We start from the raw sequence: 72089 nt of genomic DNA on the forward strand, positions 1-72089 counted from the left end.
GGCATTCCAGGGTCAAACAAATGGCTTTGGAATAGATGAGAAAGAATGAAACAGATGTAAATATAGGCAGATAACGCCAAAACATATGAAAAACAGTTCATTTGAGTCTGGTCACTTATAATATTTTGAACATCAAATACCTCATAGTGGAAACCTATACAGAATTAAGTACCAAAAAAATCTGATGTGTCAAAGTGTTGATAACTCGTTCACACCAATGCACATAATGTTCTGTTTATTATAAAGATTGCAATATTGTTATGTCATCTGCTGCTTTGAGTGCTCAAGCTCTTTAAAGCAGTTTGGCTTTTTATCATTCATCAGCTAGAAAACAATCATTTTTAAGGTGATTCCAACGATATTGATCCTCTGTGCCATTATTGTTATTGTCAAATCTTTTAAATATATATATATCGTTATAGTTTTCATCCTTGGTATGAACGGGCCTTAACTCAAATATCTGTCAGGTTAACTAGAAATTGCATTTATTACCTTTATTCTAAAGGTAACTTGTACAATATGATACATAAGCTGCTTAATATACTGGCATTAGTGCAGTAACTGCTCATTAAAACAACATGAATCATCCTTAAACATGCAAAAGCTCCACTCTTCAACACAAACCTAACCCCAAAAAATTCAGAATCATAACAGAAATTATTCTAAATCCCTACATAATAGTACATCAAGCACTAACCAATTTTTTTTTTCTCATCTGAAAAACAAAACACATAAAATAACATTTACTCTTCTATTCCAGTACCATGAACATAATGCTGGGAACTCATAATCCACTGTCTTTTTTTTTTAAGGCAACAAGAATCATTAATGTAAGTCCCAAAACAAATAGATTAAGTTCGATTTTACAAATGTAAGTGGATTGAGTGCAATAAAATAAGTTGCGACAAAATGTTCAAGAACTGTATTGCATTAGCTTATTTTAATTGAGTAAATTGAACTAGCAGCGGAAAAAAAAATAACTTTTTGAGTGAAAAGCAATCATGAAAAGTCACCTGCATGACTCATGAGTTCTCAGAAACACTTGGCAACCAATGCTAAATTATGGCAATTTCTTTAAACTGTTGATTAAAAAAAGATGCATGATGACATGTCCCCCAATCTACTGCACACTTATGCCAGTGTTTCTGCTGAGTTTTTATTTTCAGAAAACTTGTTTGCAAAAACAGTTCAAAGATGTTCTTGTGCTGCTGCAAAAAAAGTGAACTCTACTCTGAGTATCACAGCAGCTTCTCTCTTCCTTTGGTTGCCATAAGTCTGGTGGGAACTCCGGTGAGAAGTGCAGATGTTGAGCCATACCTCAGTGTTACTTTCAAAGTCGTACCACAGCGCGAAAACCATCTCCTCCCCCTTGAGCTTCAATCTTTCTCTTTCTGCCAGAATAGAACTGTATGTGCTCCTTACGCCCCAATTCCATGGATATTACCTTTCATGGGATTCTAAAATCTGGCCGTATCCATTCGAGGCCCTTGAGGAGGGCAGCCAGCGCATGTAGATTGCACCTCAACCCTGCTGAACAGGGAAACAGAGTACTCTTAATAGAGCACATCAGCCCAATGATCCTGAGCCCTCATCCAACCATTATAATATCACTCTCTAATAGCCCTCACGAACTTTGAGGTTCAGTTCGAATTGGAAAGTTTTCCCTGAGCAGCTGTAAACCGGCAGCACTCCAGTGGAAAAATTTGGCCGTGGTGTTCTGACAAAGAGTAAAATATAAGTGGGAATACGAGCTCTATGAATGGGAACTTTGGGATGTGAACAGAATGTAAGAAGGTGGAATATGTGTAACACAAACTGTGATGCAGATGATCTTCGCTCTACTTCATTAGCGGCTGGAACGTTTGCAAAGGTGTAGCCAGGCTTGGGAAAGCAGACCTTTTTCAAACAAAAGGGCTCAATCTGAGCAGTGCGGCCTGGGCCGGCCGGTTTTACAAGTTCTCGGAATCACGTACCCTTGAAATTGTGCAGCAGGTTTGCCAGGTTCCTGGCCGTGCTGGCAGCTGAAGGAGTACTGTAGGTCCAGGCATGCAGGGGCGCCAGAACGTTCTCCATCTGCCGCGAGCTGCTCCCTGCTGCCCCGCGGCTGCTCTGGCCTAATTGAGTGATGCAGCTCCTGTCCCTCATAATGTCCTTTATTTGAATTTCAACACACAAACACAAAGAAACACTAGTTCATGCACATGCATACACACATGACATGATCCTAGCCTGATAAACAGCGGGGTTTCAGGGCATGTTTGGGTCATGTCATTTTTTCAGGCGGATTTCCATCGTAAGCTTCATTAACAGAATCACTGGAGAGTCAAAGGGAGTCCGATGGCTAAGACGATGTTTGATAGCATTCTGTGGTGGAAATGACATTTTAAATTGTTGTCTCCTTTGTCTTGCTAAGGATAATTTCATAGCTATTATGTTTTTTGTATAATTAAAATCATTTTCAGATTTTTTGCATAACTTGATTAAATTACAAATATTTACAGATAATAGAAAAATATGCACAATACAAATTTTATGTTTACAAATAATTTTAACCTTGATTTTTTTTTCAGACATGATGAAGGCATGGCAAAAATGTTATTAAAAGAGATTTAATATGACCTTCATATATCAAAAAGGACATAAACAAATCAGTTTGTTTTAATAAAAAATTAACCTCTGGGGCGTAAAAGTGCCTGTAATTAAATATACAGTTATATACTTACACAAAGCCCCAAAGGAACCTTTCAAAAGGTAAAGGTTAATGCAAAAAAAAAAAAAAAATGCATCCTAATTCAATACAATTGTTATGATTTCAAATTGAATGCCTGTGTTACACTGTTAAACTGATATTTTTGCACATTGTATATCAACCTAATCCTACATTGTTAAAAGCATGTTTCAGGGCACATGCACTGTTTTCTGAGGTCAGGCTCTGAAGGCGTGATGGAACGAAATGAGAGCAAAGCTGACGTGTCAATCAGCAAGACCAGGCGCTGGGACGACAAATGAAGTGTTGTGCTAGTGAGGGTATGGGGTTAATGCAATTACAGTGAGACTCAGCAGGGTCGAACCTCACACCTAAACCCATCCCTCTCCCTCTCTCCATTCACTACATTACAGGTCACTCCAGGGCCAATCATAGGGCTTCCTCAGCCCACTCTGATCCCGATCCACCCCGCTGTGGGAACACCGTTCCCGGTGCCCTTGCTAACTGTGTTTAGTCTCCAGAGCTTCACGGAGGTAAACTCAGTCTGGATCGAAGCCTCTCATGTGATATGATAGAGGAAGGTTCTGACATTAATTAGCGAGGCACCGTGGGCCGTGAAATCCAATAAGACCATGTAATGGTACACAACGTACGCGAGCGATAGGGAGACATTAAAGTGGACGCCTGTCTGCCATCATGATGTCTGAAGGGCGACCCTGCACTTCCTGCCCAGGGCCAAGAGGCACAAACAGAGAGTAAGGTTACTGTCATAATGCGAAACAGACCGCGAGTGTGCGAGGAGGGGAGAACGAGTGAAGGAAGGAAAAGAGAAAAGATGGCAAGTAGGTGTGAATGATATAGAAGAGTGTCCACTATAAAAAAACGGGCAAATCTTTTAAAAAACGCTAGTTATAACTCATGTTACAAGTTCTTAGTAAAAAAATTCATTTTTAAGAAACTTTTCAATTTCATGTCATGGTCCATCAGGTAAAAATCAATAATATATTTTCCATTCCCCTTGAATGGATGTGTGCAAACATTTTAATCATTATTTCCAATAAATAAATAAATATAATTAAATATATTTTGAAAGTGTATATACAATAAAATATATTCAATAAAAACATATTTTGACAATAAACTAACTATGTTTTTTTTAATAAACATTTATATATTTTCGGCTATTTTAATCATTACTCTGATTTGATAAATATAACTTTTTCAAATATAAAAAAGCAGTTTTGTTAAAAACAATTCTAAGAAATAATTATAAAAAGTCCAATTCATAAAGTATAGTAAGATTTTCTTTCTTCAATTTGATATCTGAACAGTTGTATCACACTGACATTTCCACCTAAAATATTTTTTATACAAAAGTGAAAAACATACTCATCATAGAAGAGGTGCAGGCTACATGAGCTACTTTATGTATAAATAGCATTTTTAATGTATTTTATTTTTTTTTATATATAAATGAGCATCATGCTTTTGACCCAAATAGTCTTGTATATGCTTGGATGTTTAAAAGAAAATGGGAATCGTGACCACAACAACAGACCATGGCACCGGTTTTACAGTCGTTTACCATTAAATACTTACTAATAGTCATAGCAAAAACTATTACATTTTAATCACTCTCACTACATATATTTCCCAATATGGTAAAAGTGGTTTGTTAAAAGCGAAAAGATTAAATAAGTATCCCTGCCAGGAACACAAAACAAATTCTAATTACCTCGCCCCACAATTCTTAAAACGTGCTGCGCTCAGCGGGAGGAAATGGGCTACTTCTGGAGCATAACATAAGCTCTGAGTTAACTCAGACAGAAAATACCAACCTTAAACAAACACACACGTGTATCGATGCCCATTTTCAGAGAAGCAGATACAGCGGGTTTATGTCACACAAAGGGAGGAAAAAAACAGGAACTCTCATGCAAACAAACAGTGAGATCCTAACAGATCTCAAACTGAAACCATATGATAAGATCCACAGTTCACGGAAAGTCTGGCGTTCCAGCGCCCCAACCGGTCCCATCCAGTGTCCTGAGCAGTTTCTCAGGGTTATGTATTCAGAAAAGTCTGAGCGTGAAATTGCAGAGGCAGAGATTTGCATCTGCTCACCTAATACTACTGGAATGCTCATGAACTCTAGGCACCTCTAAGCTCTGACAAATGCATCTTCCCAAAGGACAAAGATGTTTTGAATTTCTTCACAACACTGTATGAAAAATGCATATTTATGATTTATAATGCAATCAATGGATTTGGCTGCCTCTGAGATTTTGGATTTGGCACAAAACACATGCAGCACACACAAACACTTCCCTTCAGCAAGTCACAAACAAGATACTCTAAACGTAATATGAATCAATACAGTTGTGAAGGTAACAAAACTGTAAGGCCAAATCATTAGATTGTAGCTAAGCATTGGAAAACCCAGTGGTTTCCTTATTCCAAGTCTGTCAATCTCAACTTGGGCCAAGAACAAAGATGGAAAATTATAGACTCTAACTGACAGCCATTCCAGTTTCTGTTGGTCAGTCAACAGGGGAGAAGCCGTCCCCTCTGAGGGCTTGACTAATGGACAACTCTCGGTCTCTGGGAGATGGACTTGGAAGAATGCCGTCTAGGGATTTTCTTCCCCATGGTGTGAAAGCTGTACAAAGCAGCCTGTAAGAAAGCTTATGCAGACATGAAAAAGGTGCCATCTCCATGCACTGGGCAGCAAATGTTACTAGTTATAATTGTTTCCTATGAGACAAAGAGTGGTCTTCATCTAGGGAGTGAATGGGGGCTCAGAAAGCCAAATCCTCCACTGAGCCACATTCAAATTTCAGAATGTTTCTTGACTAATTGGAGACATTTAAAGACTAAAAAGTATAATAGGCTTTGTTCAGAATAGCATACCATTTGTATTATATAAATAATGTGTCATAGACCATAATAGACTCCATAGACACTGTTTAATGAATTTGAGCTATTACCTCAGGGGCGGAGATTTAGAATGCCAATCTTTTTTAAAAATAGGGGCAAAAATATACTGATGGTGAAGTTCCTTTTCGTTCTTTGCATACAAGTAAAAAAAGTAGGAAATACCTTTGAAGCGTTATACTGTTAACAAACAACCAGATGTCGTCCACACTGCTGAGAGTGATGTTTAGATGAATATGTAAATATGTGCTGTGTGCTTTCCTCAGTAACAAAATAAACACAACAAAAATGACATCGGTGAGAAAACAGCAGTTAAGAAAGCCTCTGATCGTAGCGACGTGGATATGTTTGCACAAGCTTTACAATTCACCAGTATCATGTCAACATATGAGGTAATTAAAATTACACTGTTATGATATGTTTAAATATAAAGTAAGTTGTATAGACTATATCTGACTATGTGAGATGAGTTTGAATTAATCCCTTTTCTTTGCATGACAAATTGACATTACAGTACAGAATCGCTCTTTTTGCATTAACCTGAAGATTGTATAAGCATTCATTTAATGTGTCATTGAACAAAAGAGAGGCTCTCAGGAGCACATGTAACCATCACATTCTTAGGATTTTCCCGCCGAGTCCCTCACACAAATATCAGTCTACAAGCTGAAGGTCCAACGCTATCTCACGACCAATTCGTACGAATGATAAAAAGTTGGCTAATTCGTACTAATTCGTACGAGTGAATTTGTACGATTTGTCTAAACCCACGTGATGGGTAGGTTTAGGGGCGGGGTCAGGGGTAGGTCATTCGTATGAATTCATACGAATTGGCCAATTCGTAAAATATGTACGATTTTGCAAAAAACGTACTAATTCGTACGAGTCAGGTCGTATGAATTCGTACGAATAAGCCACCTCGTAGAATTTGTACGTTTTCCCGTGAGATCGGGCTCGAAGGTCTTGTTTTTTTAAAGATTTGTTCACACATTGGCAACACAAAAAGCGATAAATACATACAAATTCTTACATACACCTTTTCATGAGTTCACACTTAAACAGTTAAATAGAGTAAAGGTAATGCATATTTGGCGTGCTGTCCGAGGGGAGGGCTCCTTGCTCGGAATTTGGCACGAACTCAGAGAACTCCCCCCATCCCAGGTTGGGATAGGAATAGTTAGAAGTGAAGAGATGGGGTGGAGGAGGGATGCTGGAAAACTGTCATAGAACAGAGGTAAGTGTGCTGTATATATACCTCTTATCTCGTTAAAGGAGAACTCCGGTCAATTTTAACATTGAGCTCATTTTTTTGTACATTTGGAGTGCTGTCAATACAGAGAACAACGACAAAAATCGGTGTTGCCTACACCGAGTTATTCTATTTTTAAAATTTGCACCCTGTTGACTTCAATGGGGCAAGTACTAAACCTGCTTTTAGCCTCTTAACATCCTTGATGTGTCATTACAAGTGCACAGAAAATGTGAGTGATTCCTTCAGAGTGAACACGAGTGAATCTGACTGCAGTAGATGTGAAAGAAATGTATAAAAATGATGTTATTTAAGCCAGCGCAAATACCTCTGTTTACATCCTGCTTTCGGGTGAAGTCCAAAGTAGTCGATTGCCGAGTTCACGCGTGTGATCATAGGTACTAAACCTATGCGCGTGAACTCGGCAATCGACTACTTTGGACTTCACCCGAAAGCAGGATGTAAACAGAGGTATTTGCGGTGTCGTGTAAACACCCTTAGTTTTGTTACAAACTGTTCACACATTGACAATACAATAAGCAATTAATGCATGAAAATTTTTACATAAACCCTCTTTAAACAGCTAAAACTACAGGTGCCATGTGACAAAGCCATCTTAATCCTTTACCTGCATATGCATAATTACACTGAGACACTTTAGCCATTAATCTGGAAACAGCAAAGAAAAAAATACAATTATTATTCAGACTCATTGTATCTGACCAATTAGAGAGTTCTGGACATCTAAGCCCTGCCCACTTAAGAAACCTCATATAGCTTATAACTCATAATTCCACTTCTCTGAAGGAAGCCCTCATGGGTGGATATTGTTTACAGGACCACTCACTATGAAACTCGCTCTTTGACAAGGTTGCAAAACAGAACAGTTCACAAATTCGAAAAAGTACAACTGACAGATGAGGTCTGTCCTAACGCATGGCATATCAGCTTTATTGTAATATTTCCTCAAGGCTGAGAAAGCTGAAAGAGAACATAAAATATGCTCCATCTGTTCTGACAAGGAGAAAGAGAGCAAGGTAAACGGAGATGGAAGAGAGAGAGAGAGAGAGAGAGAGAGAGAGAGAGAGAGAGAGAGAGAGAGAGAGAGAGAGAGAGAGAGAGAGAGAGAGAGAGAGAGAGAGAGAGAGAGAGAGAGAGATCCACGCAACAGTGCGCACAGAGGCTCTGGGAAATGAAAACATTTTTCTCTTGGGTCTTCTCACCCAATAAAACAGAGCCAGTGACTCGTCTGCCCATCTGTTCCTTTATCCACAAGAGTAAGAGAGGAGAGAGACAGAAAGAACGACGCAAATGAGACTTTAGGTGCACATAGATGAGTAAGTTCATTCCACTCAACTTTTTTCACTCAACACAAAAATGCAAATTACTAACCCCTCATGTATGGAAACACAAAAGCAGAAGTTTAGCAGAAGGCTCACACTGCTATTTACATTTAAATATAAAACAAATGTGGATAGGGTCGCTACAAAAAAGCCCCTTGTGTGTTATACTTACATTGAATCCATACAAAAGCAGTAAGAGTGATTGTGAGGAAAAGGCTAAAATTGTGCTTTTTTTGCACATTTTGCCTTTAGCCATAGTTTACAGCAAGTTGCATTCCAATTTGTATTGTGCACTATTCTATGCTGATTTGTAGTAATAGAGCAAGTAACATGTTCATACTGAAATTTCCAACAAGAAGTGCACTTCAAATGCCACTTCAAATTTAAGTGAAAAAAAAAAAAGTGTGGAATGTTGGACACTTCATGACCTTAATGGTTGCAGCTTTAATTACATAGCAGAGGGGGATTGATCTTTAGGCTATACTACTTTGCCCAAATAGTACAAAAATGCCTGGTGAAAGTTATTTAGGTATAAAATAGTACTCATTATCAAACTTTTCAAAACTATATTTACCTCAATGCCACATGATAGTTTTGTGTGAGGGAAAGACTAAAATTACCCTTACGCTTACCAAGTGTAAAAAACATTATGTTATACACTCATTAGTAGTGATGTGTAAATCAGTAGTATATGCTAATTAGATGTACAAGAATTTTAGAGACAATTTTGTTGCATTTCTTATGGGAACAAAACCTAATGATGCCAACATTTTCAACTATCCCCTTACACCCAGCACACATCACAAGCATCCACTCACAGAGCAAAATGAAGAGTGACAAAGCCTGAGTTTCATAATGATATGAAGACTTTAGCCAGTGGGTTAGCCATTTCTTATCTAGCATCTGATTGTGTAGAATGGATTTATTGAACTCATTTATGCTGAGTAACAGTTTAATTGAGGCCAGTAAAGAGTCTCTCATTATCTAGATTGCTCTGTCAGACCAGGAAATGAATGGGTATGCGTCTCTTCCAAACACTGCACCGATATACATAGCCTGATACACCCATATGCGCACACTCATTCTTGTACATCTATCTTTGTGTGGACATTCACTGACACAATGCAATCTCTAGCTCCTTACACTAACCCATGCCCATCTCAACTAAATACCTAACCCCAACCCTTACCCCTAACCTACCCTTAACCAAATGATTACCTTATCCCTAAAACCAAGTCTTGACCCTCAAACAGGCCTTTAAAGGGGTCTCAGAAAGTGAGGACCGGCCAAAATGTCCTCACTTTACTCTCTTTGTCCTCACTCCGATGGTCTAAAACTCAAACTGGTCCTCACAAAGATAATTGTACAAATGTAGCTGTTGGAGCACACACACACACACACACACACACACATATAAAACAGAAGCACAGCAATCATTAAAGCATGTGTTGCTGACCAATAAAATGATGAATCCGAAAATATGGAGTGACAAAACATTACGTAATTCGATGTTTCTGCTTATAGAGACAGATGGGAGTGTTGCAGATATCTCATCAGAGCTCCTCACGACTTATCTCTACTAATCAACTTATTGGTTATTTTTAAAAGGTTCTTTCTAAAATATGAGCTTCTTATGAGCCAATAGAGTATTTTATAGTATAATAGTCCAAAACAAACACAGTTAGCCTACACTGTAAAGAGGTTGCTGTAAATTTTACAGTAACTTACTGGCAGCTGGATGCCAGTAAGTTACTGTAAAATGTTTTACAGTATTATTACTGTATTTTCACTTAACAGTATACTGTACCATTTACTGTAATTGCATTTACAGTATTATTACTGTATTTTCACTTACAGTATACTGTATCATTTACTGTATTATTACCGTATTTTCATTTACAGTATTAGTATTGTTTTTTTGTTTTTTTTTCTCATCATTTAAATTTTCTTTTTTTAATTTATGTTTACCCCACCCCCCAAAAAATCACAATAACTCAAACATTTGTCCTTATAATATTCTTTTTAATCGTTGAACATTTTGTTTTAGAAGTACAAATTACAAATCTTGACCTTTAGGAGCCACTAGCTGAAGAAAAAAAAGGGCAACATCTCCAAAGTCCATAGAATTAATCTCCTGGTGACCATTTGTATCTGTAGCATGGCAAAAACGTACACACACTGAAAAGCAAAACAGGCCTTAAAACAATAAAATACAGTCAAAGTCAGTGTTGTGTTGTTACATTTCAGTAATTTTGCCAGTCAAAGTTGACAAGCTCTCTGATGAGAAACACTGAGGGTTTCAGGCTGATGCTTTTCTTTGGACCTTTCCAGATTTCCATCTGATCTGTGCCTTTGGTGTTTGGTGCCATCAGGGTTGACTCTCAGAATGAACCTGCAAACACAAGCAGGGAAAAATATATAATTTTTTCAGACCGGTGTTGGCAGAATTTTCCCTAACCCTCAAACTTGATGCTGCATGTACTTTGGCGTTAATAAAAGCACTACATCTGATTCTGAATCCACCTACAGTAGTGGTGGGGGAAAAATCGATTCTGTTCAGTGTCGCGCTATTTTGCGCATGCAATTATATTGATACAGTAGCTCAAAGTATTACAATAAAGGTTATAAGGCTGTGACGGTGGCAGTTTTTTTTACCACTGCGGTGGTAATGGACCAACTACCTGCAGTGGTTCGGGGGTTATTATGAAAATTGAAATAAAAAAAATTTAGTTTATTCGAGCAAAAAAGTCTTAATTTGAGCAATTCCGTCAAAGAAGCAACACAAAGCCTGTAAAGCATTCAAATACATATCAGTAAATATTAGAAACTTACATAATAGAAAAGTTAAATCTATAAAAAAAAACTTTCGTTTAATACTTCCACACAAAGACACGTGATTCCACATGAAGCCATACCAAAAACTGTGTTGAAATGAATCTGACGTGCAAGAAAAAATGTAGGCTATCTGTCCTACAACGTTTTTCTACTTTACCACAGTAAAGAATGTGAATGTAATAGGCCTAAATAAAAGCGAACCAAGGAAGAAGCGTTTATAATCGAGACGTAAGTGACGATTTTGGGAAAAAAACAAGGTATTACATGCAGGGATGAGTCACAATTTTTGGATATTCGATTAGTTTATTTAATTATAGAATTATAGTATATCGAATAGGTTGTGTAATTATTCTCTAAAATAAAATCTCCATGTTTTTGGTGCTAATGCGGTGGTGACGCGTTCATATAATTACGTTCTGTAATAAGGTCCTGTGTCCTGAATGTTCAAGGACAAAGTTTTTGCACTAGCCTCCAGTAAATGTGTAGAAGATGTTCACAGATTTAATGTGACATTTGAAGTGAGTTAAGCAGTCTTATTTTTTGTAATGTCTTTGAATAATATGGGGGACATGAATCGCAATATATCGCAGAATCGAATCGCAATACTTGCTGTATCGCAATGTTAGGAAGCGCAATAATATTGAATTGTGGCCCAAATATCGCAATACTATCGAATTATCAAATTTTTGCCAATTTCCACCCCAAACCTACAGGGATGGTATTACCCCATAATACATTACATTAAAATCATTAAAGCTTCATTCTTTTTCAATACATTCCTGTAGCTTAGATTTCCAGGGAATGGATAATTTAAATTAAACTTAATACAATGTAAGTTGCTTTGGATAAAAGTGACTTCCAAATGCATGCATGTAAATGTAATGTAATGTAAAAAAATATATATGTATATATATTTTGGTTTACCTGATTCTGCATTCGACAAAATAGACAGCTAATGCTGAAGAGTCGTCTGTTAGCAGTTGTAACTGGATGATGATTCTGCCCTTCATTGTCAGCATCCATGTTTTTGCTTTGAGAACAGACTCTCCTGAAACAGACAAAGTCACAGCAGCCTTTTAGTGTTATAGTTTACAGAAAAAACTAAAATACAATAAGTTAACAGAACTTATTACTAACAACAATAACATGTGGGGTGAAGATGAGGTAAGATATGATGTTGTATGGTGTTTATAGTTTTTAATCAATTAAACAACATTCAAAATATTAGTTAGCAAAACTTTGCTATATTGATAATGGTATATTGCTAACCCTTTCCTCCTCCTTCTCCTCTTCCTCCTCCAACATCAACCCGTTCTGTGTATTAGTGGAGAGCGTCAGCAGTGATGTACAGTCCAGAGGGAATGGCCGTGGAATTTCAAAATAAAGAACAGAAAAGAACATGTTTGCCTGCTTAACTAATGCATACTTCCGCTAATTTAGTTGATGTCATCTTACTCACCTGTAGATGTTATCACTATTACGAAGGCAATCACAAAAAAGACTCCAAAATACACCTCCGACATTTCAGACGACATAATTCAGACCACAAACATGAAAATAAAACAAAAAATGAAATTAGCAATAACAATGGTGTTGGATAAAGGGTTAGTTTACTCAAAATTGTAAATTCTGTCACCATTTACTCACCCTCAACTTGTTCATAACTTCCATTAAATTATTTAATGTGCTGTATACAAAAGAAGATATTTTAAAGAACATGAGCAACCAAACAGTTACTGGTCCCCATTGACATCCAAAGTATTTTTTTCTATTATAGAAGTCCATGCGGACCAGCCACTATTTACCAACATTATTCAAAATATCTTATTTTATGTTCAGACGAAAGAACTTCATGCAGGTTTAGAACACGTTGTGGGCGAGTAATGACATAGACTACATCATTTTCTGTTTAAGGTGTACGTTATCCCTTTAACTTAGTTTTTACTCAGTATTTACGTTGTACATCTGCCAAAAAGTTGTGAAAGAGGAGACAGAACATACCAAAGTTATTATGCTTCTCTGTTTAATAAGTTTACTTCGGCTAATTTAGGTGAAGTTGACCATAACGTTACATACCAGTTGATGTTGTCACAATGAAAAGGCTCCAACACACTCCATCGTTGCAGATGGCATTATCCAGATCACAAACCTGAAAATAAATCATATAGGCCTACGTGAAAATATTGTTTAAAACCCGCACTTTAACAAGGGTTTCGTCTATCTCACTTTACCTCAGTATTTCACGTTGAGGTCGCTGTTAGCTCGGTTAACGTTACCGACGACTCCGCCCGCCTGATGAGCTAACTTGCGTTAAAGAGGCAGAGGAACAAACACACAACCATGATTTTTTTATAGTTTTAACTAAAGAATATTTCGGCTAATATAGGTGAACTTAACTTACTCACCAGTTAATATTATCACCGTGACAGCGACCCGGCCGACAGTCAGGAAAATAGACAGTAATAAAGGCACCAAAAAAACATTCTGACGACAGTCAGGAAAAAAAGGCACTAAAACCATTCAGACGAAAACAAAACGATACATCATGTTAGTTTGCTGTTAACATAAGTAAAAACATTTGAAAATGTTTGTTTTACATAAAATAGAAATTATATACTAACCTTTTTGGTGAGTTACATGATCTTTTGTCCGTGCATTAACTGCCACTTCACCCCTCAAAAAAACACTTGAAAATAAATCCCTCTTGCCATTGGTCAGTTTTTCGCGGGCAAGTTCACTACTGTAAATTGATTTACAGTAGTGAAGAATTACAGTAGTGACCCTATATTTTCCCATAATCCTTTGCTGTTTACTGTAACATACTGTATACATATTTTACAGTATCTTACTGTACATATTACAGTAAAATACTGTTCAAATTACAGAAATCCGTTACAGTGTATGTAGCAAGTCTCGACACCTGTGGATGATGTGTGATAGAACAGGCTCATGGACACAAGGATTCATCGCTTGTTTCTAATTCGTCACATTCTCAAGGCTAAGGATAACATTACCTCTTAGCATAGCAAGCATAGCATGGCATTGTGTACCATTCTGAAGGAAGATTGATGAGATTTTAGCTCTCTTTCCAAAACATTTATTAATCAATGTTTCTAATGTTAACAGGTGTATATGAACTAAAGTTAAGAAGGATTAGTAAATACTGTACCAAATGTATTGCTCATTGTTAGTTAATGTTAACTAAATGTTAACTAATGGGACCTTATTGTAAGTATTACTGAAAACTACTAGAAACATAAATGGTTAAATGGCTCTGGTATAGAGATGTTAAAGTATTTCTTAAATTATACACAAATCTAACTATCTTAGCTGAGGAAATCATTTAAAAAATTTGTGTTTAATCTATTTTCTTAACAATTAAGATACTGAGCAGAAGAGAAGGAAATCGAATCAGCTTTCTTTCAACCACTTAAACACACACACACTTACACAATGAGGGCTATCTATAATACCCAGGCAGAAGGCGGAGATATGGCTGTTATTCCCTGTGTTGGCTGCTCTAAAAATACACATTCCTGGGATGACATTACTGCCAATGAGAGTGAGCTCACGATACACACCGTTTGATAAAATATCCAGAGCAGGAGAGCAAACAAAAAGACTGAGTTCATATTGAAACAAGGATAATTATATTCTGCATTGTATAAAGAGACCTGCATGTAGGGTTGAGTATTTAACTGCACTAATTAAAACGGGAATTGAGAGTGGAAGACAATGCTTAGCTTTCCATCCGTGACCTTCTCTTCCGATCTCACATACAAATTAGCCCAAAAATTTCACTCTAACACTTCAGCTTCATGGCTGGATTCATACATTCTTGAAGTAACATTTATTTTCACTAGAGAATTACCAAAAACAGTATACATTCGTTCAGGACTTCATTAGCGGGTGGAAATCAAGCCCCTGGAGTTTCAGCCAGCTGTTTTTAAGTGTACTAAACTAAACAAACAACATTTTTGAGCCTTGCAGGCTGTAGTATTCATGTAATGCCAAAAGTAAATGTAAAAATATTATGTCTATGTAGAAGGAACGGTAATGAGTTTGGCTTTTGATGCTGTTTGGAAGAACAGGATGGAAAATCGTCATTAAACACAGGAAGCAAATCACAGATGTAATCCTGTCTGGATCTAGTATAGTATAGCTTACTAATTATATTAGTAAGCTATGCCAAAACACCATTTCTTTTTCACTCTAATTTCTTTTCAATCTAGTGACTTTGTGATCCATTGTGTCCCTTATGACTGATTAACAGGATACATTCTTGGATGTAACTTTGTTTTAGCATGTAATGCCAAATAAATGTAACAATTAAATAATTTACTTTAAAATAATTAATCAGTTTTATATTAATAAATCAATGTTGATTTTTTTTAGTATTATTTTTAGAATACCAGCCAAATTGCATTTTCTGTTCATCATAAAATTAATTTTTCAAAAAATTTTTTTCAAAAATGCTGAGGTTGGACAATATGGGCTACAATCTCAGTTTTGGGGAGTTTACATAGGTCTGCAGTATTCGATTAATTACTTAATTACTGTTTAAACAAATAATTAATGTAGACCCTTTTTTTCTATTCTCACCATCTAGCCTGTAAATACCACCTTAGTGACATAATGACTAAAGTAAATATCAAAGATGGTGGCACAAATATTTCCTGTAAACTATTATAACAGCTGGTACAACATGGGTTCATCAGTTCCTTCCCTCAGGTCATTTTATTATAGCTGTGTCCAGTGGTTAAAGTGGGATTTAGCAGGTGGGGGAACCCTAAAATTTTGTGTAGGTGCAACAGGGAAAAATGACTCACAGTAGGACAACATATTGAGTATTGTGGTCTCTGGCACGGACACCAACGTCTCTGGCACGGACAACACCATCTCCAGCATGGACACCACCGTCTCCGGCACGGACACCAACGTCTTCGGCACGTCTCCGCCATCTCCAGCACGGACACCACCATCTCCGGCACGGACACCAATGTCTCCAGAACAGACACCAACGTCTCTGGCACGTCTCCGGCACGGACACCACCGTCTCCGGCATGGACACCAACATCTCCAGAACAGACAACACCGTCTCCGGCACGGACACCAACGTCTTCGTCACGTCTCCAGCACGGACACCACCATCTCAGGCACGGACACCAATGTCTCCAGAACAGACACCAACAACTCCGGTACGGACACCAATGTATCCAGCACAGGCACCAACCTCTCCGGAACGGACACCAACCTCTCCTGGATGGACACCGGCGTCTCTGTAACGGACAGCAACGTCTCCGTCACGGACACCAACGTCTCCATAATGGACACCAACGTCTCCGGCATGGACACCACCCACCGTCTCCGGCACGGACACCAACGTCTCCTGAATGGACACCAACGTCTCCGGCACGGATACCACCGTCTGCCACGGACACCAACATCTCCATAATGGACACCAACATCTCCGGCATGGATACCACCGTCTGGCACGGACACCAACGTCTCCATAATGGACACCGACGTCTCCAGCATGTCTCCACCATCTCCGGCACGGACACCAACGTCTCTGGCACAGACAAGTGCACGGACACCACCCACTGTTTCCAGCACGGACACCACCCAACATCTCCGGAACGGACACCAATGACTCCTGCATGGACACCAACGTCTCCGGCACGGACACCAACATCTCCGGCACGGACACTACAGTCTCCGGAAAGGACACCAAAGTCTCCGACACAGACATCACCGTCTCCGGCACGGACACCACCGTCTCCGGCACAGACACCACCATCTCCGGCCCACTTTAACCCCTTGCTGTGTCCCAATTCAGGGGCTGCATCCTCCGAAGGCCGCATTTGAAGGCCGATTGCATCACAGCGGTGCGATGAAGGCTGTCCCAAGTTGAAGGATCCTTTAATGCAGCCTAGCGTCAGTGTTGCTACTTTTAATTTGTTGCCGCGGGTAAAAAAAAAATTCCGCAGGCTGGGATGAGAGCATATTTTCACTGTCCACTAACAGGTTTTGCAGGGCTGACTCAGGCGTGGACTGCCATGTCACTGAGATGTTCTCAGAAAGAGGGAAGAATAAGTTAAATTATCTTGCATACTCAAAAATTAAACCATAAAATATTTTAACATGAAAAACCGTTCTATGAGCTAAACTCAGGACAGCGGCCTATCCCTGAACTATAAACATATTTTTTCTATATTCTGTTATTTTTTTTATATAATATCTAATATCAAAATCTAATATCCATGTGTAAAAAGTCAGTTTTTCATAAAAAGTACAATATTTGCCTCTGAGATGAAGTGGAGTTGAATAACAATCTAAAGTACTTCAAATTTTAATCCAGAGTAAATGTATGTCATTACATTCCACCACTGGTTATTTGGAAAATGAAACTTGCATGGTGTTAAAACACTCTTTGTCCAGTATCTTCACGAAATCTTATCAAAACTTTCCACAAATCTGGGGGAGATCGTCTTCTGGCAGCGAGAGAAAAAGAGCGGAAACACAACCTGCTTGACACTGACTAACTATGTAAAAGGTTTGTGTTACATTTAACTACGGCGTTAGGTTGTGTCCCGCGCTCCCCTAATCTGGCAATTTCGTCTCCAGCACGCAATGAATTCTGGGGTAGGCAAGGCTGCAAAGGATCCTTCTGATGTATCCTGCATTCACTGGAAAAGAAGGACGCATTTGCAGGCCGCATAAGGAGACTTCGAAGGACCTTCAAATTGGGACAGCCTTCGTCGTGCCGCGGTGACGCAATCGGCTGTACTTTCCCCTTTATACGAGTCTCGGTGTCCTCTGAAGGCTGCGTCGGCCGTGCACTTCGTAGGACGCGGCCTTCAAAGGATGCAGCCCCTGAATTGGGACACAGATTATATGATTTTCGATAATGGATTCGAGGAGTTTTGTGGTTGTAATTTAAAAACGTAACAAATCCTTCCCTGGCGGTTATTTGACACCCTTAGGAATGAATGGAATGCGAGGAATGCTTCAGTACACATAGAACAACCTAAAAATGCTCAAATTCAAACTAAAAATGCTAAAACTTTACCAAAAGATGTTTTATAATATCTACATGTGTACTGTTTCTGAATGCATACTGAAGAGAAACTGACTTTAGGACCCAGCGGAACTGCTCATTTGCTCCAAGTCATGAAACATTTTTTTTTCGGTGAGGTCGGCAGGTCGGGAAAGACACGGGTTATGAATGAAATTGTGAGTATTTTGAATTTAAGTTGAAAGAATGTTAGAAAAAAAAATTAAGTAGGCCAAGCCTATAATTTTAGGGCTTCGGGTCATTTTGACACGCGAGGGAAAGAAGAGCGTTGGAAGGATGAGGGTTGAATCTTACCGACATCAGCTTTAGCCTCTACCTGTAACTGACGTTTTGGGGTGAGACCGGGCTGCTACCTGAGTTGAGAGAGGAACACTAAACATTGGAGTGAGTCGCGGGGAAAACTGACGCAAACTTCAGACAGCTCATCATATCACTGTCTGTCTTCGTAAGTTTGTAAACACACATGAAACCTGTTCTCTGCCAAGTAGTCACTGTATAATAAGAATTATACTTAATTAATTACTTAAATTCCCGGTAAAACAAACATACGAGTGTGGCGTCCGTGTGACAGAAACACCTCGTTTCCGTTCACCGAAAATGCGTTTTTCAGTCGCGAAATGGGTGTGAGTTCCAATATAGAATGCTGCTGTCACTCTCGTAAAAAAAAAAAAAAAACCTCTGCATGAACACAACCATATTAAGCACTCAAAAACAGGACAGACAACTGTGTTTTTGCTGCTTTGTGATCGTCGTCAATATTTTATAGAGAATGCAGCAATAACCTTTTCAAATCAAATAATAAAAACAGACAAAACTAAACTGATTTTCAGGCACAAATTGCATCGTTTCCTGAGAATGACCTGCTTCTGAATGCCACAAGATAGACATTATCATTTCAATAAATTCAGCCAAAATAAAATCTCATGAGATCTTTCACAAATGAGAGACCGTTTGGAGCCATCTGGTTATGTGGCAGCATTTATCAGACATTAATGTTTTTTTTTTTTTTTTTGTCAGAGTTTTCCCCAACACAAAAGATAGTCTATTTCTTTTTTTTTACTTCGACCGAGTCTGTTTCCAAAAAACATTTTTCTTCTACAGTCTTACTGAACAAATAAATAGACATTTGTCTCAATACAATAGGCCTGAATTTTACACTAACAAAAAAGTATATTTGTATTAGGCTACCATGTTTTTTGGACACCATGGTCAAGCATGATATTCTTTCAAGTACCTTGGATTAATGATGTACCATCACAGTAATTATTTTCTTAGGGCAAAATGACCAGTACAAGTAATTTAAGCATTCCTTTGCCTGCAGCATGTGAATTATTTATTTATTTATTTTATTTTTTTGTATTGAATTGTCAATGCAAACAACAGATGGATATATTGTCACTCTCTCAACTAATCATAATTCTTAGCCACAGCACTCATATTCTCTGTGATCACTGCATCTGTCTCTGAGATAATTATACAAGACAGGAGATGAAGAAAGAGATATAAAAACAGACAAGACAGTAATGGAAACTTTCAAACCTCCCCCCTTAAAAAAGCTATACTTTTTTTCTCACAGACCTATTGGAGAGGTGTGTATTAGTCTATGTATGTATGTGTTTAATATAAATCAGTCTGGATGGGGACAGCTCATAAACACAGCTTAGCATTAAAAGAGTGCATGGCTGCGAGGACGTGTCATGCTTCCTCGTTTTCGTCACCTCGTTCGTCTATGTGCAGGGTTAAACAGATCGCTCTTTTAATTTGAGCCTTTCTATAAATCTGCGCTTTGTCATAACAGACATGTTGAACACAGCCACTTCGCCAAAAAAATGTTTCCTCACACCTCGGTAAGTGTCATGCTGTCAGCTTTTAGCTCAGTGTTTTCACAGGAAAAGACTTATTTGGATCCATGCACGTAAGACACAACAGAGGAACACAAACATATACATGCAAGGCAAAATTAAACAAACTTCAACGTCGATACGAAGCCAAGACTCAGCTCAAACACAAACGTGCTCACGCTACGTTCATGGTTTAATATCAAACGGCAGAGAGTCCTTTAGTGCAGTGTGAAATAATCCCAGTTGTGCTAGCTAGACCAAATATTCGGGAATGAAGAGTTTTCCACTTGAACTTTGAACTTGATATGTAAATAGAGCAGAGCGGTGTGTTTTAAGCCATGTGTTTCAGCTTAGACATGCTGCTCACGTTCACTGAATAGCTTTCCGTTCTCTCACACAATACTTAGTCGCTGTGCGTGAAGTCTTCATTTGTTGTCAGTCAGTGAACCATTTACTTTTCAGAAATCACACAGACAATGTGAGAGGCCTTTTATCACTTCATAATGAAATTTGCTTTGGTGGCTCATAAAACACCTGAACTGAAAAGCGTGACTTGAGAAGAGTACAGCGCGGCTTTGAGCCTGGGTAAACACGGCCTTTAAGAGTCCTCGTGTTTGCAGCTGAAGTCTCCTGACTGCTTGATGAGATCAAGCTGACAATTTACTATTGTTTTAGTGACTACAAGTTGTTCCTATATGATATCATACAGAATCGTTGTGTGCCTGCATAAAACAAACAAATCAAATGCCCTGGATGTAGTTAAGGAAATTAAGTACAATATAATATAAAACAGATTACTGGAGTGTTGGGGAATGTTACTTTTAAAATGATTGCATTATTCCTCAAAGAAGTTGCTAATTTGATATTTGCTTTTATGGAAAACAATGCACTTTTGCCTAACTTTTTGCATTGTAAATTGTGTGGGTAAGCTATTTCTCTAGAACCAGCATTACACTGCAAATTGGGCATAGACGCTCAATCTAAAGTGGCAAATATGCTACATAACAGCCTTGGTGTATGTTTACATGACAACAATGTACTAAAAATGAAAACGTTTTTCCTTTGCTTTTTCCGTGTACAGACGTCATCAACGTTGTCAAAATGATCCCCGTTCATAAGGATCAGAGAAAACGACTAAAAACGCTTTATTATGCATGCCAGTCCAGTAGTTGGCAATGTCACCTTTTAAAGGTCCCGTTCTTCGTGATCCCATGTTTCAGACTTTAGTTAGTGTGTAATGTTGTTGTTAGAGTATAAATCATATCTGTAAAATTATTAGGCTCAAAGTTCAATGCCAAGAGAGATATTTTATTTAACAGAAGTTGACTACATCGAACGGCCCGTTTGGACTACATCCCTCTACTTCCTTCTTTTATGACGTCATTAAAACCGTTTTTTGACTAACCTCCGCCCACAGGAATGCTCCCTCAACTCTACCGAAATTCGTTTATGTACTTGTGCACTTCTAATCTCTTACGGTGATTTTCTGAAGTAAAACTGACGCTTCATCTTTTGTGTGATGTACAATAAACTTTATTAAACTCATCAGTATATGTTTGATCATCATTCGGACCTGGTCCGAAACAGCAGACTTGTAGGCTATTAATAAATAATGGATACATACAAGCAGATGACAAATAGGTTATAATAACCGTAATTAAACTACTAAACCATACCTGTTTCATCTCTATACAGCACTCTGACTCTGTAGGCATTATTGTCTGACTCGAACTGAACACCGTTACTGAGATTTTCTGATATTATCATCATTCCGTGAGATGAAATTGTCCTGAGAGACTGAGCGTGAGCTCATGAAGCTCCGCCCCCTGTGCCGTGCAGCAGCAGCTTATTTGCATTTAAAGGGCACACACTAAAACAGCGCGTTTTTCTGAGCCCCAAAAAATGACAATTTAAACATGCTGTAAAAAATGATCCGTTGGGTATTTTGAGCTAAAACTTCACATACACACTCTGGGGACATCAGAGACTTATTTTACATCTTGTGAAAAGGGGCATAATACGGGACCTTTAAAGAAACATTACGCGCCTACGGGCTCAACATGTAATGGACGTTTGGAGGTGCATTATATATATATATACATTGGGCACTGGCATGGGAAAAGACATTTGTCATTAACCTTTTCCTAACAGTTGTCTTTGACCCTCTGCTAAACTCTGATCAATTGCTATCATTCTGTCAATTGCAAGCACTGCCACAAGAAGAAAAAGAGATCAGATCAATACTTGGTTCAGAGGTTCATGTTTGCCCAAGAGAATGATATATTTGAGTGTAATTTTTCATTCAGTGGCCACAAACGTGTTCATAACATCCTGTTTCGGCTCACGCTGATATTGACACCAAATATGTGCCCAAATATGGTTAGTGGATATGATTTCTGCTGTATTGTTGGACAAACAGTGTTTGTGTATGTGGGTGTGAGCAAGAAAGGGAGGAAGAAAGAAAGTGCATTTTTTATTTTATTAGGTTATTTTGTTTTTGTAAGTGAGAATGAGGAGGGGGGAGGGGTGCCAGGCTAGTGAGATAGAGAAGAAAGAGGGAAATGAGAAAATAGACTTCAATTGTCTATTAGAGAGGTTATTGGCCAGAGAAGATTACATTACCTACTCTTTCGGCGAGCTCATTCTCTTTACTCCCGAGAGGCCACCGTCTAATGAGGAGGGTTAGTGTTTAGGCATGGCTATAGCCTCTTACCCATGATGCCTTTGAATATACACAAAGCAATCTCACTCTAAAGCTCTCAAAACTTCATTGCAAAACACACAAAGAGGGATTTAATTCTCGCTTTTCAGAACGTACCTCACTCTTGCACAACTAATGAAGACAGCGCACACATACACACAAGAAAATGAGAACTACTGAGACAAAAACAATATTCTTGTCCAGGTTTTTTGATGCAGTGGGCAGAGCAGCAGAATCACGTTGGCCGTCTGTGACCTGCGAGAGAGATAGGTTGAATTAGCATGAATTGAGTGCCCTGGACTGCAGCTTTCACTGTTTGATAACTGTATGTGGATGTGGCATTTTTTGGCTGCAGATACTGCACGGATGACTACAAGATGGCCAAAGTGGCTCTGTACAGGAATTGACAAAGCTGACTAAAGGAAGGAAGCTTCAGTCTGAGTCCACTGAGATAACAGCAGAGAGGAGATTCTCTCCAAACTACATGCTATTATGCAAAATGCATCCCATCCCTGTGCATGACACTCTGCTTGGACAAAAGATGCTCTTTAGCAACAGACTCGTTACACCAAGGACTAGATCTGCTACGCTGCTGCTACAGAGCAAGTATAACTTGCTTATGCTAAATGCTCTGAACATAAAATTAAAGGAAACATGCTGCTGCTGCTAGACAGAGGGAGGTTAGTTAGTTAGTTTTTGTCCTTAGCCATTGTTATAATATATTTATTTACTTTTTTATAACTCATGCTTTTATTCCTGCCCTACACTGGAAGCAGGAACACATTTTGATGAGTTTGCTTATAATACATAGCCTATATCGATGGCTCTTGCTCCTGATTGTCCAGGGGTCTCATTTATAAACATGGCCACTTCCCACGCAAAGGCTGTGATCTATGAAAAACAAACTTGACGGAAGAATGTGCGCACCTGTATGTAAACATGTCATGCATACGCTCATTTTGGAGACAAAGCAGCTTGGCGACACCAATGGTAAGCTGAGAGACTGATGGCATGAAGGAAAACCACTTTAAATCCTCATTATGAGTCTTAATAAAAAATACAGTGCATGTTCACAATAACAGTTTAAATAGATAAGAGAATGATGTAAACAGTTTTACATAATATGCACATTTAGATTAAATATGCCATTCTCATTAATGGAGTCCAGCACTTAAATTACATGAAATCATTACCAAGAAGTTACAAAAATGTTTATATTCCAATAAATGTTTCCTCACACCTCGGTAAGTGTCATGCTGTCAGCTTTTAGCTCAGTGTTTTCACAGGAAAAGACTTATTTGGATCCATACACGTAAGACACAACAGAGGAACACAAACATATACATGCAAGGCATAATTAAACAAACTTCAACATCGATACGAAGCCAAGACTCAGCTCAAACACAAACATGTGTTTGTTTGTTTAATATCAAACAGCAGAGAGTCCTTTATTGCAGTGTGAAATAATCCCAGTTGCGCTAGCTAGACCAAATATTCGGGAATGAAGAGTTTTCCACTTGACCTTTGAACTTGATATGTAAACAGAGCAGAGCGATGTGTTTTAAGCCATGTGTTTCATGGCTTTTCAGAACGTACCTCACTCTTGCACAACTAATGAAGACAGCGCACACATACACACAAGAAAACGAGAACTACTGAGACAAAAACAATATTCTTGTCCAGGTTTTTTGATGCAGTGGGCAGAGCAGCAGAATCACATTGGCCGTCTGTGACCCTGCGAGAGAGATAGACCAGGTTATGAAACGCAGACTAGAAAAGTATACCAAAGAGACCGGGAGATAGAAAGAAAATTGGACGTGGAATGAGAGGGAGAGAGCGCACTGATGCCAGAGGTTCTCTGATTTCATCAACAGCTATCCAAACCACAGGCCCTCGAGTTCTCCTCCCCGACACGGCAAAGCCTGCCAGCATCCACCACACTTAGCCACATCCCACACCAACCAGCCCAGTGCCCCGACCGCCCACACCACTGCGTTCACAGATTTAGGAGGAGCTGTAGTTCTGTAGTAACTCTGAGATTTTGTGAGCTGATCTGAAAAAAAAAAGCAGGGTTGTGAGAGGTTCTTTGCCTGTTCAGAGGGGAAGTGAGCAAGTCCAAGTCAAACGGATCACACCGCAGGTCGGCTGGACTGCGCTGGGAGGTGGAAAGCTGTTCGCAGACAGTTCACTATCAATCTGAGCTCAGTGTTTGGAGAGGAAAGGGAAAACAAAGGGTGATGTGTGTGTGCACAAACACAGCAACAATCTTAAAGTGATAGTTCACCCAAAAATGAGAATTGTCAACATTTACTCACTCTCATGTCATTACAAGCCTGTATGACTTTCTTTCGACTGCTGAACAGAAACAGTTATTTTAAAAGTAATTTTCACTGTATAAAAAAAAAAAAAAAAAAAAAAAAAACACTAAACATTTGCTTTTGTGTTATGCAGGAAAGAAATGAGGTTCGGAATGTCATGAGGGTGAGTAAATGATGACATTTTTCATTTTTGGGTGAACTATCCCTTTAATACTGCTAATGAAAGATTCAATAAAGCAATGCAATAACAGAATGATCTTATCTTCAGGGCGATTCGTGTGATGGTACTTTGGTGCACTGAGTTGGTTGCAGAAATAAATGGGGGGTGAAATAGTACGTTGAAATCTGAGTTGAAACGTGTTCCAAATTTGAAAAGATGCCTCAGGGCTAAACGAAAAGATGCAACCAAATAAAAGAAAGCAAAGTGCTGGATCTTATTGAGTTGTTTTTTCATTAAAGCCTGATGCTTATAGAGAATTACTTCACTGATTTTAGTGCTGATCAAATATGAGTTATTCAGAGATATACAAAATATTTCTTGGACTAAAAAAAATTAAAATGTTGTGGTTGAGAATAGCAATTGTTTTATTGGAAGAATGAACAAGCACATTGATCAAGCAAGGTCATTGATTTGACCTCCACAGGGCCCAAAAGCCGAGCTAACCCAAATAAAATTAGTTACTAATCATCAGAATGTTGAAACGTTCATCAGACCATTTTTCCTGACAGCAAGGAAAAAGGATTTGATGAAAGAGACTTCGTGCTCCTGTAGTATGAAAGCTGTTTATAGCCTTGGTTAAATTTACATTTACATGTATTCATTTACCAGATGCTTTAATCCAAAGTGACTTACAAATGAGGACAACAACAGAAGTGATTCATGCTAAGGAGGTAGTACGACGTTTCATGGTTTTAAGAGATAATAGAGAGTTAAACTATAGTGAAAGAATAGTTTATACATTATAGATTTTTTTTTCTTTTAAGAAACTGATAAAGTGTTGATAGAAATGATAAAGTGATAAAGTGCCTTCAAATGCTCATGGAACATTTGAGAAGATCATCAGTTATGATATACAGTATGTATTATAAAAGGCAAACAATATGTTATAAATGGTGTTTATTTGGCAAAATAAGCTAGATTGCCCTCACACCAATTGTGAAAATTCCGGAGTGTACGTGAACCATTGTATAAGCCACAATATTCAAGTGGTTTTGGGTGAATTTACGTTTGAAACTCATTTATGACTGATGGTGAAGCTGTAAAAGTCTCTCATGGAAATCATGCACCTGTCTGTTGAAAGCAAATTGTAAAAGTAAATAGCATAATAGTGTAGATCTCAGCATGTGTTGTTTTCCCACGGCAGTGCAAGAGTGAAGGTAGTGTTCAATTGATTTCATGCTTCTTAGAACACACACGCTTGTCTTTGATGGCTGGAAACATTGTGATGCTTCTAAACGGTTGAATTAGCATGAATTGAGTGCCCTGGACTGCAGCTTTCACTGTTATGATAACTGTATGTGGATGTGGCATTTTTTGGCTGCAGATACTGTGCGGATGACTACAAGATGGCCAAAGTGGCTCTGTACAGGAATGGACAAAGCTGACTAAAGGAAGGAAGCTTCAGTCTGAGTCCACTGAGATAGCAGCAGAGAGGAGATTCTCTCCAAACTACATGCTGTTATGCAAAATGCATCCCATCCCTGGGACGTGGCCACTTCCCAAGCAAAGGTTGTGATCTATTAAAAACAAACTTGACGGAAGAATGTGCGCACCTGTATGTAAACTCTGAGTCATGCGTATGCTCATTTTGGAGACAAAGCAGCTTGGCGACACCAATGGTAAGCTGAGAGACTGATGTAAACTCTGAGTCATGCGTATGCTCATTTTGGAGACAAAGCAGCTTGGCGACACCAATGGTAAGCTGAGAGACTGATGAAGGCATGAAGGAAAACCACTTTACATCCTCATTATGAGTCTTAATAAAAAATACAGTGCATGTTCACAATAACAGTTTAAATAAATAAGAGAATGATGTAAACAGTTTTACATATGATATACACATTTTTATTAAATATGCCATTCTCATTAATGGAGTCCAGCACTTAAATTACATGAAATCATTACCAAGAAGTTACAAAAATGTTTATATTCCTGTAAATATAAATATCTGTAGTGGATGCGAATCGCGATGCTTTTGAACACTTTTCCTGTGGCAGGCTGTTTTAATGTTTTAACTACAGCGAGGATTGCTTAGCGCATGATAATAGCAGAACTCATGGTCTGAGACATTTTTTTTTGCTCGAAGAATGATCAATAATGCACAATAAGGCATATCTGTTTCCATTAAAAATATAAAGCAATTAAAAATACTATTGGGCCAGTAGAAAAGATTGAGAAAAACTTTCTCTGAAATGTATTTTAGACTATTTTGATTGATTTATTCAAAAACAAGGCAAAGATAAACTACTAAATAATTTTTAGCAATGTAATGTGACGGCACATCCATATCTCATATTTCCTAATGCCTTGTATTGTTAAACATGGGATCACTTGGATGAATTTGCATATGTAAATGATATGCAAATGAGGATATGCATAGTAAACCTAGGTGTTGTAAGCTCCATATATGCTTATTTCAAAGAGGAGATGGGGTGGAGACGCATGTATGCACAATCTTCCACTGACTGGGTTTTATAAAGGGAAATTTGCACAGGTTCTGGCGTATGCACGGTTTTGTAAGTCTGAATATTTTTTGGCGTACACCATTTTTGGCTTTCGGGTGCACGTACACTTTTAGTAAGGATCCTACGCACAGTTTTATAAATGAGACCCCAGATCTTTAGACAGAAATGTCACACCTCTATGGAGCACAGTGATGCACACAGGCATTTTTGACCTTGATGAGTGCTCCCTGTTCCCTCTTTCAGCCCTATAATACCCAGTCTGGTTAACCCTACCTGTCACCACCAGCCAATGTCATCTGATACTAATTGAAACCCTCAGTTCCTCTCATTCGGACCAGTTCCAGCACTGCGGGCCTCTGCGAAAATCCACACATCCATCTCTTTGCCTTTCAGTTTGTGTACCCAGCCTCCAACGTGCCTCTCCAGCCGGCAGGACGGCAGGGCTTCCTGACCGGACCCTTTGAAGGTCCAGGGAAGACAGATTACCTGTCCGAACCCCAGGATGTGTATGTTTGATGTCGGCTGCTCACTGGAGTGTTTGCTGACATTGCCAAGAGGCCAAAGATGTCTCCGGGTCCTTTGTTTTCCACCTTTCAACACCAGGTCCAGTTCACTTTCCAAAACATTTCTGGAAAAGACAGATGCATCGGCATGATGTTGTTTTGGTCAATGTTATGTGCCTTACACATGGTCAGTTTGAATTTCTACAAAATTGTGGTTTTTTTTTTTTTTCAAAATTGTGTGTTTGTTTTAATAATAATTTTTGTCTTTTAATGAAAATATGCTTTCAGTATTTTGTCATATTAAAGCTGCAGTCCGTAAATTTTCGGGGTTGAAAATTACCCAATTATTTTTTTTTTTTAGCAAGTACTTAACCAGCCAGTGTTCAAAACTATCTGCTTGCCTTAGTTCGATTCAAAACGGTAAGCTTGTAATGTTTTTAATTCCAGTGGTACAGGTGGATTTCCGCGAGAAATTTTAGAATGTCTTTGCATCATTACGTCTTATACACATAAAGAAGATGTCCCAGCTAGTAGGCTATATGGTGGTTGAGGAGATTCCCCCTTTTGAAAGGTAAAAATTTGATTATATTCCAATTTTTAATATGCATCTGATTACAGATACGTGTGTTTGTATTTCAAAGAGAATCAGTTCTAAGGAACATTCATTTGTTGGTATGACAATTAGAAATTAGACTGCACAGAAATGGAAACTGAACTACAGGTAGCCCTAATACACATTAAATGTAATCACGCAATGCTGATGTTGTTAACATTAACAATTTGAGAACAAAGTATAATTTAGACGATTTGACATGATATGATAAGCGATCGTTAGATTTAATCAGCGCGATTTACTGCTATGCTTTTTTTCCCTTAGTTGTTCAGAACAAATGTTACTTGCTTGTTCAGATGACATTTTCCAGTGAAAATTCTTATGCTGGTCATACTTCCAAAAAGTAGAATCTGTGATTCCAAATGACAGTGTCCACACCGGCGTGGTGACTGACAACTGCACATTCTCCTCAAAACATTGGATTCATCCGCGTTGTGCCGTGCCGAGGCACAACCCACGTAAAGTTGATAATTCCGCAAATAACTGCAATTGCAGATTTCGAACAGAGATGGCGACAAAGAGGAAAAACTACGGACTGCAACTTTAAATTAACCAATTTTTGAGTAAAATGACATCCAATTTTAGGTCAAGTCAAGTCACCTTCATTTATATAGCGCTTTTAACAATATGGATTGTTTCAAAGCAGCTTTACAGTGATAATAGGAAATTACCGTAACAGATTGTTTAGGCTTTACAACAGCCATCTTGATGGCTTATTTAAGCGCAAAGGAGCAACTGTGTCTAAAGTGCTAGAAAAGAGAGAGTTAAAAGTTACTGTCGCAATATCGAGTTCTTCTAAGCTATCTGGGTTGCTGAGATGATGAAACTGATCAGGAAGATTATTAAAGGTCCCGTTCTTCGTGATCCCATGTTTCAAACTTTAGTTAGTGTGTAATGTTGTTGTTAGAGTATAAATAATATCTGTAAAATTATAGAGCTCAAAGTTCAATGCCAAGCGAGATATTTTATTTAACAGAAGTTGACTACATCGAACGGCCCGTTTGGACTACATACCTCTACTTCCTTCTTTTATGACGTCATTAAAACCGTTTTTTGACTAACCTCCACCCACAGGAATGCTCCCTCAACTCTACCGAAATTCGTTTATGTACTTGCGCACTTCTAATAACTTCCTGTGTTTACTCAGCTCTTACGGTGATTTTCTGAAGTAAAACTGACGCTTCATCTTTTCTGTGATGTACAATAAACTTTATTAAACTCATCAGTATATGTTTGATCATCGTTCAGACAGCAGACTTGTAGGCTATTAATAAATAATGGATGCATACAAGCAGATGACAAATACGTTATAATAACCGTAATTAAACTACTAAACTATACCTGTTTCATCTCTATACAGCACTCTGACTCTGTAGGCATTATTGTCCGACTCGAACTGAACACTGTTACTGAGAGTTTCTGATATTATCATCATTCCGTGAGATGAAATTGTCCTGAGAGACTGAGCGCGAGCTCATGAAGCTCCGCCCCCTGTGTCGTCCAGCAGCAGCTTATTTGCATTTAAAGGGCACACACTAAAACAGCGCGTTTTTCTGAGCCCCAAAAAATGACAATTTAAACATGCTGTAAAAAATGATCTGTTGGGTATTTTGAGCTGAAACTTCACATACACACTCTGGGGACATCAGAGACTTATTTTACATCTCTGAAAAGGGGCATAATACGGGACCTTTAATAAAGCAATCTTTAGTGGCAGAAGTGATAGGTCTAACATATTTATAACACGGAGTTGGCTTTGCAGCCTTGGCTAAATGAAGTTTCACAAGACTAGATAATGATCTGAGATGTCATCGCTCTGCTGCAGAATTTCAACGCCATCAACACTGATTCCATGTGATAGTATTAGATGTAGAGTATGATTACGACAATAGGTCCTGACACGTGTTGTCTAACTCCAATAGAGTTAAGAATGTCCTTAAATGCCAATCCCAATGCATCTTTTTGTTATCTACATGTATATTAAAATCACCAACAATTAGGACTTTATCTGCAGCCAGGCCTGTATACAGTAGCCAGCACAAATCTCAAACGTGATTTATCATTTACACAAGATATTGTTCCATTAAACACTAACACTTGAAAATAATTATATTTGAAACTAGGCTTCTTATGCTGCATTTACACTGCAGGTCTTGATGCCCAAATCCGATTTGCTGACTATATCAGATTTTTTTTGACGACCCGCTTACATCATCTTTTAAAAGTGGCCCGTATCCGATTTTTGCATTTACACTATACACTGCTGAAACTACCAAATGTAGACGTTCTGACCTGGAAAAGGAAGTAAAACAGCATGAAATGCAATGGATGCAGATGCAAATAAAATTATCCAGTGTTTTGTTTTCCATAATATTTTGAAAGTCAGCAAAAAAGTCAGCAAAACATTGGTCTCGTACGGCGGAGAAAAAAGAGGAGAGCCCTTGTTGCAGCCTGGGCGAATTTAGCGATGATCGCTGCAACATCGGTTCAAAGGGAGGTTTGGATGCTTTTGCCTGCACTGTCTCTTCACCCCAAAGACTCAAAAGGCATAAAACCTCTGCATTACTCCACTGTGTGTAGCCTTCGTCCTCCATCGCGCCTATAATAAGTCATGTGATCTCAGGTGGTGGTGTCCACCTGAGTTGACGTCACTTTTTTTAATGACGTACGACTCGCATTTACTGGGGAATATCCGATTTGTCTGCTTACATGGCACACGCAAATGCACGTATCCGATTCATATCCGATTTTTTACCACATATGAGTGAGGCCTGAATCTGATCTGAGAAAATTGGAATCCATGCGTTTTTTTCCTGCTAACACGTTCACCGGTTATATCCGATCTGTGCCACGTGAGAGGAAAAAAATCGGAATTGGGTCACTTGAACCATGCAGTGTAAATGGGGCCTTAGTAATTCTGAAAATATTACTATAAATTACAGCAACACCTCCCTGAGGTTCATGTTTACAACCGTAATCTTGGGGGGTGGACTCATTTAAAGTAATGTAATCATTTGGTTTTAGCCAGGTTTCTGTCAAACACAGCACATCTAGGTTATAGTCTGTAATCATATCATTAACAATAAGTGCTTTTGAAGTAAGGGATTGAATATTCAGCAACCCAATCTTTATCATTTGCTCATTTGTTTTATATTTGTTTTTTATTTGTTGAACATCAATTAAATTTTTACCCTTAGATGGGTTTGGAAGTTTTTTGTATTTCCTAATTCGGGGAACAGACACAGTCTCTATATGATAATATCTAGGTTAAAGAGTCTCTATGTGATGGTATTTATCTGACCTCAGCGACGTCAGACAGCTAGCAGACGGTCGGTTTAGCCAGTCTGTCTGCTTCCTGACCTGAGCCCCAATTCATGTTTGAGCTCTAAGACTATGTGCATACATATTACTAGAGAGAAGAGTAGCACCATCCCAGGAGGGATGAATACCATCTCTTTTCAACAAGTCAGGTCTGCCCCAAAAAACACACACCTCTTTAACGTTAATTTTAGTGATCTCCGACTGGCGGAGTCGAACATCATTAGTGCCGACGTGAATAATAATCTTAGAGAATTTACGATTAGCAGTAGCCAGGACTTTTAAATTTGCTTTGATGTCAGGTGCTCTGAATGGTGACAGAAATTAAACAAAAACATTTGTTTACATTATTCAATTCTATATTAATTTATATCAACATTTCACAAAAAACAAGATGTGAAAACTGCTGCTTGTGAAAACCTGAGATTATAAAGTACACTGTTGCATTGCATTTTTTTTCATTGAATTTTATTTTTTTTTATAATTTTTTTATGAATATTCTTTATGCTTTAGTTGTTTATTTTTCAGTGTTTTAGACGTGTTTTAGTTCATTATGGAATGAGCATATTCATAAAACTCAAGTGGGTCAGTCACTGACATTATTGACTTTGAATGGATATAATTAAAAAAAATTATATGTTTATAAATTATTATTATTTTTGCAATCATTGTTTATATCTTGAGGTGATATTTTTTCCTCATATTTTTATTAACAGTATGTTTTAAATAAAATCAATTAAAGGGATGGTATAATGCCTTTTTCACAAAATGTAAAATAGATCTCTGATGTCCCCAGAGTGTGTGTGAAGTTTTAGCTCAAAATACCCCACAGATATTTTTATATAGCATGTTAAAGTTGTCACTTTTTGAGGGTGAGCAAAAACGCACCGTTTTGTGTCTGGCCCTTTAAATGCAAATATGCTGCTGCTCCCCGACACAGAGGGCAGTGTTTCAAGAGGAACTCATATAGGAACTGCTGTGAGATGCACAAAGAATGACTTTCTATTGCATGTGAAAAGATGGATGCTACAGTTTGAGCTGACAAATGTGCTCAGCTACAACAACTCTTCCTCTTCTCAACATGGACTGCAGGTTCCCGGGGGCGGGGTTTATGTAAATTTTAGGGTTGGTGATGTCACTAACCCTGGAGGAATGTCATGTAGTCCCTACCAGCTGTTTGTTGTAGACCTTAAAAAATGATTTCTTTAAAAGCAAATCTCCCTTTGCTTTGAACTTTGGGCGTTGTAACTTTGCAGATGTTGTTTATGCTCAAAAAGCAACATTACACACTAACTAAAGTTAGAAAAGGGAAATCATACTCAACCACCCATTTAATTATCTTAATTAAAATGTTTTATTACTATTGATCAAAAAAACTTTAACAATATTTTAAGGGGCCGTTTACACAACACCGTTTTCAACAAAAAACGTAAAACTTTTTATGCATTTTGGCCGTTCAATTACAAAACACAAACTTTTGAAAACGGGTTTCAAAGTGCAAGTTTTTTAAAACAATACCTTTATTGTCTCAGTGGTACAAAACCGCAAATTCGTGAAAATGTTGACGTCATGTGCATGCGTATTATGTGTTGTGTTTCTTTACAAAGTGACTTCGCCAACTACTGGCCTGGCATGAATAATGCAGCTTTTTTTAAAAAAAATTGTGGTTCCGTGTGAACGGGGGTCGCTTTGATTGTTGTCGATTGTGCGTGAAAACTTTTCCGTTTTGAACATGAACATGGTTCCACATCATTTAAAGAATTATTAAGCTTAAGTTCTCACTTAAGTTTAAGATGGCTGAGGCTGTGAAGGAATGAGGCAAGCTGTACAAAGAACTGTCAGTTTCTCTTTATGTCTAATTATTTGTTACAGCTCTAAAACATGAGCTTTAGTGATTAGCTGCCAGAGATCGATGCGTTTGATCTCCTGGGCTTATTATTTCCTGAGATGAGCTTGTTGAAGACGTTTGTGTCAGACCAGACAGAATCGAGCAGAACAAACATAGCATGTGGGTAAAGTGAGATTTTTAGTCGGAGACAGACTGTGCTCACCCAGCCCCAGCTTAGTGCACCATCCTCTGGGACACAGCTCACAGGCCTTTGAAGTTCTCCCTCTTTCTTTTTTTCTACCCTTCCACTTGCTAGACCTGACAGCTGTCTTAATGAAGACATACGCTCCCAAGTCAGCCAGGCCTCTGAGGAGAGAGAGAGAGAGAGAGAGAGAGAGAGAGAGAGAGAGAGAGAGAGAGAGAGAGAGAGAGAGAGAGAGAGAGAGAGAGAGAGAGAGAGAGAGAGAGAGAGAGAGAGAGAGAGAGAGAGCAGGAAGATGCAGAAGGAAAAGCGGTAGAGGCAGAAAGAGAGATAGAGTCTTGCGCAGACATCTGTCAGGACAGGCTTAGGCTGTGTACAGACACCGTGTTGAAGTTTCCTGTGGAAATAATTCATTTGGTTTTTTTTTTTTTTTTTTTGCCCCTGGGCAAAACACAGTTTTGGGGCAGTTCTCGGACTCTCTGAGTTCTCTGGGGGGGCTTTGGGTGCTCAGCATCTACCCTATTTCAAAATTAATCAAAAGTGCCCTTCTCAAACAAATATCAATGATAATATTGTGGTCAATAAAACAAAATGCATTTGATTATAATTAACATGACAATGTGTACAAAACTAAAGTAAAAATCCACATATCGCATGTTTTAAAATATTAAATAATTAATTGAAGCCTGTTTGTCATGTATAATACCGACCAATCGTCATCTGGCACAACAAGTTTGAATTTCATTGGACAATGTAAAGTGGAGCAGTAATTTTCCGGCCATTTATAAATAAATCGTTTGAAAATTACATGGACAGACGAATTTACAGTTATGAAGTGATCTGAATCTGTTTCGTTCAACTAATGGATGTTAATTTACTACAAAGCACTGCACAAAACCAGCACCAAAAGTAGTATTAATGGTAAGTATAGTATTCAAGTCACGTGTATTTCGTCTAGATATTGATACACCGTTTACCATTTGATGAAACTATCATAGTTTGTTAAATGAAGCCCAGGCCTATTATGTGAAGTGTAGGCTGACAACAACACGTGAAATGGTGACTTTATTATTTAACATTTTTAATAATTTTGCAGCAATAGTATAATAGTACAGTATAGCCTACTACTGGTCAAAAATTTGCACACACATTACTATTTATTTTTTTTAAAGGCCCTTATGCGCATCAAGCCTGCATTTATTTGATCAAAAATACAGAAAAAAAAATATTACAATGTAAAATATTGGTTTTCTATCTATGCAAAGCATCATATATATATATATATATATATATATATATATATATATATATATATATATATATATATATATATATATATATATACATATATATATATATATATATATTTAAATAACATTGACATCTCAAATATATATATGCCCCTTTTTACATTTGAGCCCCTGCCCCTGAGGAACTCTCTGCATGCCCCTGCTCTACATCTCAATTTCTGAATTTTGCTGCACTTCAGGGCTCTTCTTGTATCGGCATAGTCTCTCTTGCTCCTTTTTCTAGCATAACTGTTTCATATTTTTTTTTTATTTCCTGTCATGCCAGTGGCGAGGCCAAACATTTTAAAGTGAGTGGACCTTGGAAAAATAGGGCGGACCTCAACGCCTACTCTCAAATTACATAATTTTGCAATACATGGGATACAAATTATTTGACAATTAAGATTAGTTAAATGAGATTTATTGCCAGCAAACAGTTTCATGCAAACAAAATCCATTTATAAATAAAATAATCAATAAACAGAACAATAAACAAACGGAAGTAATCATAGGCGGAGTGTTTGTAAGGCTAAGCAAGGCTTTCCTTGGCCACATACTTGAGACTATACCATGGAATTGTCTCACTCAAACCACTGCCTGCTTCTTTTCGAGGGAAAAGTTTCCTATACCTTCTGGTCTAGGATCAGTTTCTCCATAATAATAGCATATTGGCGATTTGGCAAACGATCAGGAGAGCTTCAAACGTTTCTCTTTACAATGTTTTTTTTGCAGCATTAAGCAACGTAGCTAATCATAGGCTGTGTTTACACTTGGCATTAACATGTGACCTGTATCCGGATGTTGTCCACATACGCATTGAAAAGACAAGTGTAAACGCGCTTCTGATCGGAAAGTTATCCGATCAGCGTGTCCAGGTTCGGAGGTAGTCAAGGACACATTGTGATCGGATGTCAGTGTAATGTAAATGCAATCCAGCCATCGTGTCTGCATTCACAGGTGGACGTCACACAAAACCCCATTGGTATATCATTAATATATGAGCTGGGCACAATCTAACGCTTTTTTACTTTCTCCGTTTCTGTAAACCTGTTCAGAGTATTTATTTTTTCCCACATTAATTTCCCACATGTCTACATTTATGTGGTTTTGTTTTATTAAGATTTAATTCTTGATATACCCCGAAGGAATGGAAGTGAAATGTAACAACATGCCCCATAGGTGCCCCATTGTAACATGACCATATGATAGCTTAAAATGAAAATCCAAAAAATACACAAGACAAACTAAAATATTTTCTCAATAAAATATAATTATTTACTTTTTCATATAAAATAATGGCATTTTTTTGTAATTAAAAATAAAATATTTTTGGAGTTTGACAACGAACACACCGGAAAACACAACTATACAACATAGTTCAAAACATGATAATAATTAATGATTTCTGAACATTGACTCTCAGTCTTTATTGCCTTTTTTCTTTCTTTTTTTCTCCTATGTATATATATATATATATATATATATATATATATATATATATATATATATATATATATATATATATATATATAGATATAGATATATATATACTGTATATATATGTATATTATATATATATATATATATATATATATATATATATATATATATATATATATATATATATATATATATATACAAATCTTTCTCCATTGACACCAAATTAAAATAAGCCAAGTGTCCTGTCACAATATAAACATTTGCAAGCAACAGTTATTGTTAATATTTCATTTTATTATAGATGTTTCCTTTTTGGAGGGCTCTTAAAAGCATGCATTAAATTAATAGTTTTCCCTGTGCCAATGATTGCAGATTTTAATTCTCCTATCTTGGGGGCGGTCAACAACGTGAATAGGAATGCAGACAGTTATTATAGACATCCTTGGCCTCAACTGACCACTTGACCACTGTGATCGGATCATCTCAGGACAGATGTTAATAGCCAGGTGTAATGAGGACCAATAATCTCTTCCTTCTGCTCTCTTCATATCTCTCTATTTCTCCATCTGCTGGTCTTTGATGTGAAGGTGGAAGGCAATCAGTAGTCTGTTGTTGCTGAGGGGTTTCGACTGCCTCTCTGTCTGTCTCTTTCTTTTTTGCACCATTTTCTTACATAACCTGTCTATGATGCTGAGACAAGTGCTCAAATTTTCCTGCCTCCTGTAACTGGAACAGATGTTCTTACAAACTGGAAAAGGTTCCCGTAAGCCTTGTTTCTGAAGCTCTGAACCGCTCCTTCCTGAGCGATTTCAATTCGCAAGGAATCACAGAACTATCCAGAGCTATCCATTAACACACTGCACATTCATGGTAATGAGATATTTTTAGGTCATCTTCGAAGACAATCAGAAATAATCTTCATTTATACTACATCATTATTTTACAGTATGCAATTTGTTACCCATTCATCTTGGATGCGCACTGACTGAGGAAGCAGTGATAAATCATTGTCAGATTATATAGATTGATTTTTTATGATATTTTTTTTTCAGTAACAGAGGGATATTTTTTAGATTCAGATTTTTTAGATTTAGATTTGTGCTGTAACTCTTACATATGTTAAAGAAACATTAGAATCTGAAAAAAAAAATAATGATAAATAATATCTAGTAGAAAATATGGAAAACGGTTAGAAAACACTGTTCTAACTTTGGACTATGAAAAGGACTGGGTTTGGCAAAGACAATGCCGTCAATCTGTTAGAAATCACTGAGAGAAAACTAGGAAACAAAGAATATTCAGTGACTGTGAAAAACCCCCAAAGGAAAATTAAGTTTCAGCTTTGTCTTACAAAGTCTATACATGTAAATGAATATGCATTGCTTAGTCCAGATACTTTGGTTTTGCAAAAATGTAATACAAATATTCAAGCTCATGCTGAAATTCTTACTTTTGACTTACTGAGATCTGAAACTCTCAAGAGAAAGATCTGAGGAGTTCAAGCAAATGCCTCAGTTTGCTTTTCATTTAACTGCATTGCTGTCGTGAAACAACAACAACTGGATATTAAAGAGATCTCATTTGTTCTTTTTTCTTTCTTGTGACATTTAAATCTAAGGGAGGAAAGTGTATGGATGGAAAAGTAAAGAGAGTTGAAGAAGAAATGGATATGAGAAAAAAAAGACGAGAGAGAGGCTCAAAGGTGACAGAGATCATATTGATCAGCTTGTCGAGAGTCTGGTTTTGAGAACAAGGCCTTTGCCAATGACATTAACCTTGCTGATCTGACACCAATAACAGCTAATGCCTGCTGAGAAGTGATTGATCAAAAGCCGTCCTCCTGCACAATCTCACACACACACATACACACTCCTGTACACACTGCCTCACATGTCAGTCAAGCAATAACAGAATGAATCTGGTGATGGGAAATGGAAATGGTTCACAGTTGAAATATTGTTGATTAAAGAAATGTTCACCCGAAAGAATGTTGTTCTAAACCTGTATGACTTTCATTCTGAATAATATATCCTGGTCAAACTTTTTGATATAATGAACGTGAATGAGGGCCGCCACTTTGAAGCTCCAAAATGACTCAAAAAAAGCACCATAGAAGTATCATAAAAGTTTTGTTTGACTTGTCTGTATTCCAATTCTTCTGAAGCCATACAATAGCTATGTGTGAAATTTAAGTTGTCATCTCCTTGGCACGTTCATGACAGCAATATCTAGTTCATTTTGAAATTGGATCTTTTCATTGAATCATTTGATTTGGTTCACAAAACCAGTCTGAATAATTTGTTCAAATATCTGATTTGATTTTCGAGTTCAACTCACTGACTCAATTATCTCAACAGTTAACAGTCAATGTTAGGGGGACACAATTTATTTGCCATATGCAACAAGTATTGCATACTGTATAAATCAATCCAAATCTTAATATATACAATAAATACCTAACATATAATTACAAAATTAAAACCTGCCCATTAGTTATAGAAGCTCTTGAAAATTATGTTAAAAGTCAGATATTTTTATTTTTTATAGAATTTATTGGCATATTACATTATATTTAAATTTAGTTTGTCGAACAAAGTTAACTGTATTTCTTCAGCGGTCTTGGAATAATGCACACAAATCACATATACCACTTTAATGTAATTTTTATGGTATTTCTGTGTCCTATTTAAAGTCTCAATGTATTCATTTTAATCGGATCGGGAAAAAAGCGACTGGTATATTATTAAATAACATTTTTCCTTTTAAGTTCCACTGACAAAAAAAGTCATACAGGTTTGGAAAGACATGAGGGCGAGTAAATGGTTTTTGGGTGAACTAATCTTTTAATTTACCACAGGCCTGACAGTCTTTCTCTGCCCTAACAGATTAGACTGAGTGACCTTTCCTACAGAAATCTACTCTTCTATTCATCTGGAAAAATGGAGTGGATTTTTTCAAGATGTTCTCGTCTAACGGTAAAAGCAGGTAAGGAATTTGATGCTGTGGGTGAAGTGTTGAGATGCAGGTCACATTCGAATGTACAGAAGAGTGGGTGAATTCCAGGGCCCCCAGACAATGGGGCCACTGTTGAGATGAAGCTCTTTCACACGGCCCGGGCGGGGCAGAGGGGAGGGGCCTGGAGGTGCACTGACAGTTCATGTCATCCCACCCCTGTCTGCGTTTATTTTTCAGAGTCATAGAGTCATTTCAGCATGGTGGAGGCAGGATGGTGATGTTCATAGACACACACATAGGCCTACAGACACACAAACTCAAGGCTGACTTGGGTGCCAGCACCTCAGCTGATATCCTCACCACAAGCCAATTGAAATTTGTTGGTGTGGAACCTCAGATATGTTTTTTCAGCATTCAAAGCCTGCAGACGTATACACATACAGTAGGTAGTCAACCAGAATGAGCCTTTTGGTCTATAAGGGCCACTGGCTGTGACTAAGCCTGCATGGAATCTGGAATCCACAGAAAGTTCAGCAGACCTCCATGAATTCAACAGCTGTCATTCAGCAAGTTATGTTTGCTTATTTATATTTTGACTAATTTTAAAATGATTCAGCTAGCAATTAGGAATTGCTCAGTCAGACAGAAAAAAATGTAATTGTTTTTGGGAAATACAACTTTAGTTTTTAAAGGTCTGAGCAAGAATTTTTTGTTGTCGGTTTTGTTTTTTTACGAGTCTGGATAATCATGAATCTCAGTTCCATATTTCATTTTTTTTGTTTGTTTTTTTGTCATTTGTTGTGCAACTGGTGCAATGTTAGATGTTTTGACGCATACATTTGCATTGGTACTATCTATGACAAAAAAAGATTTCTGTTTCAAACTAATTCTGTTCTTTTGACCTTTCTAATTATCAAATAATCCTGAAAAAAATGTATCATGGTTTCCACAAAAATATTAAGCAGTTTTGATAATAATAAGAAATATTTCTTGAGCACCGAGTCAGCACAATTTCTGAAGGATCATGTGACTCTGAAGACTGAAGTAATATCTGCTGGAAATTAGTTTTGCCATTATATTTGCCATCAAATAAAAAATTTAAAATACATGCATCACTTTACCAGCTCCATATGTTCAGTTTTACTGACGTACTAAGCTTGCTCGGTAGCTCAGCTGGTACAGAATTGTACATGTGATGCGGAGAGCTCGGGTTTGAATCCCTTGAAAGACGAGTCACGTTAAAAGAGCTCAAAGACAGGAGTTCAAAAACAAGCTAACATACCATGGTTACGACTGCATTTGTTGGTCGCATTTGCTTTTGTTAACACTATCGAGTAGGTTTAGTGTAGGTGTACGTTATTTTAAAACGTGATTTTAATTCAGAACTGCAGTGATGCGTACAAACGCTAACATACAGTAGTTCCCTTCGCTATAACAGACTTGTGGAAGGGCCCTTCGTGAAGGGATCCAGTTGTTCACTTTCGTTTGGAACCCCCTACAAATGGTGTCCCCTTCCCGAAGTGCCCTTCAAGGGACAATTTAACAGCATTTTGCCTCATTTAAATCCATTCCACAGAATTCTGAATATACTAACCATTATTAGAGCAGAAAATGTGAAGAAAGTTTGCAGATTAAAACTGCATTGCATTAAAATTATTTTACAGTGCAGAAAATACAACTTCTGATGTGGATTTTGTGACGGCAGCAGCATGAGACCATTATGTGGATGGAAATCCACAGAGGCTGCCTTGGAACATTGAAATGGGTCAGTATGGGTGAAACCTCCAGGTCACCCACCAATGTTATTCAGTTTTGCCATCATCCGTATCATCTCTGTCTGTGAAGCAGCTCATCCCTCCTGAACTATGTGTTTGGAACATTCCATTCCTGCAGCGCCAGTGTGTTTGTGTGTTTTGTAAGGTCTCCTGGTTCTGGGTGACCTGGAGCTGAAGTGCTCAGAATCTGTTAGAGACCTCTTCATGACTTCTCTGTAGAGTCAAACAGTCCATTTTCAGAGCACCTCGGGTTCAGGTCACATGTCACAACATTGATCTGGCACACAAGGTCAAATGCTGGACTTGTTCAAACTATTTTATTTTGTGCTTTAAGGAATTTGATCAGGCTTTCACACTCAAAGTAAAACATTTGGAGAGTTTAGACTTTTAGGTTTGTTAGTCTTGTTTAACTGCTTGGCATAGGGTCACTTGTAGCAGGAGTGATTAGGTTGCTCCACAAGTGGATCAATCAGACTTGACCCTCAGAACACTTGGCAAGTTACTTTGCTGCTTGGTGCAGTGAAACTTAACGAAATGAAATAAAGAAACACTGAGAGGATTATTCGGATTTCACATATTTTACTGCTTGCTTTAAATGCGATGTAAGATCATTCTCTCAAGATGATTGTTGAAACATTCCAAAGTGGAGGAGATGATGTACTATGATGGAGCTAGGGAATTTAAGGGATAGTTGACCCAAAAATTTGGTCATCATTTACTCACCCTCATGATACAAAATAAGCTATTTTGAAATATATCTCAGTGTTGTCGCAGTCCTATGGCGGCATTTCTGCAAAATGATATTACGTTACTATAAGTTCAGTTTTTTTCTGAAACTGAAATGTGGATCTGGCGATGCTTAATCATGTTGGTTGTTGTACGTGTCACAGGCATTCGAAAATAAAATGTCCTGTGAGTGGCACTAAAAAGTTAATGCTCTATCGCGTTTGAAAATAACGTGCTACCCAGATTAAACCTAAGCAATAGTCAAAATTAAATGTTTCACAGGAATCTTATCTGGGCGCTCCACATCACAAGTGCAATGCTGTAGCCTACCAGGTGAGCTACTGAGCAAATTTAATACATCAGAAAAAGCATACATATGAAGCTGAATATGTGATGTAAATGCCAAAATGTATTAGTTTGAAGGTCATGCACTATGATAAAACTGTTTTGGGGTCATGACATTGTGCAAAGAACCGCAAACAAAAATTGATTGATTCATTGATTATCTGCCCTGTAATCACAATTTGTGTGATAAAGGTAAAAAAGTTGTTGGTGTTTTACTAGTTACAACTAATGGTCATTTAAACTGGAAATTACGGTGAATTGTATGTGTATTTTTGCAAGACTGTAGGTAGAGACACATTTTTACAATGGGTCTATGTTGGCTTTAGTCCATATAATGAAAGTCAATGGGGTCCAAAACAACACGGAACTTTCATTAAGGAAATAAAACAAACTACCAAACAAAAAAGAGAGAGATTTATCTTCTTTTGTGTTAAGCAGAAAACAAGAAATCCATACAGGTTTGGATTCGAATGACATGAAGGCGAGTAAATTAACTATTCCATGCAATGTATTTCCCTATTCACATAATATTCATTGCAATTACTATAAACTCCAACATCTTCTCAGATTCAAAATTTCTGTCTGCAAGATTTATTTGTTGTCCAGGAAATGGTGTCACATATGGCCTTAATGAGTTTCTCAGTAAGTACTCTCTGACAGACATAACTTGTGCTTTGGTGCTCTTGACCCCAGCTGGACATTTTCCGTCAGCTGCTGAATGACAACGCTCCGTAAAACGGCCTGATTAGGTTTTTTCAGCCCCCCACAGAAGTCATCTGAAAGCAAACTCATATGTTCCAGAGTTGCTTGCCTGACTCATTTCCGCCACCACACATTGTTTATTCTCAACAGTTCGTTTCAATGAACCACTTAAAAGCAGTGATTCTGTGAGTCAGTGAGCTGTTAACCCTGCCAGAAAGAAACATTTAGCTTATAGCTCTATGAATACCTATTATTTTGTATCATGCTAGATTTTTGCTGCAATCAATGTATTGACAACACACAATCTCTCAGAAGTACTCAAAAACTCACATTAATCTGATTCAGAAAGTGGTCAGTGAGAATGCTGGGGTTCAGGATTCTGGTTGCTGATTGCAGACCTCAGGCTGAGCCTGACTGCAGTGATCATGATCGGTGATCACATCAGTATTCTCAGACAGGGAGACACCCTTCAGCTCTTCCCCTCTGCTTTGCTGATGAAATGCTGCCATGTCTGAGGGCAATGCTGAACGCGCTGTGAGGAGGGGGATACGGAGGTTCTTTTGTAAGTGTTCGAGAAAGACAGTGAGAAAAGAGGAAAGGAAGAGAAAGAGAAACTGATCCATGCCAAATGGAATTCTAAATGAAGTTTGAGAGGAGCATTCTCATAATCCTGTCAATCACAGGTCCCATTCCTGTGATAATCCTTCTGACATCCTTCCACAACCCCAACTCCACATTTCTATTTCTATTACATATTCACTAAAATGGCAAATACATAAAAATGTCAGTGTTCCAGACAGACTGATAGACAGTGCATCAGTGGTGGGGATTATTGACTGTTTCTGCTGGTTACAGTAAGTAGCAGCAAGTAGCTGTCTTTATAAGTGAATCGTTGAATCACTCATCCAAGCGTTTTGTTCAAACACACCATTTAATTCAGGAAATAAACAACTGCTAGGTGTGTTTGGCCTGAAGCTGCGCTGCGCAGACCAATCGGTGTATGACATTAAAGTATCGCTAGAGCGATTAGAGAGTCGGCTACGTATGCTTTTTAAACGCTCTCGCTCTACTTTGTCATACACCAATCAATCTGTGAAGTGCCGCTTCAAGTCATTTATCAGTTTTATCAGTGAATCGTTGAATCGTTCGCTCAACCGATTTGTTTAAAAAGTGTAAAATGTTTCAAATGAACATCAGCTGAATATCAGCATAATATGGTTTAAGATTTATTTTATTTATTTTATTTTATTTATTTTTCAGTAGGGTAGTGTTTAGCCAGCTGGTTTACCATCCAGATTTTCAGGAAACAGGCCTGAAATGGTCATATTTTGTTCATTTCCAAGATATTTCAACATAAGCAAACAGCCATTGCTGGCCATCCATCTTCTTATGCTAGTAAACAGTTGTTCTCAAACAACTGATTGTCTTTCAGTGCTCGATGTTTGTATATGGTGAGCAAAGGCATTTGTTGAGGTAACTGAAGCTGGTTGTATTCAGTTTTTACAGCTGTGCGCTTTGAAGGGTGCTGTTATCAAATTCAAATTCTTTTCAGACATGCAGTGCTCCAGTTCTCTGTATACATATCATTTATCATTTATGGAATAGAATCTCCTATAAAGCATCAAAGTTTGCAGCATTCAAGCTTTTTTTGAATTCAGCCCCACCTTATCACCATCTACATTGTCTGGAAGTCCAGTGCACTGACAACACAACCAAAACAGACAAAGCTCATGTTTAGATGATGCTATCGTCTCAGTTTCAAAGCGAATGTGATTTATGTCGGCTTCCTAACGTGTCTGTGCCTGGTTTGGCTTTGTGCATCAGTTCATTTGGGTATTGTAAAGAGCGCTCACCCCTCTCAGACGAAAACAGGAAGTACAAACATTGCACAAACAACGGTCTAATCGCTTCCTGTCAGAGGTCTTTTGCGGAGCACGACCTGTAGGAAAACAACAGCGCTGTTGGTCAGATGGCTAGATAAGAAAAGCCATCTCTTTCTCATCTTTTCCCATCTTATCAGGCAAAGACAAAGCTTCGCAAACAAGTTTATGGTTAGATTTATATTTAAGAGATACATATTTACGAGCACCCACACACTATACTTATGGATAGCGGCCAGCACGCACACATAACAACTACGGTCCATGCCCACACACAGTGACACTGCCGTGATCTAAAGGGAGAACCTCAAATAATTATACACGAGGGTCAGATTTATATGAGCATGGACCCAACAAAACCGTTAACATCATATGAGCTTGTGGATTAGTTTAAATTTATGTGTATATGTGCAGAAGTACTCTTTGCATTTGTGCCTGGGGATGTGAAACCTGTACCTGTATATAAACCATACAGTAGTATGTGCTTTTGTTTTTTATGTGCATGTGTGAATGTATGTGTGCAGGAGTTAAGGCCCTAGAGAACTTTGGTCTGTGTTATGTTATATCCTTTGGCAGGCAGCCTATATATGTTGTGTTTGTGAAAATCTTACTGTATTTTATGTGAGTATATGTGTCTCTTTAGATTTATATTTATTTGTGTTGTGCCTAAGGCAAGGGTTGAACTAGAAGCCTAAAAATCCCTTAGGCTGAAGAATATAACTTAAGTCTACACCATGTTATCATCACACACACACACACACACACACACACATGCACAAACTCACATTGACTCACCCCTTTAATAATAGGTTGTCAGAAAAAGCTAGCAGTGTTGTGAACTATATTAACTTCATAGAGTTAATTAAAAATGAATGAAAAAAAAAATATTTTTTTGTTGCTACAAAATACAATTATATTTATTATTTATTGTATTATAATACCTAATATTATTTATATTTAAAAATGTAAACGATAATAAAAAATATTACTCAAATATTGGTTATGGTGTTTTATTGATATTATATTATATTATATTATATTATATTATATTATATTATATTATATTATATTATATTATATTATACCTAATGTTTTTAAAAGAGTAGCTTTACTCTACTAATTTAATTCATGTGTACAGTTTTAAAGTAGCTTCTCCAACACTAAAAACATGAAGACTTTAACCATAAACAGCAATGTCACTTTGAAGTACAATTCCTCATCGAGCAGAGCGGCTCTGGAAAGAGTCATATCCTGAGGCCGATCAGGACATGACGGAGAGAATGTCCCGCCAACTTTCTGCCTTTGAAGTCTAAAGCGTTTCTCTGGCGATTCCATGCTACACTTTTGACCCATTTATCAATGTTTTGACAAGAGAGAGAATGCATGAGTAAGCTAGTCATAATCACCAATCTCTGCTGGCAGTAAAGAAGCACCGAACTTCCCCTGGAAGATGACCAGTCCTGAGAAATTGTCTCTACTTGCATTCTGTCAATGATGGTAGAGGGGGAAAAATGCTGGTAATAGATATATGCTCTGGTTTTTCTCAAAAGGCCTTTTGTTTTATGGATATATCTGTCTGACTTAAATGGGATTTAGTTTGATGTGCAATTCTAGAATGTTCATCGTGCACATCATTTATCTGCCTGATCCAAAATTCTCAGGAATGGTAGTTGAGGGGGCGTTTACACAACACCGTTTTCAACTAAAACGGAAAACTTTCTTGTGTTTTGGCCGTTCATTTACACCACAACGGCGTTTTGGGGGCCTGAAAATGGAAACTTTTGAAAATATGTTTCAAAGTGCAAGTTTTTGAATAAGATACCGCTATCGTCTCCATGTAAACTACAAAAACACAAATTTGTGAAAAGTGTTAGGCCATGCTCCATGTGTATTACATGTTCAGTCTATAGGCGCGCATTTCCTTACAAAGTGAAAAATACAGCGGCTTTAGTCATTTTCGCAGATCCATGTGAACGGGAATCGTTTTGACAATACTGTTGCCCATATGCAAAAAAAAAAACGCAAAGGAAAAACTTTTCTGTATTTAGTACATACTAAATTGGACTACTGATATAAAAGAAAATGTATGAAGATTAATATAAAAAAATTATTCATTATAACTATTTATGTGTGTGTATAACAGTATAACTATTTACTATTTATTATTTTAAAATGTCAAATATTATGACAAAAAATATAATTCTGTGAATTTTTATATATTATGACTTAAATACAAAAAATATAAAATGTGTGAACACTGACTAAAAAATATAAAAACTAAATATATGACTATTAAGAAAAAAGATAAAAATACCACATATATCAATATTGTCAAAAAAGAAAGAAATAAAATAAATAAATAATACGTTTGACGTTAATATGAATTAAAATACTAAAAATACTAAATGTATGAATATCAACTGAATATAAAATACTAAATTATGACTACTGACTAAAAATTTATTTTTAAAAATCTTAAATGTATTGCTTTTGACTGCTTGACTAGTAAACTAACCAGTTGTTGATATACTAGGCTACATTTACAGATATTGATGACTAAAAATATTAAAAATATATATATTTATGACTATTTTCATATTGATTATGGCAAAAATGAATAAATACATTTATGATGATTAACTATAACTTACAGTTTTTTACAATCACTTTGCTATCAGAACCTTGATGTCATTTTTCAAAACTCTAGACACAAAACTCAAAACGGTTATCACTTGTAACACAGGATGTCTAATGTTCAAAACATTGCATTGTGCATTCACATCTTTAAAGAAATCTTGCACTTGCACAATCATTGGTTCAAAAAACAAATTTACTGTGAAATACCATTGAAACATAACTATAGATCACCCACACACAAGCAACCGATAGTTTCACTGTGTCATTGTTCGTACAATCATTAAATATTGTAGAACAAAATAGGTGATACAGGTTTCATTATGGTACAGTAAATACATCTCTGTAAAAGCACTGCAGTAGTAGAGAGAATACTACAGACACAGTGGAATCATTGAACAAAGTTTGTAATATATTGATGCAAAACACTACAGTATAACATAGGTTATTTTGTGACATAGGTAACATAGGTTATGGTCTTCATCAGGGCAGTCGTGACTGCCCTGATGAAGACCATTTTGTTGGTCGAAACATGTTGGTGCATATATATATTTTTAAAATGACTTAAGCCACATTCATTAAAGGCTTTTTAACCTGATCCTTCTCCTGATTATTTTGAGTGCCTGGGACCTGCTTTGGTTTCTTTTGGATTTTTTTCCCTACCCCAAGAGCACCTATCTTAAACTCCTCTGACTCTACCTGAGCGCCTGGTTGAACCTCTCACAAGGTTTATTTGAATCAAAGCAAAAATAATTAGCTATGAAATAGAAAAGACTGTAAAACATCAAATGCAGTGTTTCTCAACTTGCTTGCTTGTAGGCTACTGTAAGAAACAAAACAGGAGTGATTATCTATACAGTGCAGTGCTGTCAATACTGTAAATAGTCTGAAAAGGTGGTACAGTATTTGGGACCATAGACACAGTGTCTGATGAAGCATTATGATACAGTTTTTTACAATCACTTTGCTACTATTTTCAGAACCTTGATGTCATTTTTCAAAACTCTAGACACAAAACTCAAAACGGTTATCACTTGTAACACAGGCTGTCCAATGTTCAAAACATTGCATTGTGCATTCACATCTTTAAGGAAATCTTGCACTTGCACAATCATTGGTTCAAAAAACTAATTTACTGTGAAATACCATTGAAACATAACTAAAGATCACCCACACACAAGCAACCGATAGTTTCACTGTGTCATTGCTCGTACAATCATTAAATATTGTAGAACAAAATAGGTGATACAGGTTTCATTATGGCACTACATGTACAGTAAATACATCTCTGTAAAAGCACTGCAGTAGTAGAGAGAATACGACAGACACAGTGGAAGCATTGAACAAAGTTTGTAATATATTGATGCAAAACACTACAGTACAATCACAACATAGGTTTATTTGAATCAAAGCAAAAATAATTAGCTATGAAATAGAATAGAAAAGACAGTACTGTAAAACATCAAATGCAGTGTTCCTCAACTTGCTTGTACTGTAAGAAACAAAAGAGTGATTATCTATACAGTGCAGTGCTGTCAATACTGTAAATAGTCTGAAGAGGTGGTACAGTATTTGGGACCATAGACACAGTGTCTGATGAAGCATTATGATCAAATATTACAGTAGGCTACATCCATGGATATTGTAGTCTAATTGGTTCATGCTCAATTAGCGTGGAGCAAGGACCAATTAGACTACAATATCCATGGATCGTTATCTTGAAACTTTCATGATTTAGTAAACATGAAAGATTGTTTGTCTGTTTCCATACAACTATGCATTCAGAGTAATGCAACAGTAACTTATCATTTTGAGCAGTTGTATCAATTGATAGTTAGATCAATGTAAGGAAATGAATAGACACTCATTTGAAATGTAATGTGTGAATTGCCTTTTGAAATAGTAGTACTTTGATGTTAAGTTGTGTCATATTGAACAGGTGATTTTTGTTGAATGAACAAATGATCTAAGTTTTATGTGTATTGTATCCAAGCAATTGAGAAAAGGGTTAGAGTTTTGAAAAATGTGCTTTTTAATCATTGGTTGTGAGTTTTGTGTCTAGAGTTGTGAAAAATGACATCAAGGTTCTGAAAATAGTAGCAAAGTGATTGTAAAAAACTGTAAAATATTAGGCTACATCCATGGATAGTCTAATTGGTTCATGCTCCATGCTAATTGGTGACAATGAATCTCGTTATCTTGAAACTTTCATGATTTAGTAAACATGAAAGATTGTTTGTCTGTTTCCATACAACTATACATTCAGAGTAATGCAATAGTTACTTATCATTTTGAGCAGTTGTATCAATTGATAGTTAGATCAATGTAAGGAAATGAATAGACACTCATTTGAAATGTAATGTGTGAATTGCGTTTGAAATAGCAGTACTTTGATGTTAAGTTGTGTCATATTGAACAGGTGATTTTTGTTGAATGAACAAATGATCTAAGTTTTATGTGTATTGTATCCAAGCAATTGAGAAAAGGGTTAGAGTTTTGAAAAATGCATTTTGATCATTGGTTGTGAGTTTTGTGTCTAGAGTTGTGAAAAATGACATCAAGGTTCTGAAAATAGTAACAAAGTGATTGTAAAAAACTGTAAAATGCAAAAAATCTAAATGTATTACTATTGACTATGATTAAAATATACAGTATATAAAAAATGATTAATGACTATGCCTAAAACATGAAAAAAAAAACATTTATGACAAAAAAACAAACTAAACTAATGACAATGGATGTCATACTCTGAATATACAAAAAACATTTGTGCTTGCGTGTGTGTGTGTGTGTGTGTGTGTGTGTGTGTGTGTGTGTGTGTGTGTGTGCGTGTGTGTGTGTGTGTGTGTGTGTGTGTGTGTGTGTGTGTGTGTGTGTGTGCACGCATCCTTTGATAACAAACACTTGGGAATGCTTTTGAACAGAAAATCTAAATCCTGTTCAGCATCAGTGCGTGCATGGTTTTGGCCAAGCTCATAAGAGACCAGATCCGCTTTGATTTGATGCGTTGTGTTTGGTGGTCAGGTTGTGCAGCCAGAGGCACAGATTTAGCCTGCAACATCACTGACATCAGTCATCACTCTTACTGCCTCTTATTAGAGTTTACCTGACCTCCCCAATGCCATCCAGTCCCAAAATCTGCACAGAAAGTGACAAGGGGGAGATTCAAAAAAGAAAGTGTTGCAAGAGAGAGAGTTACATACCAGGCCTGGTTTGCATGAGAAACAAGCTGCCACTGCTGAAGGGTGCCCTGGAGGGTCATTAGAGCTGACATTTGTGTGTCATTGGATCATTTCCTTCCACCTCAGCCATAACGTGCTCTGCGTCGTGCTCTCTCTCTTTATGGAGAGGCGTCTTGCTTTTTATTGCACCCTTGTTTTGTTATTTGCATTTACAGAGTGAACTCTGAGGTTCCACTGCCTGCACTTAGTCGACCTGCTCTGCCTTCTGTACTCCCATAGAGACTGTTTGTGTAATTGTAAAGAAACTAAGTCTCTGAAACAGCCAAGCCCCTCTAAAATACCTTAACTAGCTTGTAAAATCCATTGGAAGGTCACAGTAAAATATTTACTTTCAAAGCACCCCATCTCGCATCGACTGCAGGGGATGTTTTGAACTACAGCCATACACAATGTGTTTTAGCCATCACGACAATTTGAGACATTTGCAGATCATATTTGTCATACGAGATTACTTTCGAACAGTCTATGCAAGCTTACTGTAAGTGAATCACAAAAAAAGAGATTTTTGAAATCCAGTGCATCTGTTTCCTTTACACTTACATTCACTTACAGCCTGGGAAATGGATTTGTTTGAACTGATTTTTTTAAGATCGTGAAGTAATGTCTGCGAGGCTCGTAAGTTCTATGAAAAGAAGGAAGACAAATTCGAAGCAAATTGTTTTCAGCGCAGCATCTGCAGGCCAGCTCTAATCCTACTCGAACATTTTCGTGCCCAGTGAATGTTGTACAGACAAGAAGATGAAAAACTAGTAATGTCTTCATTGGACCAGGCTTTGAAGTGCGGACATCTGCTTTGTATTTTATCGCCGATCACTAATACGGCCGTCTAAAAAGCCACAATTTCCACTCAAGCGTTTGCTTAGGATTGTTGTAATTAAATACTTTTTTTAAATACGTTTTATTGGCTTCCCCTCTTGCAGAAGACTTCCATAGGGCAAATTCTCAAAAGGAATAGAAGAGCTGACTGCAGATTGTGACAGATTAAGAGGTAATAAAGTTCAGAACGAGTTCAAGCCAGGAGGGTTGTAAGGCAATGACCTGGCTTTTCCTCTTACACACTGTAGTTTAGAAAATAAAAAAGAGTAAAGCGCAGACAAGCTCTACGCAGTCCTAACACAGTCGGAATAAGCTGACAGAAGAATGTCTGATGAGATAAAAGGGGAAAAAAGATAAGAGATGTTCAGAAGTTATGCAGTCAGTTTGTGCGGTAGAAGGAGATCATGAAAGAGAAGGCAGATGACCTTCTGAGAAGAGAAGAATCAAGTACAGAGGATGAGTGAAAAGAGAAAGGGAAAGTTTAGAAAAAAGGACAAATGATTTGGAAGAGATTATGAAAAGTGTGTGTAAGGGAGAAAGTCTATTGAATTAAGGTGAAGTATGTAATTTCTATGCCCCTAGTGGTATAAAATGGATTTGCAATATGTTTGTTTGAACATCTTGACTGGGCTAGACTTAAAAACACAATATAAATCAGTTTAACCAATGGTGTGAGTTTGGGCGGGACTATCTGATTGCAAAGGAGAGTTGTTGTTTTTTGAAGACTAAATTTATGACTGGACCATTACTAAAAATTTACAAAACTACATAATTTGAAAAAAAAAAAATAAAAAAAAAAAAAAATCTAATCTTAGATGTCATTTTCTAAGACAAAATCCATTCATGTTTCTGGCTTTATCTGACCATTTGCAAATAGGGGGGAAAAGTCATTTTATTATTATTTTTTTGCATAATGCAGAACTTTGACTTTGACTTGAAGGTATGACTTGACTATTACTAAATACTGTATATAAAAATAGTACATTTATGACAAAAAAATATATGTTAAAATGACTAAACTTATGATCATGGGTGTAATTCTCTGAGAATGAAAAGCCATTTGTGCAGAAATTACACACTTCACCTTTAATCTAAATAGGTAATTGTTACAATTATGCCGAATGTTAAGTAATAGCAAGTACAAACATCTATACAACATACACATGCAATTAATAGATGCAATTAATCGCGATTAATCAATTTGACAGCACTTTTTTTAAATCATTAAAAAGGTGCAAAATAAATCTATTTCACTAGCTACAACACATCTGTGAATGCTCCTGCATTGTGGACACCAGAGCTCACTCCTCCTTTATCTGCCAGACCACCGCCACACCGTCAGTCTCTTTTGTCAGGAAATGGAACACATTCCTCCACTTTCTCCCTTCGTGTTCCCTTGTTTTCTACCCCAACTGCTGCAGGCAACTCCGTGTAGTATGTTAGGAAATGAGTGAGAGCATGCGAGTAAAACAGAGTGAAAACAGAAGGTTAAGCACATTTTAATGAGAATTGCCCTGCTAACAAGCGAGGTGACCCCCACAGCAGCCCAGTATGCCGGGAGACAGACGTGCTGCACAGCCCATTGAAGGGGCTTCGTCGTGTAATGAGCCTCATGTTTGCGTGTCAAAGTTCTTCTCGTTTCTCAACCGCAGCCTCCCTGAGCGCCAATCAGGTGCCTCTTTTGTCTACCTACCGATCTTTTAGCGAACGACGACATGACAAAGCTGTTAGTGTGCTGGTGACTCAGGACTAAAAGTGCTTGGAGATTACTCTACAAATGTTGTTGTACACTGATTGTCCTGATTATGGGTTATGTATTAAATCCATGTGTTATTCTGCCTGCACTGCCAGAGCTGTTTTAGTCATCAGTTACTCCCTGAAGCAAGAGCTCTTTAAAGGGAAGAAGCTGATGCTGGATCATGTTCAGTCGTGTGCAAAACAGTGTTATAATACTGATCGCTCATAAAGTGAAGAAATAATGGGTACTGATGGCTGCCAAATGCCTTTTCTTCCTCTTACAACTTCTATTGTCGGAGTTCATAAAAATGTGTGATTGTAAATTGTGCATTGTGAAAAGGTGTTACTACTCAAGAGAAGCTGTGTATGTACTTGAGTGAGTGCAAAACTGTCCCCGGGGCCACGGTTGGCATTTGTCGTCCTTCTGGCAGCCATCACGACGAGATGATGGATGACCACACACAAGTGGTGTTGGCCAGGGGTTCTGAGAAGCCCTGCTGGTGGTTCATCTAATGAAAACCTGGCTTATCTACAACCCAAAGCAACATCTGCTACAGGGCTCCACGTCTGGTTCTCCACGTAGAAGACAAAAAACACAATCAGGTTGTGTGCCACTCAGAACTGAATTGAGAATGCCTTAAATTCCAACTCAGTTCCTGAATTTGAATTGAGGTAGCAAACGAGATGAAGACTTGTAAATTGAATTTTAATGTGTAGGGAAATACAATTAAAATGAACTGAAAACCCAAATAAATGTATGTACTGTGTAAATAGATAGTTAGATTGGCTGGCTCTCGCTGGCTCTCTCGCTGGCTCTCTTATCAAACCATCTAGTACTATTAAAAATCTTGGTGTAATTTTTGATTCCTCTCTATCTTTTCACTCTCACATTAATTCTATCACTAAATTGGCATTCTTTCATCTACGTCGTATCGCTCAGCTCCGTCCCTTTATCAGTATCTCAGATGCTGAAACTGTCATCCATGCATTTGTCACCTCACGTCTTGATTACTGCAATGCACTTTTCATTGGCCTATCAGCTAGCTCCATTTCCAAATTACAATACATTCAAAACTCTGCTGCCAGACTACTCACCCACACCAAGCGTTCTGCACATATTTCCCCAATTCTGCATGATCTTCACTGGCTTCCTGTGGCTTACCGTATCAAATTCAAAATTCTCCTTCTCACTTTTAAGTCTCTGCACGGCCTGGCGCCCCCCTATCTCTGTAACCTGCTTCTCCCCTACACCCCGACTCGCTCTTTACGATCCGCTGATTCTAACCTTCTCGTCGTCCCTCGGCATCGCCTTGCTTCAATGGGGGGCAGATCATTCAGTGTTGTTGCGCCCAAAATGTGGAACTCTCTCCCCCGATCACTCTGTTCTGTTAACACTATCTCTGAATTCAAATCCATGCTCAAAACTCACCTATTTTCTGAATGTTATAATTCTTAATTTTCCAATTTTTTTTTTTTTTTCTCAGTTATATCTGTTTGTATTCTGCTGGTTGCCGCCCCATCTACCAAATTTTTCACTTACTGTACTCAACTGCCTACTGTTGTCCTGTCTGCTGTCTTTGTCAACTGCCTTTATTGTTGTTTGTTTATTGTAAAGCGTCCTTGAGCTCTGGAAAGGCGCTATATAAATAAAACTTATTATTATTATTATTAGATTGATAGATAGATTTTCAAATTTCAGTTCAACTTCCTTTGAGGCATGGTCAATTCAAATCAAATTCATGAACTGAAAGGGGGACAGTTTGTCAATTCTGAATTTAACAAAGTTCTAAGATAACTCTTTTATCGCTTTATCTTTCAAATTCTACTCCTGCCATCTAAATCTGTTTCCATTTAGGGGCAGTCGGTCAGGAGAGAAATGTTCCATATGAACGGAAATTTAAAGTGCATGGAGAGCAGGCCACAGGACCTGGTCACACAGCATTAACTACACATCAGCATCCTGCGTCATTAAAGAAATGAGGTTTGCGTGTGAATGTTCGAGTGAATTTCTACATGTGTTTTTGAATTTGTGTAGCATTGTGCACAAACTGTGAAACTCCCTGGATATCGTCTGGCCCTCGTTATACTGTAATGATTGATAACGGCCATTATTTTTTTGTTTGTTTGGTGTGCAATGGGATGTAGAGATTATCTAAATGAGCATTAACACGAGATTTCCTGTCAGCATTTGTTTAACATTTGGGGTTTTAATGAGCTCTGGATTTTGAATAACATGAACACATGCATAAACTGGATCCAGCTTGACTTTATCAAATGAATGTAGTAATGGATTAAGATCTTTTTAATAAAGTCTGATGCATAATCTAGTAGAAAATTAAGTCCATGTTTAAAACATGCAGTTCTTTCTATTTTCTAGTTATTTTACAAGTGGAAAATTGGTTTTAATTAAAAAACGTAGCTGAATAGGTAATGCTGCAGACTGCAGTCATGTTATTCGCTCTGCAAGTCCTGTTACTATGCATTGATCAGCTTTATTTTAGTCTACACTCAATGTACATTTCTTCACAATCTTATTTTATCAACCAGGAATTGTTCATTTCAACTTCAGATGCACTTTATTATTTCATGAGCCTGGTGAGATATTTGTTTGGTCTCTGTGAGACATCAAGAAGATGAATCAAGAGTGACTCATTCTATTACTCATAATAAGCGCTTGTGGGCTTTTCCAACCACAAACATTAGTGGACTACAGCCAGACAGTTAGCTACTGAGATAGCACTGTTGTAACTAGACACAACACAGTTTCATAAACAACCAAACAACCACAGAACAGTCAAAATAACAGAGGGAATGAAGCAGAAATGTTTCTCTTAAAGGGATAGTTTGCCCCAAAATGCTAACTGTGATCATTTACTCTCCCCCCAATCAGACCCATATTACGTTCTTTCTTCTGCCGAACAATAAGGTTTTATTTATTTATTTGATTACAGTAAATGATGACAGACAAATATTTTTGAGTGAACATTTAATTTAATCTGACATAAATTGGCACACATTCCTGCTGAACTTCATAAAAAACTTTTAACTTCAAGTTAAAATTGAAAAAGTATACTATTTGCTTTCTTTATGCACATTATTGTGAATGATTTATTGATGCTCATTCAAAAAAGTGTGTCTTAAGTGAAAATCTTTGGTTGTTGCACTGCTGGGTACATAATAATAATTTGAAACTAAACATTTAATCATTTTGTTATTTATAATATTCAAATTCTTAATGGATTATATATAGCCAAGAAAGTGCGCAAAAATGAAAATCACTCAAAGCCGCAATCTCACGAAGTTCCGTTATAATCAATGAAGCTGTCTACGCTGCACACTGAATCTCTTATTTACATTCTGATTAATTTAAACATCTCTGATTGGCCATTGCATTCAAGAGATCAGCAGATATCTCTGTGATAGGCAACATTGCTCAACGGTGCAAAAACATGTTGGAAATAGAAACCTTTGACGCTCTCCAGAGTGCAAAAACAAATACCCACTGGAGCATTTGCCAAATATGTTTCATAAGATGGGGCCTCCTGATTCCCTGGAGCCATAAGCCGCCGCTTACCTCGCTTATTGGTTCAAAAATAAAAAATGTAGGGTTTGGTTGACTCCATCAGTTGTTGATTGGATGGAGGCAGATCTGAATGCAAGTTTGCAAGTAACAGTAAGTAAGGGTTTAAGTGGAATAAATTGTTAGAGAAGTCCAGCATTCATCACCCAAGAGATGCCTGTAGTTTCACCAGAAGATCGAGTTATGATATTTTAATTAAAACTAAAGAAGAAAGATATGCATGAACGAATCATTCACAATAATATCAATAACATGTATTTAGAAAGTGATACGTGTATTTTCATTTAATTCCAACTTTAAAAGCATACAATCAGTTTTAAATTAGACAGGCCATAAACCATGCCATAAACAGGCATATGCTGTGCCAGTAGGAGAGGTTAGTTTGTACCTGTCTAATTAAATGACTAAAGTGACATGTGTTTGCAGATTGAGAGGCAACCATAGAGTAAAGGACATCTGAAGGGCAGCCATGGAAGCGATACAGAAACACACTTCCTCTACACGGGTATTCAGATTCAGGAGAAAACATCACTATGTCAGCTCAGTGGACCCTCACTATTGGCCCCCTCCATAAACACACACACACACTTATATCACACTGTTCCACTCTCCTACACACACATCGTGCCAACGCTTCCTGCGTCCTCACTGCCAGCGTGGCTAAGCCTCTGGTGGGTTGTTGGATTCATGCGTCGGGGGCACAAGCCAGCATGAGCGCTCTGTGAACACAGCCATGCATATGACAGCTCCATGGGACAACGTACAAGCGTGTGCATTTGTCTCGCTGTTCCTGCCCTAATCAGATCATCCCTGGGGTACGTCTGATTGACGCAGTCTGCACGCCTTCTCACTCTTTTCTGTGGGAAGTGCTGGCATGGCATGGGCTACTGCAGTGTGTGTACATGAGTGTGTGTGTGCACACCTTCATCCTAAGTAAAGAGACGTATAAAGTCCTTTTTGTTCTCCACCATATGATGCTAATAATGTATTTGTTTTTTACCCTAAGATCTTTCAGTTCCTTATTATTTCCTCAACAAATGAAGTGAATTCTCTTATATTTTAGCATAGTGTTGCACAGTATTTTAGAGTCTATTTAAAGGCTGTATTTTATTCACTAACCACCCCACAATCCAGTGCACTATGAGAGAGCTGTGTTATATATTTACATCAATTATGGTTTAATAAAATTTTGTCATGTGTAAAGAAAAAAAAAACGTATTTTAATGTGTCGATTAACATACATGTAAAGTACTTTTTAATTTTAAGTGTGTTGTTCAACAATACATTCAAAGTAAATATATTTTAAATGTACTAAATTTAAATGTGCTTCATCATTCCATATGAGTTATATTAAATATATTTCAGCACATGAAAGTATCAACAGAAATGACGTTTAATTTCGTTTACCATAAATGCTTGTCAGTACATTCGGAAGTACCCTTTAAACATATTTTAAAGACAATAAAAGTAATCATGAAATTATTTACATTTAATATAAATTTAAAATATAATACATTTTCATGTAATCGCAAATAACATGCAGTCAAATGTCTGAAAACATTCAATTCACACTGAAGTATATTATTTTAAAGTATATTATTTCCTTAAGTACTCTTTTTAAATTTGTTATACTTAAAGTGTACTTCTTTTTCACAAGGGCACTGTACATGTACAAAAATATGCAATAAATATTCAAAATCAGCTTATTATAAAACCTGATTATGCAAATAAACTTTTCACAATAAAAAAGTTAACCTTTTACACTTTGTCAACTGGTTGAATCAACACACTCACTGTCATTGTTTTCAGCTGCTTAATATGATTAACTGGATAGCTGTCTGATTGAGTAAGCCCATTCCATTTACACTAGGCCTGCACATCAATGTATCACAGCAAAACAGATTTAGTATAATTATTTCTGAGATGTATGCAACTGTAACACAGAGGTCAGCATAATTTGATCAGATAGCTATCAGTAAAAACACATTAAGTTGCCAAATGTAAATACTTCCCTAGATGTGCAGTGTAGACAAGCACCATTTTTGTGGGTGTGTTTGTGTTGTTACCTAATTTGCATAATTCCTTTAGTGAACTGGCCGCTAAAATAACGCAGACAGTGCAAATAAACGTCGCTATCGATATATTCTTAGTGAATTCCCTCCTTACTGAAGCCCCTGAAATTGAAACAGGAAATCCCATTCAAAGCGATTCCCCGATATTATCCGTGTTTACATACCGCAGATATGCTAAGTGTGTATACAGCGAGCGTTGAAGTTGAGGTCCACGCTGTGCGCTATCGGTCCGTGGAATCAGTGAATTCCTCAATACTCACATCTGCACACACGCCAGATCCAGATGTTGCTCACAAGTCCACAGCAGGAGATGAAGAGCAGAGCTTTCCATCATTCCAACAGCAGCAAACAGCTCCGTTGAGGAGAAAAACCTGAAACGTATCAGGTGGAACAGGTCTGGAAACTGTTTCTGACTTGTTTATATGACTCTTATTTAATTCTTGATTCAGAGATACTGAGTGTGGATCAGCATGTGGTTAAACCATGAATATACATGATTTCAAGGAGGAGGCCATTTTTGACCTTCAGTGTTGAAGTTCTGCTAGCCTGTTCATTGTAAAATCTCTCGCACAAGACACAGAGAGAAACCAGGGCAGCTGAATTATTTTTGCTAACTATTCTTGTCTTCTTTGATGGTAAGCAGAGTAAAGGAGAGTCAGCTTCAACGTTCCCATGGGATCTAACTATACATATGGTTTCAGATATTTCTACCTGTGGCAGAAACTAAAATGGCAAATGGCTTCCAGAATTTGCCAGTGAAGATGAAAAAAAAAAAAAAAACAGAGAAGGTATTGATGGCCACAATATAACCATTTCAGAAAGTTGCATTGATCCAAAATGCCTAATGCCATAGGAGATCATAGGAGAACCATTTTTAGTTCATATGATTCCATAGGAATTAATTTTTAATTTTCATGTTTTTTTTCTGCTTCAAAACATCTGCTTCAAAGAACCCCAGGCGGCTTCAACTTTCCTCTGATAAAGGAATAGTTCACCCCAAAATGAAAATGTTGTGTTAATTTACTCACTTTCATATCATTCCAAACTCATTTGACAACCATGAACAACTAAAAGTGCATTTTTAAAGATTATTCAATCATTCAAAACAAATATTTCAAGTCTTCTGATGCCAAATGATGGTTTTGTGTGACGAACAGACTGAAAGGTTTGTAGTTTTTGTAGAAGATCTCTATCAAATCAAACAATGTGTTCATTGCTCATTGTTCAAATCCAATACATTTCATTGGCTCTCATTGTTTCATGACCAAATCATACACAATGCATCTAATGGCATCACATTCGATTTGAAAGCTACAACAGAAAATATTTTCTTAAAAAATAAAAAATAATAATTTTATGGAAGAAAGAAATGCCAGGTATACAATGACATAAACCTTTATGTAATTTCATACCTGCATTTCTTTCTTCCATTTTTTATTCAATTCAAAGAGCCATTGGATACTGTAGCCAACAGAACCCAAAAGAGCAAATAAAAATGGTTCTGATAAATCTTAAGTGGTGAATGCAATGACAAAATAAATATCTAAACGTTACATCTTCATTTGCAATGTAGTGATTTTAAGTAGAATGCAGTTATAACCATGTCAGGTGCACAAAATGTAGCTTACTTCTACTGGATAAAGCAGTACTCCTGGCAAAAAAAGCCCAACAGAAAATGACCGTCTGAATTTACAACAGTTCTTTTGTTATCAGAGAAAGCAGGTAACAAAGATTAGTCAGCACCTCTAGAGCAGCTGGATCCACGCACGCTGCGCTCTTATCTGACCATTATTTGAATTAGATGCCGAAACACTCCCCGCATGATCGTGTGTTTCCAAATCTAGGGTTTCTGTTACAGTTTCGTTTTAGAAATATGACATGTCCCATATGAGCCAAATGGCCTGTGATAAGAATAACAGGGCAGAAAAATAGGCTTAGATGTCAGTGTTTAACGTCAGGATTTAAATATTTGTTCGGCCATATTTTGAGTGCAGACCACAGCAGTCTAACAGAAATAAAGCAGAAAAGGGACGCCCTTCTGTTTCTCTTACCCTCCGCATCTCACTGCTCAGTTTGTGTGTCTGTGTGTTCTGGCTATTTTGGCTTTGCTCATGAAGAGAAGCCCACCAGAGAATGAAAACAACACAAATCAATCGTGCTGATAGCCTCCCTCCCTCTCCGCTCACAGGCCAGCAGGAGTGATATATACCAGCACTTTACAAAGGAAAACACACAATAAATACTTGCAATATAAACATATGTCAGATGAATGAGAGAGAGAGACGAGGGGATGGCAGGGGAGGGAGAAACAAAAGAAAAATGACGACGCGAGTGATTTATCGGCAAAGGATGAAACACACAGATTTCAAAGAGAATTTCTTTCAGAAAATTGATATACGAGCTGTTACAAATACTTCCTCTCTTTGTTATGAAACAGTCCGTGACACGTCTGCTAAAGATGACCTGATAAAAACATTTAGTGCCATGGAACATCATGTTTCACTTCATTCACAAACAGTGGGTCTTTTGTGCAAAACCAAGGGTATTATCTGTAAAAGACAGAAAATACATGACATGCTGTGTAAACACTTATTAAGAAGAGACCGAAAGGAAAATGGAACGCATAAATGAAAAGCAGAGAGATCTGTCAATCTATTGTATGTTTAAGTCGAATATACAACCATATTTAGTTTATACCATTCAGACATGGTACTGAGACATAAACAACTATGTATATACAGTAGGCCTATATACTGTATAGTCAATGCTTTTTTTTCTGTGAGCTTTTTTTTTTCATAGTAAATTCCTGTTGCGTTAGTTTGCCTTTTTTCAAAATAATTTTGTCAGATAAATACTAGGGGTATGACTAGATCTCGTACCACAAGATCTTGGAGACTGAAATGTGAGGAGATTTCTCGTGAAAAATTTAAAATCATATGAGAAAAGCCAGTCAGTTGAGTTTGTGGCAAAACCTTTTAAAGTGCTTGTATATTGTTGTCTTTAAATGCAGATAATTCATACTCATAAAGCAGAACTGAAATGACATTACAAGATTATTAGTTAAAACTTTTTTTAAAACTATTTTTCCAGTCATGAATTTTGTCATTGAGGATTTCTATAAAATATTGTGTAAAAATCACGTCTTGTCTCGTTCTCGTCAACCAAATCTCGTGTCTCGTCTCGTCTCGTGAGATAAGTGTTTCGTTACATCACTTATAAATACCTTAACCAAGTTTAATGTTTTGTTTATCCTTCCTATTTAATATTTTCCTCATATTTTGATGGCTTAATCATATGTGGAGTCATTGAAAATAAATTCCTTGGGACATCACTTTTGGCTACTACTGTATATATCCTTTATGCAGCATACATTGATTATGGCAGTAGGTGGTGACAAGTGACTGCCTTTACGAGTGAGTCATTGATTCATTCATTCATTTAAGCAATTTGTTTAAAACTGCAGATTCATTTAGAACTAAAACAAGTGTCTGGCTACATCTGAGTTGGTGCTTAAGTAATTACTTTGCGTCTGTTAAAAAAGTATGTTCATTAAATGCATGTAGAATGTAATCAGGTCATACTAAATGTCATTCATACACTTTGAACAATTTGCTCAAAAACACTGATTCACCCAGGAACCAAATGCCACTGTGTGCTGCTCAGAGACTCGTGAGATTTCTGTGTGGCTTCGTGTGGAAGTATTTTTATTGTCAGAACAAAAACAGACAAGGTGACTGGAAATATTATGTCTACAGTAAGTTGCATAAAAAGTAGCATCACTAGTGAGTAGCATCACTAGTGATGCTACTTTTTATGCAACTTAGACATAATATTTCCAGTCACCTTGTCTGTTTTTGTTCTGACAATAAAAATACTTCCATACGAAGCCACACAGAAATCTCACGAGTCTCTGAGCAGCACACAGTGGTATTTGGTATAAGAGCTCTTGCAATTGTGCTGTTTGTCTAAAACAGCACTCTTGCATGTGTAATAGCCTATTGCTTAAATATGAATTAATACAATATATAGTCCCTTTAGAGTATCAATGAATAACACTCTATATAAATGTGATACAATTTTCATGGTATATATCAAAGTATTATATTACCATTCGATACCATCACTGAATCGCATGGGACTATTACAGTGTATGTAAGTAATAGTTGTACTTAGTTCTTACTGCAGCTTCTCTTTCAAGTTCCCACAGTTCTTTACAATTCTGAAGTGCACATACTACCCAAAATGCTGAGATGTAGAGCTCACTCTGAGTCTTTCTCATTGGTTAGTTTATGCAGCTGTGTCAAAGGGAACACTAGCTCTCTGAAGGGGCACAAAACAGGAATCCACCAAGAAACTGTGGCTCCGCAGCACTCAGGTTTCCTCACTCCTGTGCCCACATGCTGCTCAGACTCGGCCCTCAGCAGGCCTGAGAATAGTCCTCTGATACAGTGGGAAAGGAAAGTCTGAGCAGAGGGAATGTAAAAGAGGGAGAGAACAGGGGAGAGCGTGAAGGTGAAGATAGGAGCACCTCTGTGATGATGGCACTCTGTCAGGACAGGAATTCCTCCCTCTGCGTTTGATTGTTTTTCTTCAAAGCAGATGATGACGGCTCACATATTTCATCGGGCAGTTCAGGACAGACCTTCGCTTTCAGATGGACCCCCGGTTCCATTTGTTCATGTAAGGCCGTGTGAACATATGGCTGCACACACGTGCTCTCACCACCGACTTATGCGATTAGTTTTGTGTTGACTAGTCATGGATAACATGACTTAAGTTGCACTTGTTCTGTGCAATTTGATACAATTGTTCTGTCCACAAACTGTCTCTTAATGTATATTTACATGACATTGGTTTTCTAGAATAACCTGTCATTAGCAAATATATTTGGAATTAAGAAAAAAATATTTTATGTGAATATTTAAATAATAGAAATATTTTAATTTAAATGTTTAAGTGCAATCAACTTGGATGTTTAAGTCATTTCAACTTGAATTGCATTAAATTGACTTTAAAATTAGTTGAATCTTGTATAACTTATAAAAAAAAGCTTATTTATAACTTATTTTTATGAGTTAAAGCAAGTTATATTGGTATAACTTATTGATCATATAATGTTTTACAGTGCATGCAGAACTGACTGCATACTTTGAGTAATTTACATAAAGTAAGACAACTAATCAGTATATGCCAAATAACTGACTATTCGAATGCTTTTCAAGGCAACTAAAATGGGTATTTGTAAAGAAAGCAACAACAACAGAAAAAAACACACATATTGAAAGATCACTACCTGAACAAATGACTTCATTTTATTACTATAATTATGCCGCGGATGTCAGAAAAGTATGCAGATCCAAATACAAAGGCACAATGTAAGCCATGATATATTAATTTCATTCTTGTAGGTGTAATTTAAAGGTAGACTAAAAATAATAGAGGCTGTAATTATCCAACCACTGAGTAATCCAAATAAATTATGATGATATAATGCACTATTTTAGCACCTCTTGTGGTCAGGAGTGAGAACCACACTCAAGAAACAAGTATTTCTCAAGACTCCTGCTGGCTCTCCAGTCGCCCAACCATAACAGCAGTTGTTCTGTGAAAGCGTGGCTAGTCATTTGGTCCTGTGGTTTATGATCTACCCCACCGCCATTCTGTTTGATGTGCAGGTTACAGTGGTTTAGGGGTATTATGGGACACCTGATCCGGGTGGTTTTCTTCAGCCCCCTGCTAGAGCTTTTGACTACGATGACTATGAGCGAGGAATGACAAGCATGAGGGAAATGTCTGGGATTATGAATTCACAAGAGAGACACAAAGCCATATGGAGAACTTTCATGTGTGCTACAGTGATATGGTCAAGTATAATTAGACCATGTTGAAAATATTGCATGCAGAGCATATCTGAATTTACATCTCAAAAAGAGTCACACTGTGAATCGAATCACAAATCCAGTGTAACTCACTGGAATTTCTGAATGGTTGCTAAAGTACCAAACATGCCATGGTATTATGCATGGCATTAATATTATATCATAATAATTATAATTCATTTACAAATTTTGATGTATAATATTTAAATACATTATTTTACGAAAAAAAAAAGTTTTATAATATTCTAACATTATTACAGTATTTTATTAGCCTGGGCTCCCCCATGCTGCCTTGCGCGCAGCGCGATTTTATTCAAGCTGCTAGGCAGCCTGGATACCATGGACCAGATTTTCCCCTCAAAAAGGGAACCAATCACAGAACGGGGAGGGAGAAGCAAGACGATGACGACGTCTATGCGACATACCGAAGCAGTTTGTTTATATCTATGGATCCAACATGGCATCAGACGCGAAGTTACCTTTCGATGCAGCCTTAGATAGTGTTCCAAGTAGTTTAGAACGCAAGTTTATTTCGTCTTCTTCCTCGTGGAATTTCTGTCGCTATGTAACGGAGGCCAGCTAGTAGTTGCTATGCGAGTTGTTAGAGCGCCCGACTCTCATGCCGGAGACCCTGGTTCGAGACCTGCACGGAGTGGGGTGTGAAGGACCCGGTGAGAGGGGTTACGCTACAACTGGTATAATTGAAACGATTGGCTATATGAGCTACGTACAGGCGCATTTGATAGACATTTGCAGCGCCCAATAAACGGCTCTGGGCATTCGTAAACCACGCCTCAAATATGAGAAAATGAAAATGTGGTTCCCAGACCACGTCTCAATGAGACAAGGTCTGACGTTAGCCAGTCTAGTATTTTATAATATTTACTGAGGGCTATGTATAAAGTAGACCCCAATGTTGGATAGAATCCAAATTTGGATTTAGATATTAACAATAAGTAGAAGCAGACAAAATAAAATTAAATAAAGTTTTTGAGCTGCAAAAAATGCTCAACCTTTTTTGAAAAAAAAAAAAAAAAAAAAACCTTTTGATATCAAATGAATTAGTAATATCATATTTGCCCAGGGTTCATTGTCATGAATTTATTTTATATACCTCATTGAAAATTATAATTTATTATTCTTTGTGTATTTAATGTATTATTATTATTTATCTTTTCTATTCTATTATTATGTTTTATTGTTTTTAGGTCACCAGTATGAAAAAACTATAAAATAAATTGACATCAAATAAATTTGTGACAATAAACACTGGGCAAAATGGAGCATTTTCATTAGTTTTCTCAGACTTTCGGACCTCACTCAAAGTACCATAGTATTACAATCTGATACCATCACTGCACCACTTCAGGGACTGTGCATCAACAGAGCTCAGTGTACGTGATGACACAAGCCAGCAGAACTCTGGGAAGTGTTATCATTACACAAAGTGACACTAGTGGTGCTTTGACTTCCATGTGCGAGAACGCTGGTGTGGCTCGGAAAGAGGAACACAGACATTTGCGGTGTCGCTGCCTAAAGTCAAAGTCAAATCCCACCACAGGATTCACAGACATTAGCACAACTCACAGAAACTTGTTAATGCTTCCTTATGCTTTATCCAGCTGCTGCAGTCATTCACACACATACACACACACACGCAGGCCGTAGGGAGTAACACTGAGCTTGAAATGTATTACTTTACAGTGTGTCATTACTGTAGTTTTATTCCCACTGTATTAAGACGGATTTGAGTTATATTTAACCGCCACCTAAGATGGGAGGGGAAACAGTCCGGCAGCCAAAGGACTCCCTGTCATGAAAAAAAGTCCTGAAAACACATTCCTTGATGTTTATCTTTATAAAACCATTATGAAGCCAGACTGCCACCTCCACAATACCTGCTTATGCAGGAATAGCCTACATAAATTACAGCAAACCCTGATGCGACAAAAACGACAGACTTTGAGGTAAAAATGAGGGAAGGGGCCTGAGAATGGGCAACGTTAAAAATAATAAGGACATTTCCACATTTTAATTCACATAACTGCAATAAAAACTGGCTAAAAGGTCAAAGCTGTCTAAACAGAAACAAAGAAATCAGTTATATCGTTATAATGGCCGAGCTGACAATTACCCGAACCGCCGCCATATGAGCTTCAACAATATTTGCAGAAGATCAAGTACATCAGAAAAGAGGGAGCCGAAGACAGAGAGCAGAAAAAATTCATAATTGTCACTGAATATCCCAGCTCTTCAGAAGAGAGCTCTGAACCTGCGGGGAGAACTCAGACAGAGCGATTACTGATGTTTTTATTGCAACCGAATACGCCGGCACAATAATTGACTGCCTGTAGGAAATATGAAACTTTTATAGATAGAGTCTGTGGGCCAGCAAAGAGTCAGCAAACGTTTGAAGCATCGGGTTAGTTGGCACGGATAGAGACGTCGAGATTGAAGCCGTTTACAGATGAGTCAATGAGTGCAAACAGGCACAGGACTAACAGGTGCAGAGAGAGAGCTGTCAGCCGTTTCCCTGCCGGCGCTCCGTAATGAGGATGTATCTCGTGGTGAGAGAATTTATGGTGCTGCAGTTGCCTGTGTCTGTTTGGGAGCGAGCAGTGTGAGAAAACAAGAGTTGAGATTGGGTGAGGGTGTGAAAGAGAATCGAATCCTTCAGTGGTCCTTCTTTGACGTGATTGGGGTAAAGCAAGGATCAATGAAACCTTGCTGTTGGGTGGAGCATCATAGGTGGATTTGAATCTGAAATCTTTTCGTTTGTTTGTTCTGCCACTGGCAGATCTAAATGAAAAGCAGAGCACTCAAAGGACACGGCTGAAAATGAGACATGAAGTTTACAGAGAACAAGAAAGACGTCAATGAAGAAAGTTTGGAGAAGTTTCGGGAGGAATTTGAAGTAAGACTTTCCCCCTCCTCCTCGTTTCCCTCGGTTATGTTTGATTTATAAAACACTGACTTTCAAAGTTAGTCTGTGTGTGTGTGTGTGTGTGTGTGTGTGTGTGTGTGTGTGTGTGTGTGTGTGTGTGTGTGTGTGTGTGTGCTGGGGGAAAGGCAGCCAGAGAGCAGGCATCAATCATGTTGATAGAGTCAGTCTGTTGGTGTGTGTATGTAGTTTTTTTTTTTTTTTTTTAAGAGAGAGCGTGTCTGCTTAAGTGTACTCGAGTATGTTTACTAGTATGGGGATTTCAGCGCAGCCTGAAGTTTACACACACTGAATTAGTCAGTATACAGGCTGTAGATCCAAGACAAATAATGGAGCAACGTGATTGGTCATCCTTCACCTCAGACCCCCCTCCTCCACCGAACTGTTAGGTTTTTGAGCCAAGTGGATTTTGAATGCAACTTTACTAAGTATAAATATAGTTCAATTAACGCTAAAGCAAAAGTACTTTACCATTTACCAAATTGTTAAAAGGTGGGTTTTTTTTATTATTCTTATAAATTATACATTTATTCAGCAAAGATGCATTAAATTGATCAAAAGTGGCAGTAAGTGTACATTGTGTGTACATTTATAATATTACAAAAAGTAATCTACTTTTTTTTACTTTGTTTGTGTGTGAGCCTGGATCACAAAACCAGTCACATGTCGCATGTGTATATTTGTGGCAATAACCAAAAATACATTGTATGGGTAAAAATTATAGATTTTTCTTTTATGCCAAAAATCATTAGGATATTAAACATACAATATGTAATTTTTTTCGCCATTAGGGGTCGCTAACCTCTTACAATAACAAAGGCGTAGTTTGATGACGCAACATTTGCTAAGAATTATGGATCTTGCCGTCAACGTCAAGCCGGCTGATTTTAATAATGTTTATGGATGAGTAAATACATCAATGTTTTTATCATGACTGTGATATGAAGCAGGTCGGGATTGCTAAGAGACAGCTATCAGCTCCACACGCGACACGAGTCCCGCGGATATAAAAGGAATATGGACATTTCATTCTACCGAACTACATGCAGAATTACTACTCACAGGTCAGTTTATTAGACAAATTAAACTTGTGAGGTAACGCAGCGCTGTTTCATTGGTCTAACATTACATAAGCACACTAAACTGCATTGAATGTGTTGAAATGTATGTTATTCTATGTGTTAGTTTGTCTGTATGAGACTAGCAGTAAGCTAGATCAACATTAGAATAACATACAGATCATATTCTAATCATTGTTGAACTATATAACATTGATTAGTTTTATGTAAATGTGCTCACCTGTTTAATAAAGTACATATAGGAGCGGTTGAAGTCTCAGACGTGGAGCTCTAGGCATCTCGAAAACACTGTGCTGATATTGATTCTCGTTTTAGTTCTCCTTTTTTATCCAAAGTCTGCTTGCCATGGTCCATAATGTTTGAACGAAACAACAACAGCGTGCAGATAGACATTACGAACTACACAGTTGTCCACGTCTGTCGCCTTGGTTACTATCAGATGGCTCTGGTTCATAGCTCTGGTTACTATGGCAGCACGAGCGGAAACCAGGGACAACGCGGATATGACGCCATTGACGGCGACAAAACGGAAATAAAGAAGCGGTGCGTGTCTTCGAATTAAATTACAAATTTCTCCTGGTTTGAAAGTTGTTGGAAACAGTCGGGATAATGTAAGTACACAACAACAAAAAAAATATAACATAGATATAGTGATTTTTGCTATTTTTAAAGCAAAAAAATGACATATTGTACCTTTAAGTAAAGATCATGTTCCATGAAGATATTTTGTAAATTTCCTACCGTAAAGATATAAAACATTTATTTTTGTGAGTGAATGCAGCACAATCGCGAACATAAATTGACAGTTTTAAAGGTAATTTTCTCAGTGTTTCGATTTTTTTGCACCCTCATATTCCAAATTTTCAAATAGTTGTATATCTGCCAAATATTGTCCTATCCTAACAAACCATACATCAATGGAAAGCTTATTTATTCAGTTTTCAGATGATGTATACATCTTAAAAAATTTTTTTTTAATTTTTATTATTATTTTTTTAAATGTACCCTTGTGACTGGTTTTGTGGTCCAGGGCCACACATATATATTGATTGTACTAACTATAGGTAACTTTGCAAACATGTCATCTACCAGTTAATAGAGTATTGGGATTTTTTGTAAAAAAAATTTTTATGGTCCTCCAACAGAAATTCTACTATAAGTAACTTTGCAAGTACATGTCAACATATTCTACTAACCCAAACCCTAACCTATCAGTCTACTAACAATCTACGACAGTCTACTAATGATCTAAGAGTTAATTGACATGTATTTGCAAAATTACTTATAGTTAGTGGAATGACTAAAGTGGACCATCACAGTAAAATGTAATCTTTTTTTCCTTTAGTAATGTCTTGTCTCACAAAGAACAACTAGCGAAAAAGAACTGCCAGTGCGGTTACCCTTCAAAAAATTGTTGCACGACACCCCTGGACCCTCTCTCACCCCCTTTCTCCATCTTGCTGCTGATCAATGGAACCTTACACCCTCTCCCAATCTGTCAGCACCTGTCTTGCTGTATGGCCCATACATGCCTCCCTCTTAAAAAGCACTAATTAAAAGGCCAAGGGTCAACTGGATGGAAAACATGGCAGTGCAGAACATTTGAACGTTGGATAAACACCGCCAGCTTGTCACAACATTTTCTCTTCACCATTAAAAAAAAATTGATTTCCCTTCCAAAGCGCCCCTAACTTTCCTATTTACACTAACGCTGCCATCCCTCCAGGCAGTCCTCACGAGCAGGACAGATTACAAAGATTACTGTGTTCTGCATTTCGACAGGCACCTTGATTGAAGACTATGGAGGGGTTTGGAACTGCTTATAAACATAATTATCTGGAGGATTTCTATGATGGTGATTGTATCTCATTTCTCATTTCAGCACTCTATTGGCAATTGATTACAAACGGATGCAAACCACCCAAAAAAGAAACAATGATTGCCACAGTTTTGTAGTTTAGAAAGGCTTTGTTCAAATAAAGTGATTTTTATAATATACAGAAAGCCCAAAAAGTATTTAGACACTTAAAAAACAATTAACATTGAAAGAATACAATTACACTTTTCAAGCAAAACATTTCACAAAATGACGTTTGTTAGGTTTACAATTAAAAAACAACGAACACATTGTATTAACCTTAAGACGGAAAGCATTTGGACACTTTCTGGTTGTCAAACATTAGTGAAACATGTCCATAGTTAATGTGATGAACTACACCTGGCTAATGGCCAGGATTAGTGAAAAGTGAGATTAGTGACATTTGTTTGTGAAAAGTTCTAGCATCATTTGCTTGATTTGATATTTTGCATGCATTAAAATGTGATTATTATTTTTTTTTTTTTTTACCTAAAAATGAAGATGCTGTCACAATTTACTCAACTCACCCTCATGACATTATTAACCTTTCTTTCTCCCGTGGTCAAAAAGAAGATATTTTGAAGAATATTGGAATATTGCAACAACATTTTCTGAACAAAAAGAACACAAAACATCTTCATTTGTGTTTCACATAAGGTCTGGGATGACATGAGGGTGAGTAAATGATGTCCATTTAAGTGTCCGAATACATTTGACCACTGTAAATGAAGTTACTGTCCCCTGCAATAGCTGATTGTTTGCATTCTGGGATCCTTCTCCAACTAACAATGTTCAAGGTATGGTAGGCAATATCGGAGTGGCTAGCAATTGCAAGCATGAGACCCCACCCTCCCTTCAGAGCGTCTCCAAAGCCACGCCCCCTTCAAAACACATGAACACATGGAAATACAGGTATGGAAATACATATGTTGACAGGCAGGTAGGACAGTGTTTCATTGCATTTAAACCAAATGCAATGATTGG

The sequence above is a fragment of the Scardinius erythrophthalmus genome (assembly GCF_964197995.2).
Source record: "Scardinius erythrophthalmus genome assembly, chromosome: 9".
In the NCBI taxonomy this organism is placed as follows: Eukaryota; Metazoa; Chordata; class Actinopteri; order Cypriniformes; family Leuciscidae; genus Scardinius; species Scardinius erythrophthalmus.